Source organism: Malus domestica, chromosome 17 (genome assembly GCF_042453785.1).
Source record: "Malus domestica chromosome 17, GDT2T_hap1".
Classification (NCBI taxonomy): Eukaryota; Viridiplantae; Streptophyta; class Magnoliopsida; order Rosales; family Rosaceae; genus Malus; species Malus domestica.
The window spans coordinates 22,407,882-22,479,970 of NC_091677.1; the positions used below are offsets into that span (position 1 = coordinate 22,407,882).

The 72,089-nt window shown below is 34.5% G+C and overlaps 1 protein-coding gene and 3 long non-coding RNA genes across 7 annotated transcripts in view; 1 reads left to right on the top strand and 3 right to left on the bottom strand.

Moving 5' to 3' along the window:
- The first annotated feature begins 21,729 nt into the window (after positions 1-21,729).
- LOC114823129 (NEDD8-conjugating enzyme Ubc12-like) lies at positions 21,730-50,056 on the top strand. Of its 4 annotated transcripts, XR_011578152.1 has the most exons (8): positions 21,730-21,859; positions 21,963-22,076; positions 22,370-22,478; positions 22,587-22,647; positions 48,385-48,402; positions 48,507-48,627; positions 48,749-48,959; positions 49,843-50,056. XR_011578152.1 is itself a non-coding variant. In XM_070817277.1 (7 exons), exons 2-7 carry the CDS (start codon positions 21,968-21,970, stop codon positions 48,898-48,900), a joined length of 570 nt encoding a protein of 189 aa, XP_070673378.1. In that variant the 5' UTR covers positions 21,730-21,859; positions 21,963-21,967; the 3' UTR covers positions 48,901-49,214. The 4 variants fall into 4 exon arrangements, 2 of the variants coding, with proteins under 2 accessions (XP_070673378.1, XP_070673377.1); XR_011578151.1 differs by lacking the exons at positions 48,385-48,402; positions 48,507-48,627; positions 48,749-48,959; positions 49,843-50,056 and adding exons at positions 22,770-22,886; positions 23,008-23,222; positions 24,106-24,657 and having other exon boundaries at positions 22,587-22,665; XM_070817277.1 differs by lacking the exon at positions 49,843-50,056 and having other exon boundaries at positions 48,749-49,214.
- On the bottom strand, positions 37,137-39,141 carry LOC114823586 (uncharacterized). The gene is made up of 4 exons (XR_003771624.2): positions 39,006-39,141; positions 38,800-38,922; positions 38,191-38,257; positions 37,137-37,366 (listed from the first exon to the last, which is right to left on the bottom strand). It is a non-coding gene; the product is annotated as an uncharacterized lncRNA (long non-coding RNA).
- Positions 46,128-46,869, bottom strand: LOC139193708 (uncharacterized). Its single transcript, XR_011578153.1, has 2 exons — positions 46,722-46,869; positions 46,128-46,541 (listed from the first exon to the last, which is right to left on the bottom strand). It is a non-coding gene; the product is annotated as an uncharacterized lncRNA (long non-coding RNA).
- Positions 50,057-69,641: 19,585 nt separating the features above from the next.
- Positions 69,642-72,089, bottom strand: part of LOC139193906 (uncharacterized) — a 3,584-nt gene continuing 1,136 nt past the window's right edge. Inside the window, exons 1-3 of the long non-coding RNA XR_011578444.1 lie at positions 72,010-72,089; positions 70,930-71,875; positions 69,642-69,912 (exon numbers count right to left, since the gene is read on the bottom strand). The exon at positions 72,010-72,089 is cut by the window's right edge and continues 1,136 nt beyond it. This is a non-coding gene — a long non-coding RNA (uncharacterized lncRNA). The remainder of the gene's footprint in view (positions 69,913-70,929; positions 71,876-72,009) is intronic.

A 72,089-nucleotide genomic window follows, 5' to 3' on the forward strand; every position in this document is an offset into this window, starting at 1 on the left:
TCATGGGTGGTCTTGCTTTAAGTTGATTATAGAAGGAGTGCAAAGGTATTACTGGTTTTTTGGATATTCAGGATAGAACCACCCGTAACTCAGCCGGGGGGCGGGAAATGGTTTTTGGATATTTAGGGTGTGTGAATAGTTGACAGAGAATACTTTAGGGGTGTGATATTCCCACACCCCATTTTACTTCTCACGCATACCTTTTTAATTTTCAACCGTAAGATTGGATGAATTGAAGAATATCAGCTGACATAATTTATCAATGGGTGTGTGAGAAGTAAAATGAGATGTGTGGATAGCACATCCCATACTTTCTTGTACCGCACATATAAATTGATAACCAAGTGTTATTATATAAGTAAATGAACACTTCAAGGCACTTGCCATTTAGTATGGTTGTGAGTTTGCTAGGCTTGCATAGAATTATTGTTGAATCAGATTCTAAAGAGAACATTTCTGCTTTGGCTCATGATATGTCCTCTGGCCGCTAGGAGGCTTATCCTACGTTGACTAAAATCTTAAGGCTTAAGGATATCTTCCAATCATGCCGCTGGTCTTGGGTCCGAGATCGGTCAATGTGGCGGCGAACCGCTTGGCGTCGAGAAGTAACACGGAGATGTGCGGGTCTACTTGGATTAGCCGTCCCCCATCGTCGTTGGTTCATATTTTGAACAAGGATGGTCTCCCTTGTCCCCCATAATTGTATTTTGGTAGTGAAAGGGGTGACGCTTGGCACTTGGTGCTGTGTCTTTAGTCTGTACTCCCATCTTCACTGCTTTCTATTTTTCTCCTCTGGTTGTTGCCTCCTGGTAGGCTTCCTTGTGTTTTAGCTCCGGCCCTGGTTATGAATTTATCCAGTTTCTCAAAAAAAAAAAAATTGGACACATCAGCACTTCAACTCAGTGGGAAACCAGAGGTTTAGTCAGCTATATGACTCGGTCCACTAGGCCTCTTGACTTGGGCTGGATCTTGTAAAAGTTGATGGGGCCTCAACGTGGGTTGTGTCAAAGCTTTTACACACTACAGTACTTGAGCAAATAAAATGTTAGGATTAGATGCAACATGCGGGTTTGGAACCCAAGTGATTGATTTAGGTTGTATGTTATTTTTTTTATGAACTTTGGTGTGGCTTAAGGTAGCTAGAGTAATGTACAAACATTGTTCTCGTTATATTTTAAAAAATCTCTCCATGTTAGCACGTGTGTTATGATGGATAAAATCGTAATAGCAGATGGAATTTAACAATGTTTTCAAGGAGACAATAATACGATATCTACTTGAATAGGGTTAATTGAATTCCAGATTTCCAATTGAGGAGTAAGGAGGAGGTGGGTCCCAGTGACCCTGCCAATGGGTGTAGGATTTTCTCCCTTCCTATTACCATCCCATTACATCCGCTCCTCTCACTCTTCTTTTTGCCTTATTTTCTATATAAAATTTTCGAAACAAGATATAAAGATGGCGTAATTGCAATCGTTTAAATAAGAGGTGATGGAAGGGGGGAGAGATTAGGAGGGGAGTTCCTACTCCATAAAACTTGGACTCAGCAAATGTCACGCCTGTACAGCAATTGTTGATGGCAGATCACCGACTGCTTAGAAGCCGGACTTGTCTTTGTTTTATAGGCTCAGGCGCAGACGGCGTGTCTGGCTCTGATATGGACAAGGATTGTCTGCCCTCCATTTCCAGTGCCCTCCCCGTGCCCTCATGTTTGTGTAATCACGGTTAAGCCACTTCAACATTTTATATTACTATTCATTTTTGTCTTATTATATATATAAAAAAAAATATAAAATGTTGACGTGGCTTAACCATGACCACACAAAACAGAAGAGCACGGGGAGGGCATCAGAAGTGGAGGGCAGACAATTCTTATCCCTCTGATATGCCATGCTGCAGGCTATAGATGTCCTAAACCCTTTTTTTGGAGCTTTGTTTTTTAAGAAAACTAATGAAATGTTTGAAAACTTTGAGTTTTAATCATACAGACAAAATAGAAGGTAAAATAAATAATATCATAATTGATATTTTAGTGTAAAAATGTAATTTTTCGTTAAAATATACAGTACCGAGAGGTTTTCTCTAAAATTTGTTTGTTTTTGTTGTTTGGGGGTAGGGGTAGACACCCCCAAGCTAAGACTAAGACTGGACAATATCAGCTTTTGTCCTACACTTTTGGTACGATGTAGGCAGCTTATCTCCTCAGACTATGACCTCGTTGCTTTGGTCTGTGGCTGATGGGTGGACACGTCCAATTGATACAAATTCGTTGACTATGATGGATCAAGAGTGGAGCATTACAATGGCCGTGATTTCGTTCACCTGCCAAAAGATTTTGCATCTATGGAGTTGCTTTTTTATTTTTTGGAAGGAAAAGTCGACATCATTAACTTGAAAAATTATAAAGAGTTATAACGAAAAGATCATAGTACTGTTTATTTTAACGAGAATTCACATTTTTATACTAAAAAGTCAAACTTGATACTATTTATTTTACCCTTTATTTTGTCATCATCGTTAAAACTCAAAGTTTTCAAGTCATTTTCATTAGTTTTCCTAAAATTATATTGTTTGTTGAATGAGAAGGTCCAGAATAACATTTGGAGGCTCCTCAATCCAAACTACAAGCCTAAACAAGAAACATGTTTAATAGCCGATCCTTGGCATAAGGTCATGCTTGGAAAGACCTTTAGGAGTGGTTTGGGAGTGAGGTGCTTAAAAAAAAACACTCATGAAAAAAAGCTGTAAGGGTTTTAGGTGTTTGGTAAACTAAAAAAAAAGGCTTATTTTGGAAGCTGCTGTGAGAATAAGCTGAAATCAAAGAAAAAAGCTAAAGCAGCTATTTACAGCTTTGGAAAACTAGTTTTTTTTCAAAGCACACAGAGTTACAGTGCTTCTTTAACGAAAATACCCACTATCAGACTGCTTTTTTTTCCAAAAGCACTTTTACAAAAAAATTTACCAAACACTCAGCTGATTTATTTCACAGCCGCTTATTCTCACAGCAGCTTTTTGTCAAAGCACAACAATACCAAATCAGCCCTTAGTTACACTGAGCCACCTAAGACTAAAGGATTTCGAGTGTTCAAACTGGAATGTGATATTGATGCTGGTCCACAATGGATGGAGGTTGTTGAACTTGGTGGTCGGGTATTATTTGTGAGCAACCACCATTCCGCCGTATATTGTACTCTATGGTCAAAAGGTAGAAAAAAAAACAATATTTATTTTGACTTTGATTACTCGTGTTATGACTCAACCGGATGTAACTATGGAATATTTTCCTTCACAAATAAGAGTATTAGGCATTTTAGTTGCCCCAAAAGTCGTTCTTGGTCGCAATTGTATACCACATCTTTATGGTTCGTACCCAATCTTTGATAGGCTAGTTTAATTAAATTTTGTTTTGTTTCCTTTTTTAGTTGGAAATATTTGCTTTTTTATTCTTATTCTTATGAAAATCGTTTACTTCTCAGACTTATTTGCACTTAATACATATATAACTAATGTGAATATATGTATTTAATACAATCTCTTTTATAAGCTAGATAAATTTAGAGCATCTAGATATTATATTAATTTGCATGGTTGATCTTATAATCCTTGTGCGGTATAAATAAAAAGTGTATATGTACAATCGTGAAAGTCGAATTGTGATGGTCCCGAGCTACATGAAACAAAATAATAAAATTCTAGACAAACTGTATATATGTGACCGGATTAAAATATAGAATACAGTAGCGTTCAGTACAATGCAAAAACGTCAAAGAGCCTTGCACTCTGTTCTAGCAAAACCATTCCTGATTTCATATATAAAATGAGGTACATGAGAGATGTAGTCTTTGTACTCTTTTCTAGCAGCCAAACATACAAAAATGGACTTAAATTAATGAGATCCCAACAAAAGTAGGCTTTTTAGCTAAAATGATCACTGAGATTTGCATAACTCATCACTTTGATACCTAAGATTTGAAATCAATAGAAGTGGTCTTTGAGTTTGTCCACAAGCAATCATTTTGGTCATTCCATGAAAAATTGTGTTAAATAAGGAGCAAAATGACAAAAATACCCTCAATTTAATGAACAATGACCAAATGATTTGACAAAAAGTAAGGGTATTTTTGTCATGCTAGGCTCAGTAACCATTTGGATTATAGGTCTCATTCTGTCACAGTTTTCGATATGCCTAAAAGTACGAAAATACAGATAAATAGGATTTACCATTATAGTAATAACTAATCTCCGAGCTCAAAGACAAAAACCAAGACAACATCAAATTGTCTAGAAAATTTTTAGTGTCATGAGAATATCTCAAGTACACTAAGTGTTGAATACGTAAAAAAAATTTAACAATTTATATTATAACACTTTGTATCCTGTGCCGTTTTCGTGACACACTGAACACTTCCTCTGAAATGGGCACATTGAACACTTCCTCCAAAATGCCAGCTAATGACTTACCTAGACGTGAGAAGAACTCGTTGAGTTCTCCTAACAAGTCTCCAAGACCAAACCCCCGATCATATACCAAACCTAAAACTAGAAGATGGAATTCAGTACACACAATCTATCTAATGGAACTGTTAACTACGTTGCAAAAGATAAAAGATTAGTTCAAAAGAAGATGATATAGAGAGAAACAAGAGAGAGATTGAAAAGGAAAAATGAAAGCTCTTGAATTGATTGATCTTTATGATACAATAGGTCTAGCATAATATGCAAACACACATTACACCAAATGTTATAATGCAATTCGTAGATTCTTTTTTTTTTTTTAAGTTTCCAACTAATTGAGTTATTACATTTTGTTGTACCAAACATTGTTCCTGATAGATTTTCAAAAATCTCTCCAAATTATCATGTGTGTTATGATGGATAAAATTGTAATAGGAGAACTGTCAAAATCGTAATTGGAGATTGAATTTAACAATGTATTTAAGGAGACAATTATACCATATATACTTAAACAAAGTTGAATTGAAATCCAAATTTCCAATTGAGGTGTGAAGAGGAGGTGGGAGGAGGAGGTTGGCTACACGTTTTTTTGTTTTTCTATTTTCATTTTTTGTTTATCCAAAGGGGTACAAAACAGGTCATGGCCCGGAGAGGACAAAGACGACGTTCTCGGCTCCCGGTTCAATGCCGCCTCATACGCCTTTTTTTTTTTCTTTTCTTTTTCTCTATTTTTTCAGGAATTGCTTTCAATAACAACACCAAGCATGCTCCAACAATTTTGGTCTAGCAATAGGTGGATGCTTCGTTGTTTTGGTTTGTATTGTGGGAGAGCAAGGTGCCGGCCAAATGTGAGGGAGAAGCTGGAGCTTGGTTTGCAAGAATAGTAGATATGTTGGTGTTCGGTTAGAGAGGTAAGAATGATTAAAATTTTAATCATTAAATTAATTTAATGTTGTTTAATATATACCCCTCTTACGATTTTCAGTGTTTTAACAAAACTCCCTAGATTTTAAGAAGAGAAATTTTATTTGAGCTCAAATAACTTCATACGACTTAAAACCAACTTTAAATGTGGATTTTTTTTTGTTATTTTTTTGGTTGTAATTATTTCATAATTATCATCAAGTAAAAGTTGGAATTAACAACAAAACTAAAATTTATGTATAAACTCACATTTAGTAATCAAACCTACTTCGCTCAATATTTATCATACGTTTTCTAGTGTGTTAATATTGCCTACGAAAATATGTTGTTTCGACTTTCATGGCTGGTCTTATGATATTTGTTTATGCAAAGGAATCTGGAATGTTGGAGTTCAAATTTCTCTTTCCATAAGTGAAGTGAATTTAGAGCATATCCAAATATGTTATTTCAACTTGCATGATTGGTCTTACAATTCTTGTACGACATAATAAAACGTGCACATGTACAATTGCGAAAATCGAACTTGTAATGCGCACGAGCACATGAACAAAAACAGTAACATTTTGCGTAAAATGTATATACGTGACTGAGTTAAAAAATCTAGGCTAGAGCTAGGCTTTTGACAAACGAGAATTAACTTTTCATTTTTATAATTGAGTAGACAACTATCAGAAATCAAACCATTTTGGTATCCGAATAAGTTGGGTGCATACTTTGAAAAAATTTATATCAGAAATTCCTAGTTATCAGAATTGCAAAATGCCATTCTGACTTTCATTTTAACTTTTGAAAAAACATTCAGATTCAAAATATTTGTGTACAGATTCAAAAAATTTATTGTCGAAAATTAGAAATCCATTCCGACTTAACTCCTAGTTGAATCTTATTATTTAAATCATAAAGATATCATAAGAGTTGAACTCTAGCTTACCTGAAATAAAAAATTTCATCTTTATCACAAACCGAATGTTGTATCCACCATTAGCTATTCATGGTTGGAACATCAAAAAAAATAGAGATAATTAGTAAGTGATAATCATTTGACACGAACAATTCATAAGTTAGTTATCATTATCCATTCTATTTACGGAGCTATTTTCCTCTTGTTTGTCTTGTACGCCTGTTATTCTTACCGTAGAACCACTGGAGGATGGGGAGGGGAATGGTCAGCAAGGTCAACAAGTAAGCCGCGATCAACAGGGGCGGGGCGATCGTGGCCGTCATCAACAAGCACGCGGTCGTCGTAGACGAGATCAACAAGATGTCGGCAAGGGTGGCAAAAAGCGGGAGTTGTTGCTGAACCGAAAATCAAATTCACCACAACAACAGTATGGTTTAGGGTTTAAGTGTTTTTCAATGCTTCTTTATAGCATTGTCTATTTTACTAATTACAGCTACCGCAACCATCACGTCCCCCATAGAATACCTTCATACACAGCTCCATCTCTAATATAATTATGGTGGCAATCATTCATTGATTTAGGTCAAAAATCATCCCAAAAAATAGTCATGTTCTTAGGAATAGGATGCATCAAGGAAGCAACAGAGATATTTTTATGGGCTCTAGGTATTTATTTACATATTATTATAGATCTCGAATGCATAATGTGCGTTTTTTTACCCTAGTATGTTGTTCCTATTACCTGATTTCCTTTGTCTTATTATTTAGACATAGTAGAGCCCTAAGTTTTCTGGATTTTGCCCTAGGGATAAATGCTGTAATTCTAATGCATTTTATAAAATTAACGGACAGTGGAAAAAATCTGAAAGATTATGAATATGCATTATTCGGGCTTTCAATTACAACTTGCATGTCTCTACTTTTATTTAAAAGTGATCAGGAGACTGTAATTGAAGGGATTGAGAATCCATAGACCTTTTTTCATTTTTAGGTGTATCATATATTTTCTCATTATTAGGGTTGCGAATTAAAATGGTACATATTAAAAATAAAAACATTATGATACACCTAAAAATGAAAAGAAAAACAAAGTTTTGTGGATTCACAATCCCTTCAATTACATTCTCCTAATGACTTTTAAATAAAAATAGAGAAATGCAAGTTGTAATTGAAAGAACGAATAATGCATATTCATAACCTTAAAGATTTTTTCCACCGTCCATCAATTTTATAAAACGCACTAGAATTACAGCATATATCCCTAGGGCAAAATCCAGAAAACTTAGGGCTCCACTATGTCTCAAAAATAAGACATAGGAAATCAGGTAGTAGGAACAACATACTAGGGTAAAAACACAAATTATGCATTCGGGATCTATAATATTTTGTAAATAAAGACCCAGAGCCTATAAAAATATCTCTATTGCTTCCCTGATGCATCTTATTCCTAAGAACTTGACAATCTTTGGGGTGATTTTTTACTTAAATCGACAAATGATCTCCAAAATATGTTAATTACTTGATCATATTTTCCTTATAATTTTGGGGTATTTTGATATGGGACCAAAGTAACTAAAAATTGGACCTATTTCAAAAGTCAAAAGTCACTAAAAATTAGACCTGTATTTTCCTTATATATATATATATATTTAATCATAAAAAATTTGGAATGAAAAATATAATTTGTGGAGTGCTAATAACAATTTACATTTTTAATTTATAGCTCGTTCTTACTCGTTCTTTTTATTTCTTTCAAAATCTGTATGCTATTTTTTTATTTATTTATTTTTCATTATTTTTCCCTCCTCATGTGCCATATTCAGTTTTTCTCTCCCAAATATGAAATCCAGAATGGTTGACTGCTATTATTATTATTTTTTAGCACATCGATTTATTTTTAGAGTGTTGATAGACCAACTTCATTGTCCTATTTTTCCAGCAACATTCTAATTTCACTCACCTTAAAAAATTAAAAAATTGAAATGTTATTTTCTCACCCTTTATTATTTCTAAAGTAACCTTTAATATATATTAAAAAATTTATACATTTTTTTTAATCTATCCCATCCTTAATCGCAGCACCACATTCACGGTGCAGCCGAAGCCCCAACCCGCCTGCCCACTCATCCCCATCTCGCAACCCATCCACCACCACGTCTCAATAATCAATATCTTTGTCCCCTACCGACCACCACACTCTCTCCTGATACCTACCCCTCTACCACCGAAACCTGTCCCCCTTTTCACGCCATAACCAAATCCTTCTCCAACTACATGGCCAACCCATAATAATTACTCTAGATAGCCCCCAACCCCTATCCTCATTTGGGATTTCAATGAATGTCATCCAACCTAAACCCTAGAACCCAACAATTTTTTTTTGGTTCAAATCTGTGGGTGTTCAAAAGTTTCTCCATTGAAGTGGTTATAGTAGTTGATGGTGGCGCAGTATTTACATGTCAGCTGCCCAATTATAAACAAGGGTTTAAAAGTATTTTTCTGAAATGAATATATGTCAATAACATTTTGATTACAAGGTGGGTGAGAAATGGGGTGAGTTTAGTAGCACTCTATTTTTATACTAAATGGAGGGGAGTTTGGCTAAACCACACAATGATCAACCTAATTTGGCATCAAATTCACCATCCACGCAATTCGAACCTAAAACATCTTACTTATGATGAATATCACCAAATCATAATACTGAGTGGCTGATTGACTGTTATTTAAATTAAACAAGTAACCTATACTTCCCATAAATGTAGGAAAATGGTTTTGAAGAATCCGATGCATAGGATAGAAGCATGATGGGACTTGAACTCACAATTTGTTTATGACACATGACTAGGATTTAATAACCACCTTGCAAGGATTTTTAGGGTTTGTCCTAAGTAGATCAGGGATTTTACTTGATGTAATCAAAATTTGTAACTAAACACCAGTTGAAATCTGTGAGGGTGTTGGCAACCGGCAATATCTTCAATTTCGATAAACAACACTGAAGTCATAGAATTAGCCGACCAATGAGCACTTTCAATTTAGATAAACAGCATTGCTTTGAGACGGACTGATTATCTAAGTCTCTGTCAGCAAATAATCTCTAAGTACTTGTTGGAATAGGTCATCTTATTAGTCTAAAATTTCATCAACTAATGATAGCTCGATCAAGAAATGAAAGCAAGCACGCGAAATTATGTACAATCCTTTATTACATTCTTATTTTATTGATTACATTCCTATTTTGTTTGTGCTTACGAAAATGGCATATCCCGTTGACGGTAGAGTCGAAACCGAAACTGCATGGTTAATCGCTGAAAGATGTTTTCTTGTGTGGAAGAAATTTCATGAAAATTATAGCAGTCGGTATGGAACTAGTCGTAGGAAAAGTGCACTTACTAGTTAGTAATATGATAAAAATTTTGAGTTTTGCATTAGGCAAATATAGAGATGCTCAGACAAAAGCGGTGAAAATTTATCAAGGTGACACAAATATTGGGGATGAGGTAAAAAATTTTCTAATTTTTTTATTAGCACCTACTTTTATTTTTTTTGAAATAATTAATTTTTTCCCACTTTATTTGTTTTAGTTGATGCAAGCAAACAGTTGGTACCTAATTTTGCCCAAATTCATCACAAGGTTCAACCATCACAAATGTTGGAAAGTTGTGAAAATTTTGCCTAAAATACTGAATTATTAAGCTTGTTTCTAATGTTGTTCCCAAAAGACGACGCTAAGAGGTGAGACTGACAGGGAGAGTGGTTCATTTTATAGAAGTCAAGTTGAGTATGCAAGGAACTTGAGATTGATAAAAAGGATCGAAAAGCTATGTTCATGAAGGTTGACGACAAAGCATCACCAAACACACAAGCTTTTTGAAGGCACAAATGAAGGAAAGTGACAAGAAGAAGAAAACTTTTCCATGATGACGGACATGGCATCTTGAAACCTAGCATCACAAATTGGTCTGGGTACATATAATTATCAGGTTATCTTATTAGATTTTTAAGATGTACCCGTTTTTATTTGAGAAATAGAATTTAATTATAATGTTTCATTGATTTATGAAAAAATAAAAATTAACAAAGCACTTTAATTAAATATAATAGAACTATATATTAAACAAATAAATCTCGAATAGTTACAAAAATGTCCTTTAATATTTACTCCTCATTATTTGGGCTTTAATTAATATAATCGCAGATTGCATCCGCTATATTAATTGAACATAGCACCAATTAATTTACTTTTGCTCCTTATATTGTTCTTTTGCACTTTCCGAATTTACAGTTTTGTGAATTAAATCTTTGAAAATCTATATGCGCAGGTTTGAATCCCCAAGCATGTCGTAGGTTTGGGATATGTCACTTGCGTTCGAGTTCAAATCTTTTTTCTCATAAGTTAGATGAAAGTGGAGTATTCACCAACTTGCATGGTCGGTCTTATAATTCTTGTGCGACATAAATAAAAAAGTGTACATGTATAATTGTGTATTAAAGTCAATTTTGATGCTCCCAAGCTACATGAATAAAAATGGTTACACCATTCACAGACTGTACATACATCATTGGATTTAGATTCATTGTCTCTGTTAGACTAAAAACTTGAGGGTTTTAGAAAATTGGAGGTCTTGTGCGGTAACACTACATGCACCATCCTACTTAAGTTAGGGAAAATAATACTGGTTTTTTGGATATTCAGGATAGAACTACCTGCAACTTAGCCGGGAGGCAGGAAATGGGTTTTTGGATATTTAGGGTGTGTGAATAGTTGAATAGAGAATACTTTATTGTACCGCAAACATAAATTGATAACCAAGTGTTATTATATAAGTAATTGAGCACTTCAAAATGATTTTTTGTTTGTTTATAATATGATATTTAGTATGCCAGACCGTGTTTTTGATACAATGAAAATTTTATGTGGCATGGTTACGTTTTTGTGACATGGCGGTTCCGTAAATGAATCCAGAGGACATAGAAAAAAAAAATGAAACGAAAGAATCCGAAGTCCCACGTCTAAAAGTGGACACATCAGCACTCTCAACTCAGTGGGTAACCAGAGGTTTAGTCAGCTATGACTGCCCACTAGGTCTCTTGACTTGGGCTGGATCTTGTAAAAATTTGATGGGCCTCAACGTGGGTTGTCTCAAAGCTTTCACACAACGATACTTGAGAAAATAAAAGGTTAGGATTAGATGCAACATGCATGTTTGTAACTCAAGTGATTGATCTAAGTTCTATGTTATTTTTTTATGAAACATGGTGTGGCTAGCTAGAGTAATGTACAAACATTGTTCTCGTTATATTTTCAATAATATCTCCAAGTTAGCACGTGTGTTATAACGGATAAAATCGTAATAAGAGAACAGTCAAAATCATAATAGGAGATGGAATTTAAGAATGTTTTTAAGGAGACAATAATACCATATCTACTTGAACAAGGTTGAATTGAATTCCAGATTTCCAATTGAGGAGTGAAGAGGAGGTGGTACCTAGTGACCCTGTCAATGGGTGTAAAAGTTGGGAAATTGACCATCTCCGGATTTCTTTCACCGACTTCACTAAATCAATAAATTTGGATCCTTGAAATTTGATTTAACGGTTAAAGTTATTATAACTTTTAAAGGAATCTCCAGTTTTTAACCGTTTGATCAAATTTCAAGATCCGAATTTATTGATTGGGTGGAGGGGTAGGTACCCCTAGACTTGGCAGTCGTGTCGTGTTTTCCGTGTTCGTGTCGTTTTCGTGTCATACCCGATATCTTAACGGGTCGTGTCGTGTAACACCCGTTAAAATAAACGGGTAAAATGACCCGACCCGAAATCGACCCGATAATATTAACAGGTAATATGACCCGACCCGTTACCCGTTAAGGAAAATATATTTTAAACCAATAAATAATCAAATGAAAAACATAATACTAAATAAGTATATACATTCCATATTATCACATCCAAAACAAAAAAACGCAATTTTGTTTTAATTATATTTTCGCTTACCTAAAGTCTTTAATAGTTTTTTAATTAATGTAGAAGTGTAAAAAAATATAGAAAAAAATATATAAACACTCGTAATGACAAGCTTTATAACTTTCATGAAGAGCTTAACTTCGAAATTCGCCACTATAATCATATAAATCATAGATCAAAATTTAACCTTTGATTGTTGTTTACATTTATGCTTCATTGTTCTCATCAAATTTCGTTTTTTTAGATTTTCTTTTTTGAAAATATGATCTATTAGAGGGTGCAGGTAGATGAACGGTTAGGATCGTTGATATTATATTTAGAGTTCTACGGTTAGTGAAAATATTGCTTGATGTTTATAAAGTTTCTACAAATTATATGACATTGACTCATATTTCAGTTAATCGTAAATATCGAAACGTGATATCATCTTCTTATATCCACCAGATGATCATGTTTTCAAAAAATAAAATTTTAAAAATGAAATTCAGTCAGAAGAATAAAGTGTAAATAACAATTGACGGTTAAATAAATTTAAGATTTCACTACTACAAAATTATCTATTGCTGGCGGTCCAAAATTTTTTTTCAACGATCCAACCGTCAAACTTATTTGTACACATTCCAAGATTGCATACATAAAAAATCTTTAAAAAACAAACATTAAGAGATTACGTAACGGAACAAAAGTTTTCGACGGTTATAAACGAAAAATCACAATTTAACGGTTATTTTAGCTCCGATCTTGATGATTTTTTACAAATACACTCCTCGACCTTATAAGACTGTAATGAATAAATTTGATCTTTAATTTAAAGTATTTACAATAGTGGATACCACAAAAACTTATTTTATACTTAATAGAAGTATAATATTAACTCTAAGTGTTTGTTTAATCTACCGTTTTGACGCAATATGCATTCTACGAAACTTTTTTCAACGATCCAACCGTCAAACTTATTTGTACACATTTCGAGATCTCATACGTAAAAAATTGTAAAAAACAAACATTCAGAGATTACGCAACGGAACAAAAGTTTTCGACGGTTATAAATGAAAAATCACAATTTAACAATAATTTGAGCTCCGATTTTGATGATTTTTTACAAAAACACTCCTCGACCCTATAAGAATGTAATGAATAAATTTGATCTTTCATTTAAAGTATTTACACTAGTGGATACCACAAAAACTTATTTTATACTTAATAGAAGTATAATATTAACTCTAAGTGTTTGTTTAATCTACCGTTTTGATGCAATATGCATTCTACGAAGCATTTTTCAACGATCCAACCGTCAAAATTATTTGTACACGTTCCAAGATCACATACGTAAAAAATCGTAAAAAACAAACATTCAGAGATTACGTAATGGAATAAAAGTTTTCGACGGTTATAAACGAAAAATCACAATTTAACGGTTATTTTATCTCTGATTTTGATGATTTTTTACAGATACACTCTTCGACCCTATAAGAATGTAATGAATAAATTTGATCTTTAATTTAAAGTATTTACACTAGTGGATACCACAAAAACTTATTTTATACTTAATAGAAAGTATAATATTAACTCTAAGTGTTTGTTTAATGTACTGTTTTGACACAATATGCATTCTACAAAACTTTTTTCTACGATCCAACCGTCAAACTTATTTGTACACATTTCGAGATCGCATACGTAAAAAATCATAAAAAACAAACATTCAGAAATTACGTAACGGTACAAAAGTTTTCGACGGTTATAAACGAAAAATCACAATTTAACAGTAATTTGAGCTCCGATTTTGATGATTTTTTACAGATACACTCCTCGACCCTATAACAACGTAATGAATAAATTTGATCTTTAATTTAAAGTATTTGCACTAGTGGATACCACAAAAACTTATTTTATACTTAATAGAATTATAATATTAACTCTAAGTGTTTGTTTAATCTACCGTTTTGACGCAATATACATTCTACGAAGCTTTTTTCAACGATCAAACCGTCAAACTTATTTGTACACATTCCGAGATCGCATACGTAAAAAATCGTAAAAAACAAACATTCAGAGATTACGTAATGGAACAAAAGTTTTCGGCGGTTATAAACGAAAAATCACAATTTAGCGGTTATTTTATCTTTGATTTTGATGATTTTTTTACAGATACACTCCTCGACCATATAAGAATGTAATGAATAAATTTGATCTTTAAATTAAAGCATTTACATTTTTTTATATATGAGTGATTGTATATATATATTTTACATTTTTTACACTTCTACAATAATTATTATTAATTTTATTAATTTTGCCCTCAAATAAAAAACATTATTCATGAGGGTTTGAAGGATTTTAAAAATCTAAACGATAATATAAGTGTAACAATTATCTATTTGTGGAGGAATAATGATAAATCACGAGTGTTTATATATTCTTTCACATTTTTCATACTTGTATGTATGTCTTTTTAGTTCTTGAATATACAAATACTATACCAGTATATTTTAATTTTGGACAAGAATATGTTATGTAAAATTTATCCTAGTAATGATAATAAGGAACTCTCATAATAAAAATAAATAATGACTAAAACTTTTTTTTTTAATTTTTTTTTAATTTATATAGAACAATAATACAAAACTATATATTTAATATAGAATATATTGTATATATTAATATGACTATTGTATTTTATAATAAATCTTTTAGTAATTAAACTTTAAAATTATTAAAATAATTTTTTTCTTAACGGGTCGAAACGGGTTACCCACGTGTTACCCGTGTGTATACCTGTTAAGAACTCGTTATTAACGGGTTCTTAACGGGTCACCCGATAGTGACCCGATAAGTTATCGCGTTGACCCGAAACCCGTTATTTTCGTGTCGTTTTCGTGTCGTGTCATCATGTCGTGTCAAAAACTGCCAAGTCTAGGTACCCCCTAGCTAAGACTGGACAAGATCAGCTTATCTCCTACGATTTTGGTACGATGTAGGCAGCTTATCTCCTCAGACTATGACCTCAGGTCTGTGGCTGATGGGTGGAGACGTCCAATCGATACAAATTAATTGATTATGATGGATCAATAGTAGAGCATTACAATAGCTGTGATTTCGTTCACCTAGCAAAGGATTCTGCATTTATGGAGTTGTTTATGATTTTTCATAAGAAAAATTAAAATAAAATTCAAAAAAAAAATAATAATGAAAAAAAAAACAAATAAAGCCGTAGTGAAAGATACTACAAAAAGATAAAAAGGTAATTTTAGTCGGACCTGGATTCTCTCCGAGGCAAACCCTCGGGATCTTGCTGAGCGACAAACACTACAAACAGGGAGTTCCTTTTAAAGTTATAATAATTGTAACCGTTGAATTGAAATTGAATGACCCATGTTTGTCTCTCAGCATGATCCCTAGGGTTTGCCTCAGAGGATCCAGTTCCATTTTAATCACCATTCCGCCGTTATATAGTATCCTATGGCCAGAAGGTTGAGAGAAACAATATTTATTTTACCTTTGATTACCTGATTTATGACTCAACCGGATGTGATTTTGGAGTATTTTCCTTCACAAATAAGAGAATTAGGCATTTTAGTTGCCCCAAGAGTCGTTCTTGATCCCAGTTGCATACTGCACCTGTATGGTTCGTACCTAATCTTTGATAGGTTAGTTTAATTAAATTTTGTTTTGTTTCCCTTTTTTAGTTGGAAAGATTTGCTTTTTTATTTTTTATTTTTATAAAAGTTGTTTACTTCTCATACAGTCATACTTATATGCACTTAATACATATATAAATCATGTGAACATGCATATTTAATATAATTACTACATTTAATCATTCATGAACGGAACATAACTACATTGGGATCAAATTATATAAAATAGATTTAATGTCGTGTGGAGTCTTGGTTCAATAACTTTTTATTATTGTAGCAAGACGTCAATATAATGATAATCCCGTTTCATATAGTCCATTTTCCTAACAAAGACATATCAAACACTGCATGAAAAAACGGCTACTGGGATAATGTTTTATGCGAAGCCTAAGAATTGTCACATTAGATCATGAACATCGTTCCACCCTATTGAGCATAACTTGCACTTGGAAATCTCCATGCTAGGCTCAGTAACGCTATGGATTATAAGTCTCCTTGTGTCGCAATTTTCGATAAGCCTTAAAAAACGAAAATACAGATAAATAAGATTTACCATTATAGTAATAACTAATCTCCGAGCAAAAACCAAGACAACATCAAATTGTTGAGAAATTTTTTAATGTGCCGATAATATGTCAGGTACACCAAGTGTTGAATACTTAAAAAAATATTCAAATATTTGTCTTATAACACTTGGTATACCATGTCATTTTCCTGACACTGAACACTTCCTTTGAAATGGGCACACCGAACACTTCCTCCAAAATGCCAAAATGCCAACCAATGTCTTACCTAGATGTGAGAAGAATTCGTTGAGTTCTCCTAACAAGTCTCCAAGACCAAGCTCTCGGTCACAGACCAAACCTAAAAGGCTAAAACTAGAAGATGAAATTCAGTACTCACGATCTATCTTGTGGAACTGTTAGCTACATTGCAAAAAATGAAAGATTAGTTCAAAAGAAGATGATATAGAGAGAGATTGAAGGCTCTTGAATTGATTGATGTCTCTGATACAATAGGTCTAGCATAATACACAAACACACATTACACCAAATGTTCTAATGCAATTTGTAGATTTTTTTTTTAACTTTTCAACTAATTAAGTTATTACATGGGAACTTTAACGAAAAGCTTACAGTATTATTCACTTTAACGAAAAATCTCATTTTTACACTAAAAAGTCAATCATGTTACTATTCATTGTACCCTTTGTTTTATTTTTATATTAAAACTCAAAATTTTCAAACTTGTTTCATTAGTTTTCTTTTATTACATTTTGTTATACCAAACATTGTTCCTGATAGATTTTCAAAAATCTCTACAAGTTATCATGTGTGTTATGATGTATAAAATTGTAATAGGAAAACAGTCAAAATCGTAATCAGAGATTGAATTTAACAATGTTTTTGACGAGACAATAATACCATATATACTTAAAAAAAGTTGAATTGAAATCCCAATTTCCAACTGAGGTGTGAGGAGGAGGTTGGCCACTTGTTTTTTGTTTTTCTATTTTCATTTTTTGTTTGTCCAAAGGGGTACAAAACAGGTCATGGCCCGGAGATGACAAACACGACGATCTCGGGTTCCGATTCAATGCCGCCTCATACGGCTTTTTTTTTTTTGGGAATTGTTTTCAATAACAACACCAAGCCTGCTCCAACAATTTTGGTCTAGCAATAGGTGGCTGCTTCGCTGTTTTGGTTTGTATTGTGAGAGAGCAAGGTGCCGGGCAAATGTGAGGGAGAAGCTGGTGTTTGGTTTGCAAGAATAGTAGATATGTTGGTGTTAATATTGCCTGCGAAAATATGTTGTTTCGACTTGTATGGTCGGTCTTACGATATTTGTTTATGTAAATGAGTCTGGAATGTTCGAGTTCAAAATTTTCTTTCCACAAGTTAATTGAATTTAGACCATATCTAAATATGTTGTTTCAACTTGTATGACCAGTCTTATGATTCTTGTACGACACAAAAAAGCGTGCACATGTACAATTGTGAAAGTCAAACTTGTGATGCACACTAGCTACATGAATAAAAATAGTAACATTTTGCGTAAAATGTATATTTGTGACCGAGTTTAAAAATCTAGCTAGTCTACATACTTGCATGACTACATGGACAAAAACAGTAAGAGTATCCATAAAATGTATAAAGTTGATTGCAAAAGGAATGCAAGGGTATAATGATATTTTGCGTAAATATATATTCATATATTAGAGGATGGGACATAAATAGGAAAATTAAAAAGTTCCACTATTTTTATTTTATTTTTCAAATTAAGAAGCATCTGGTTGCTTCGTCAAGGTAGTCTATTTTTTTGGAGTCCAAAAAGACTTACCGAGTTATTTTAGCCTCCATAGCCATTATTGTGTATGCACAAGCGTCAAAAATTGAACAGAGGACATTACCGTGTGAAACATTGAAGATTGATTGTGGTCAACGAATACCATATAGGGAAAGAATTGTGTAGTCCTAATTATCTTCCTCGGACACTTACCTGAGCTTCTGTTCTTATCCGTTTGATAAAAATCCCATGGTCGTAATATAAAGATCAAAGTTAAAATTGAAAATATAATTTTTTTCTTTTAGATGGAAGTTTCCTGCATGTTTCACTTCCCCTCTTTACTTTACGTCTCAATATCCTCCAGCAATTATTCAGCAGCCATGGATGAGAGGGAGAGATAGAGATCGAGACGGGCGATATTTAAGGGTGAGAATCAAACTCAAGATGTTGAATACTTAATTAAATAAGGGGTACCCTTAAATAAGCTACAAGTCCATCGTTGGTTGAATTGAATGCTTGAATTTAGGCGAACTGTTATGTCTTCGGGCCATTGGGGCCAAGCCCGTCTAAGCTTAATTGTTGCTTATAGATAATTATTTGTAAAAATCGTGTTTATTAATTAGCATATATGCTTCATGTATTCTTGGAACAATATGGGTTCACAATTTTAGTTCCATAGCTTTGAATACAAAATGATACGACAAATTCAAAAACTAGTTCCCGTTGTTACACTCGTGTAACTTTATTAACAAAAAAGAAAAACATCAACCTTGTTTTATGAAACTGGCGGGGTGAGCTAGACCAGAGTAAATGAGCATCCAACCATAGCTTAATCCGAACGACGCCATTTTTGTCTCTGACTTGACGGGTCATAGACTGTATTCTGTGTTACAGTTGCATCCCAAACTTGTTATATGAGAATAGTATGATATTTATTATTTCGATAAACTCGTTTTCGAGTTGCATATTAATTGGTTCCTCCCATAGGCTCTGTTTACTTCTCTTCCAACCCAAAACCCAGCAAAAGGCCAAAAATTTCAGTGGGTATATCTGTTCCATGCTGGGTCTGCAACATCTCATATCGATCAACAGAGAGAAAGTGATATGCCTTATATATACATGTTCACCTCCATTTACTACGAGACCTTTTGAAACCTCACTGGCTTCGAAGTTCATCGGAACTCCGAAGTTAAATGAGTTCGAGTGAGAACAATCCAAAGATGGATGATCCACTAAGAAGTTTTTGTGTTTTTCCATAAACAAAATCGTGCAAGCTGAGCCTAAAGAAGATAATATCGTGCTACGATAAAATCAGTCTGGAATGAGACAGGGTCTGCGTTGCCGTGCTTGGTGTGTACTGAGGGGAGAAGTGCTGGGTCTGCGTTGTCGACACACCATCACAATATTTCAGTAATTTTCTGGGTCACCAAAATTATTGTATATATCTAATTTTAAATTGACTTGGTCGTTGCTTGGTCTTACACACCAGTCCAAAAACAAGGCTAATTTGGTAAATTCATCAAAACCAGAAGCAGCAGAAAAGCCAGCCTCTTCCCTTCCCTCCCAAGCCCACTTAAACACCATGACCCAACCACTCCCACCCTCACCAGAGAAAAATGCGTGACAGAGTCCTTACCATAGGTAAATGAAAGTTGTGGCCCTCCCTCAACCTGCGGTCAATCAGTCATCCCTCCCTCAGCCTGCGGTCAATCAGTCATAGCTTGTCACATCTTTCATAAGTTCATAGGTTCAACTGGCATTTCCAAAAAAAAAATGTGGAAACAAAGAATTTTGTTATTGCCAGAATCCAAATAAAGGTTTTACATATAATATTATTGTTTGTGTCAAACGATTATCACTTACTAATTATCTCCACTTCTTAAAGTTTCAAAGCTCATTTGATATCTTAATGATTTAAATAATAAGATTCAACTAGGGGTCCAAGTCGGAATGAGATTTTAATTTTTGACAATAAATTTTTTTGAATCTCTACACAAAAATTTCGAATTTGATGTTTTTTCAAAAGTTGAAATGAAAATTTGAAAGGATTGAGAGATTCTGATAACTAGGAATTTTCGATATAATCTTTTTTTCAAAGTGTGCACCTAACTTATGTCGATACCAACATGTTTTGATTTCTGATAGTTTTCTATTAAATTATAAAATGTGTTGTCAACTCTATATTTTAGTTTTAGATATAGTTTGTTCATTGATTTTTATATTAATCATACTTGTAAAATATGTTGTTTCGACTTGCACGGTCGATCTTATGATATTTTTGCTTATGCAAAGAAATCTTGAACATTCGAGTTCAAATTTCTCTTTCCACAAGTTAAGTGAATTTAGAACATATCCAAATATGTTATTTCAACTTGCATGACCGATCTTATGATTCTTGTACGATACATGAAAAAAAATAGTAACATTTTGCGTAAAATGTATATAAGTGACCGGGTTTAAAAATTTAGCTTCTTTACATACTTGCATGACTACATGGACAAAAACAGTAATAGTATCGATAAAATGTATAAAGTTAATTGCAAAAGGAATGAAAGGGCATAATGGTATTCTGGATATCAGTGGACTGAGAGGGATAGTGGTTGGTGGGATTAAGTTTTAGGTTAAGGAGGTTTTGCACCAGTATACAGTTGCGGTCACAATGGCTACATGTTTTTTGATTTTCTGTTTTCCTTTTTTATTTGTCCAAAGGAATTTTTAGTACCCATTCCTACCAGCTGCTGCGTTTGAAATCCTATATTTACAGCTATAGTCACTCACTCACTCCCTCCCTCCCTTCTCTCTTACTCACTCCCTCTATCTCATTCCTCTGTCCCTCGTCTCTGTAAACTCGCTCCCTCTATCTCCTTCCTCTCTCCCTCTTCTCTGTAAACTCGCTCTCTCTCCTTCTTCTTTCTCCCTCTTCTCTCTTCCACCTTTCTGAAATGGAACATCCCGAGTTGGCTAACATTCTACCTTTCGTTTACGGAGGTATTTTCCTGCTTTTTATTCTATATACTTGTATTGTTTACTTAGGACAACCTGCGGAGGATGACAACCTCCAGAGGGGGAATGCTGCTCAGCTGAGCGTCATTCCCCCTGCGGAGGTTGTCCTTGAGCGTCATTCTCCTCCTCCGCAGGTTGTCCTAAGTAAATAATACAAGCATATAGGATAAAAAGCAGAAAAATACCTCCGTAAACGGAAGTTAGAATGTTATGTCGTTGATATAATTTGTATTTTTAGTTTTCGAATACATTTTTATTTTTTTTTCAAATACAGTCGAGGATATGTTGTTGATATGATTTGTATTTTTAATTTTTGAACACATTTTTATTTTTATTTTTTCAAATACAACTGACGGCATGTCATTGATATGATTTGTACTTTGGAATTTTTTTTTCAAATACAGCCGACGACATGTCGTTGATATGATTTGTATTTTTAGTTTTCGAATACATTTTTTATTTTTTTTTTCCAAATACAGTCGACTGCATGTTGATATGATTTGTATTTTCGGAAAGAGAAGCCTATGGCCGCACGAACCAGTAGCAGGAAGACAAGAATAGAGAAGAAAGGAAGATTATAAATCCGTTTCATTCCTTGGCCGTCTTCATTGTGCCTCTCCTATCTTTGCTTTCCCATTCCATTTCCTTTCCTTTTGCTTTTCTGCGGCATTTCGTCGAGCAGGTTTTCTTCGATGTTTTTGTTCACAAATTGTTAACACTTACAACAGACATGTATGGTTCATCTTATTACCCGTTTTAAATTTGTGCTTTTCTTTTAATTACAGAAACCATGATCAGATTGTTTAAAGTGAAAGAAAAGCAAAAGGAAACAGCTGAAAACGCAAAGGAGAATGGTCTCGTAAAGAAGCAAAGCGCAGGAGAATTGCGTCTTCATAGAGGTAAATATGATTTTAGGATGTATATATGTTATGATTTGTTGCAATGTGGTACAAAGTTATACGCTTACATGCATATTAAGTTCCTAAATACACGTTTAACTCCAACGTACGTAAAGGCAAGGTTTCTGTGTTTATTTTAATTCCTTCAACCAGTCCTTCAATTGTATTATGACACAGAAATCAACGTAATGACGTTTTAGGATTCATATTGCCGATCCTATTTAGTGAGAAAAGGCTTTGTTGTTGTTGTTGTTGTTGTCGTCCTTCAATTGTATTATGATGTTGTCTTGTAGATATAAGTGAGTTGAACATGCCAGAAGAATGCAAGATTTCATTCCCCAATGGAAAGGATGATTTGATGGACTTTGAGATTACCATTACACCTTATCGGGGATATTATATGTAAGTAACCTTTGATCTGAAGCTTCATTTGGCTCTCTATACGTTGTTTGGATTTTGCAACTTCGATGTCATCTTGCTGACACCGACATTTTGTACCTCTTGTCGCAGGGGTGGTGGGTTTGTCTTCACGTTTAAAGTTCCCGCAGTCTACCCTCATGAGCCTCCGAAGGTGAAGTGCAAAACCAAGGTAACGAAACCTTAGTTATATCAGAACTTAACTTTCGTGTATATTGGTTACGATCCAAACCATAATATATATCTGGTGTTGTATAATGCATACCATATGTGCAGATCTACCATCCCAACATCGACTTAGAAAGAAACACTTGCCTTAACATTCTTCGGGAAGACTGGAAACCTGTCTTAAATATAAACACTGTTATTTACGGATTGTATCACCTATTCATGGTATCTCTGATCGCAACACAAAATATTTCGTGACCTCAAACAAACTATCCGTTTTGTTTTTTCTAGGTTTTATTTGGATGTGTACTTGTTGTGAACTCAAATCCTGCATTTCTTCATGCAGGAACCTAACCATGAGGACCCCTTGAATCAAGAAGCAGCTGATCTTTTGAGGGACAATCCAAAATTGTTTGGTTTGAACGTGAGAAAATCGATCGAGGGAAACATATGGGTGGGAGGGGCCCATTTTCCTGGGTGTAAAATGGGTGACTTCTACTGATTTGGTTTATCTAGGGTTTTGCTTCTTCGTGGTCCAACCATGGTTGTATGAGGTTGAAGGTTTGTATGTTTTTTGGGTGTTTTCTGCATTTCAGGTGAGTACTTGGTGCGGGATTGTCTGGTGGCACATTTTCAGCCCATACTTGTAGCAGGAGAGTGTGTATTAGTGTAATTTTGATCTTCCTTCCATTAATAAGATGGCATCATGTTAAGGCTTGGTTTTGACTTGCTATTTCAATTTAACTGTCGTGGCCTTTTTTTGTTGATGGTTCGATAATTTGGGGATGCAGTTATTAATAAAACAACAATTCAACATATCGTGTCTCCCAGTTCAACCTCAATCATTTACGGTCTTGTCTTGTGGCAAATTTTCAGCCCATAATTTGCGGGTGCATGTATAAAATCATAACTATTATACGTATGATTTAGCATTTTGCTCATTCGGAGTATTAGATTAAACTCATGAAAACATAAAACTTCAGAGAAATGGGACTACATAGTGGCGGTGTCCCAATCCCTTATGCATCGTCATGTGCTTTAATTTACTGACATAACATTTCATGATTAGTTTAAAACATCATCACTTTAGCATGTTAGTTGTATGCGAGTTCTTCTCCCAAAGATGCATGAATGCAAATTGCAATCAGTTTTTCAGCATGTTTGATCCATATCCCGTAATTTTGGGTTGGGCCTGGTGAAATAGGCATTAAATGTTGGAATTCAAAGCCCATTATCTTACCCAAAAGCCGTTTTCCTTCTTCCTCTTGTGCAACTCAAATCCCCATGAACACTGTTATTTACGGATTGTATCACCTGTTCACGGTATCTCTGATCGTAACACAAAATATTTCGTGACCTCAAACAAATTATCCGTTTTGTTGTTGCTAGGTTTTATTTGGATGTGTACCTGTTGTGAACTCAAATCCTGCATTTCTTCATGCAGGAACCTAACATCGACTTAGAAGCGGGAGCTGTTGCTGAACCGAAATCAAATTCATCACAGTATGCTTCCATGTCTTTCAATGCATCTTTATAGCACCGTTTATTTTTCTAATTCCATTTGTGAGATGATATGGTGGCGATCAATTGTCAATTTAGGACAAAAATCACCCTAAAGATAGTCAGGTTCTTAGGAATATGATGCATCAGGGAAAGCAATAGAGATATTTTTATGTCCTCTAGGTTTATGTAACGAAGATTATAGATCCCGAATGCATAATTTGCATTTTTACATAGTATGCTGTTCCTACCACCTGATTTCCTTTGTCTTATTTATTAGACATAGCCCTAAGTTTTCAGGATTTTGCCCTAGGAATAAATGCTGTATTTCTAGTGCATTTTATGAAATTGATAGGCAGTGGAAAAAATCTTAAAGGTTATGAATATGCATTATTTGGTCTTTCAATTACAACTTGCATCTTGTACTTTTATTTTAAAGTCATCAAGAGACTGTAATTGAAGGGATTGAGAATCCACGGACTTTTTTTTCTTCATTTTTCGGGTATCATACATAAAATGAAAAAGGTATGATACCCCAAAAATGAAAAAAAAAAAAGTTCGTGGATTCTCAATCCCTTCAATTACAGTCTCTTGATGACTTTAAAATAAAAGTACAGGATGCAAGTTGTAATTGAAAGACCAAATAATGCATATTCATAACCTTTAAGGTTTTTTCCACTGTCTATCAATTTTATAAAATGCACTAGAATTACAACATTTATCCCCAGACAAAATCCAGAAAACTTAGAGCTCTACTATGTCTCAAAAATAAAATAAAAAAGGAAAGCAAGAATGCAAAATTATGTACAATCTTTTATTACATTCTTATTTAATTGATTACATTCCTATGTTGTTTGTGCTTACGAAAAGGCATATCCCGTTGAAGGTAGGGTCGAAACCGAAACTGCATGGTTAATCGCTAAAAGATGTTTTCTTGTGCGGAAGAAATTTCATGAAATTATAGCAGTCGGTATGGAACTAGTCGTAGGAAAAGTGCACTTACTAGTATGATAAAAAATTTGAGTTTTGCATTAGGCAGTTGTTGAGATGCTCAGACAAAAGCAATGAAAAATTATCAAGGTGACACAAATAATGGGGATGAGGTAACAATTTTCTAATTTTTTTTTTTGTCAGCACCTACTTTTATTTTTTTGAGATAATTATTTTTTTTCCCACTTTATTTGTTTTAGTTGATGCGAGCAAACAGTTGGTACCTAATTTTACCCAAATTCATCACAAGGTTCAACCATCACAAATGTTGGAAGGTTGTGAAAATTTGCCCAACATACTGAATTATTAAGTGTGTTTCTAACGTTGTTCCAAAGGAGACGACGTTAAAAGGTGAGACTGACAAGTAGAGTGGTTTATTTTATAGAAGTCAAGTTGAGTATGCAAGGAACTTCAGATTGATAAAAGAGATTGGGAAGCTATGTTCATGAAGGTTGACGACAAAGCATCGCCGAACACACAAGCTTTTTGTAGGCACAAATTAAGGAAAGTGACAAGAAGAAGAAATCTTTTATGTGATGAGGCACCTCGAACCTCTGTGAAGACGAACCTAGCATCACAAATTGGTTTGGGTACATATAATTATTAGGTTATCTTATTAGATTTTTAAGATGTACCCCTTTTTATTTGAGAAATAAAATTTAATTATAATGTTTCATTGATTTATGAAAAAAACATAATTTAACAAAGCACTTTAATTAAATAATAGAACTATATATTAAACAAATAAATCTCGAATAGTTACAACAATGCCGTTTAATATTTACTTCTCATTACTTGGGCTTTAATTAATATAATTGCAGATTGCATCCGCTATATTAATTGAACATAGCACCAATTAATTAAGTTTTGCTCTTTATATTGTTCTTTTACACTTTCTGAACTTACAGTTATGTGAATTAAATCTTTGAAAATATATGTGCCCCGGTTTGAATCCCCAAGCATGGTGTCGTAGGTTTGGTATATGCGTTCGAGTTCAAATCTTTTTTCTCATAAGTTATATGAATTTGGAGTATTCATCAACTTACATGGTCGGTCTTATAATCCTTGTGCGACATAAATAAAAAGTGTACATGTACAGTTGTGTATTAAAGTCGAGATCTTGATGCTCCCAAGATACATGAACAAAAATAGTTACACTATTCATAGATTGTACATAAGTGATCGGATTTAGATTCATAGATTGTCTCTGTTAGACTAAAAACTTGAGGGTTTTAGAAAATTGGAGGTCTTGTGCGGTAACACTACGTGCACCATTCTACTTAAGTTAGGGAAAATAATACTAATACCTTTGGATTAAGCCTAATGAAGTAGGTTCGAGGTTCATGGGTGGTCTTGCTTTAAGTTGATTATAGAAGGAGTGCAAAGGTATTACTGGTTTTTTGGATATTCAGGATAGAACCACCCGTAACTCAGCCGGGGGGCGGGAAATGGTTTTTGGATATTTAGGGTGTGTGAATAGTTGACAGAGAATACTTTAGGGGTGTGATATTCACACACCCCATTTTACTTCTCACGCATACCTTTTTAATTTTCAACCGTAAGATTGGATGAATTGAAGAATATCAACTGACATAATTTATCAATGGGTGTGTGAGAAGTAAAATGAGATGTGTGGATAGCACATCCCATACTTTCTTGTACCGCACACATAAATTGATAACCAAGTGTTATTATATAAGTAAATGAACACTTCAAGGCACTTGCCATTTGGTATGGTTGTGAGTTTGCTAAGTCTATGGGCTTGCATAGAATTATTGTTGAATCAGATTCTAAAGAGAACATTTCTGCTTTGGCTCATGATATGTCCTCTGGCCGCTAGGAGGCTTATCCTACGTTGACTAAAATCTTAAGGCTTAAGGATATCTTCCAATCATCCCGCTGGTCTTGGGTTCCGAGATCGGTCAATCTGGCGGCGAACCGCTTGGCGTCGAGAAGTAACACGGAGATGTGCGGGTCTACTTGGATTAACCATCCCCCATCGTCGTTGGTTCATATTTTGAACAAGAATGGTCTCCCTTGTCCCCCATAATTGTATTTTGGTAGTGAAAGGGGTGACGCTTGGCACTTGGTGCTGTGTCTTTAGTCTGTACTCCCATCTTCACTGTTTCTATTTTTTTCCTCTGGTTGTTGCCTCCTGGTAGGCTTCTTTGTGTTTTAGCTCCGGCCCTGTTTATGAATTTATCCAGTTTCTAAAAAAAAAAAAATTGGACACATCAGCACTTCAACTCAGTGGGTAACCAGAGGTTTAGTCAGCTATATGACTCGGTCCACTAGGCCTCTTGACTTGGGCTGGATCTTGTAAAAGTTGATGGGGCCTCAACGTGGGTTGTGTCAAAGCTTTTACACACTACAGTACTTGAGAAAATAAAATGTTAGGATTAGATGCAACATGGGGGTTTGGACCCCAAGTGATTGATTTAGGTTGTATGTTATTTTTTTTATGAACTATGGTGTGACTTAAGGTAGCTAGAGTAATGTAAAAACATTGTTCTCGTTATATTTTAAAAAATCTCTCCATGTTAGCACGTGTGTTATGATGGATAAAATCGTAATAGCAGATGGAATTTAACAATGTTTTCAAGGAGACAATAATACGATATCTACTTGAATAGGGTTAATTGAATTCCAGATTTCCAATTGAGGAGTAAGGAGGAGGTGGGTCCCAGTGACCCTGCCAATGGGTGTAGGATTTTCTCCCTTCCTATTACCATCCCATTACATCCCCTCCTCTCACTCTTCTTTTTGCCTTATTTTCTATATAAAATTTTCAAAACAAGTTATAAACATGGCGTAATTGCAACCGTTTAAATAAGAGGTGATGGAAGGGGGGAGAGATTAGGAGGGGAGTTCCTACTCCATAAAACTTGGACTCAGCAAATGTCACGCCTGTACAACAATTGTTGATGGCAGATCACCGACTGCTTAGAAGCCGGACTTGTCTTTGTTTTATAGGCTCAGGCGCAGACTGCGTGTCTGGCTCTGATATGGACAAGGATTGTCTGCCCTCCATTTCCAGTGCCCTCCCCGTGCCCTCCTGTTTGTGTAATCACGGTTAAGCCACGTCAACATTTTATATTACTATTCATTTTTGTCTTACTATATATATAAAAAAAAACAATATAAAATGTTGACGTGGCTTAACCATGACCACACAAAACAGAAGAGCACGGGGAGGGCATCAGAAGTGGAGGGCATCAGAAGTGGAGGGCAGACAATCCTTATCCCTCTGATATGCCATGCTGCAGGCTATAGATGTCCTAAACCCTTTTTTTAGAGCTTTGTTTTTTAAGAAAACTAATGAAATGTTTGAAAACTTTGAGTTTTAATCATAAAGACAAAATAGAAGGTAAAATAAATAATATCATAATTGATATTTTAGTGTAAAAATGTAATTTTTCGTTAAAATATACAGTACCGAGAGGTTTTCTCTAAAATTTGTTTGTTTTTGTTGTTTGGGGGTAGGGGTAGACACCCACTAGCTAAGACTAAGACTGGACAATATTAGCTTTTGTCCTACGATTTTGGTACGATGTAGGCAGCTTATCTCTTCAGACTATGACCTCGTTGCTTTGGTCTGTGGCTGATGGGTGGACACGTCCAATTGATACAAATTCGTTGACTATGATGGATCAAGAGTGGAGCATTACAATGGCCGTGATTTCGTTCACCTGCCAAAAGATTTTGCATCTATGGAGTTGCTTTTTTATTTTTTGGAAGGAAAAGTCGACATCATTAACTTGAAAAATTATAAAGAGTTATAACGAAAAGATCATAGTACTGTTTATTTTAACGAGAATTCACATTTTTATACTAAAAAGTCAAACTTGATACTATTTATTTTACCCTTTATTTTGTCCTTATCGTTAAAACTCAAAGTTTTCAAGTCATTTTCATTAGTTTTCCTAAAATTATATTGTTTGTTGAATGAGAAGGTCCAGAATAACATTTGGAGGCTCCTCAATCCAAACTACAAGCCTAAACAAGAAACATGTTTAATAGCCGATCCTTGGCATAAGGTCATGCTTGGAAAGACCTTTAGGAGTGGTTTGGGAGTGAGGTGCTTAAAAAAAAAACACTCATGAAAAAAAGCTGTAAGGGTTTTAGGTGTTTGGTAAACTAAAAAAAAAGGCTTATTTTGGAAGCTGCTGTGAGAATAAGCTGAAATCAAAGAAAAAAGCTAAAGCAGCTATTTACAGCTTTGGAAAACTAGTTTTTTTTCAAAGCACACAGAGTTACAGTGCTCCTTTAATGAAAATACCCACTATCAGACTGCTTTTTTTTCCAAAAGCACTTTTACAAAAAAATTTACCAAACTCTCGGCTGATTTATTTCACAGCCGCTTATTCTCACAGCAGCTTTTTGTCAAAGCACAACAATACCAAATCAGCCCTTAGTTACACTGAGCCACCTAAGACTAAAGGATTTCGAGTGTTCAAACTGGAGTGTGATATTGATGCTGGTCCACAATGGATGGAGGTTGTTGAACTTGGTGGTCGGGTATTATTTGTGAGCAACCACCATTCCGCCGTATATTGTACTCTATGGTCAAAAGGTAGAAAATAAACAATATTTATTTTGACTTTGATTACTCGTGTTATGACTCAACCGGATGTAACTATGGAATATTTTCCTTCACAAATAAGAGTATTAGGCATTTTAGTTGCCCCAAAAGTCGTTCTTGGTCGCAGTTGTATACCACATCTTTATGGTTCGTACCCAATCTTTGATAGGCTAGTTTAATTAAATTTTGTTTTGTTTCCTTTTTTAGTTGGAAATATTTGCTTTTTTATTCTTATTCTTATGAAAATCGTTTACTTCTCATACTTATATGCACTTAATACATATATAACTAATGTGAATATATGTATTTAATACAATCTCTTTTATAAGCTAGATAAATTTAGAGCATCTAGATATTATATTAATTTGCATGGTTGATCTTATAATCCTTGTGCGGTATAAATAAAAAGTGTATATGTACAATCGTGAAAGTCGAATTGTGATGGTCCCGAGCTACATGAAACAAAATAATAAAATTCTAGACAAACTGTATATATGTGACCGGATTAAAATATAGAATACAGTAGCGTTTAGTACAATGCAAAAACGTCAAAGAGCCTTGCACTCTGTTCTAGCAAAACCATTCCTGATTTCATATATAAAATGAGGTACATGAGAGATGTAGTCTTTGTACTCTTTTCTAGCAGCCAAACATACAAAAATGGACTTAAATTAATGAGATCCCAACAAAAGTAGGCTTTTTAGCTAAAATGATCACTGAGATTTGCATAACTCATCACTTCGATACCTAAGATTTGAAATCAATAGAAGTGGTCTTTGAGTTTGTCCGCAAGCAATCATTTTGGTCATTCCATGAAAAATTGTGTTAAATAAGGAGCAAAATGACAAAAATACCCTCAATTTAATGAACAATGACCAAATGATTTGACAAAAAGTAAGGGTATTTTTGTCATTTTAGCGTTATTTAATGAATTTTTTTAATGAAATGACCTAAATGATTGATGGTAGACAAACTCATGGACCACTTTTATTGATTTCAAATTTCAAGGACCAAAGTGAGAAGTTATACAAATTTCATAGACCATTTTGGCTAAAAAGCCACAAAAGTATTAGGCAGGATAGAGATCGCATTTACATAATTATATGTGTGATTTAGTACCGAGTAGGCATGCATCCCATTGTCCAATTAAAGCACCGCTTAAATTTTGAAAGAGAAATGATAAAGCAATAGAAATTCCAATTCACACCTAAATAAGGAGATCATCATTCGCCATTATTTATACCGAGCGAAGAGAGACTTACTTGCATATTAAACGTTAAGATGTCATTAGTTATAATAGTATTTTGAATTAATTACATATTATTTTGTTGTTTAATTTTTCTTCACGATAATAAATAATTGGTTTGAGATCTCACAACAGCGACATCGATCATGGCAATTTAAATTTGAGTACCTGTAGTAATGTTATTATGCATTGATATATATATACACACAAACACACACGCACACATATATATGTGCATATATATATATATATATATATATATATATTCATATGCAATTGCAATTTTGTGTAAATAATTGAGAGATGAAGTCATTATTTGCTGTTTTGAGGATCATGTATATATTCATATACAATTGCAATTTTGTATAAATAGTGCAACCTTGATGGATAATGTTACTGTTTTTGTGTAATTTTTCTTAGCCTCCGTCTGACTAACACCTAGTGCAACCTTGATGGATAATGTTACTGTTTTGTGTAAATGTAATGATAATCATGTTTCATATAGTCTATTTTCCTAACAAAGACATATCAAACACTGCAAGAAAACACGGCTACTGGGACAATATTTTATGCGAAGCCCAACAATTGTAACATTAGACCATGAAACATCGTTTCACCTATTGAGCGTAACTTGCACCTGGAAATCGCCATGCTAGGCTCAGTAACCATTTGGATTATAGGTCTCATTCTGTCGCAGTTTTCGATATGCCTAAAAGTACGACAATACAGATAAATAGGATTTACGATTATAGTAATAACTAATCTCCGAGCTCAAAGACAAAAACCAAGACAACATCAAATTGTCGAGAAAATTTTCAGTGTCATGAGAATATGTCAAGTACACTAAGTGTTGAATACGTAAAAAAAATTTAACAATTTATATTATAACACTTTGTATCCTGTGCCGTTTTCGTGACACACTGAACACTTCCTCTGAAATGGGCACATTGAACACTTCCTCCAAAATGCCAGCTAATGACTTACCTAGACGTGAGAAGAACTCATTGAGTTCTCCTAACAAGTCTCCAAGACCAAACCCCCGATCATATACCAAACCTAAAACTAGAAGATGGAATTCAGTACACACAATCTATCTAATGGAACTGTTAACTACGTTGCAAAAGATAAAAGATTAGTTCAAAAGAAGATGATATAGAGAGAAACAAGAGAGAGATTGAAAAGGAAAAATGAAAGCTCTTGAATTGATTGATCTTTATGATACAATAGGTCTAGCATAATATGCAAACACACATTACACCAAATGTTATAATGCAATTCGTAGATTTTTTTTTTTTTTTTTTAAGTTTCCAACTAATTGAGTTGTTACATTTTGTTGTACCAAACATTGTTCCTGATAGATTTTCAAAAATCTCTCCAAATTATCATGTGTGTTATGATGGATAAAATTGTAATAGGAGAACTGTCAAAATCGTAATTGGAGATTGAATTTAACAATGTATTTAAGGAGACAATTATACCATATATACTTAAACAAAGTTGAATTGAAATCCAAATTTCCAATTGAGGTGTGAAGAGGAGGTGGGAGGAGGAGGTTGGCTACACGTTTTGTTGTTTTTCTATTTTCATTTTTTGTTTATCCAAAGGGGTACAAAACAGGTCATGGCCCGGAGAGGACAAAGACGACGTTCTCGGCTCCCGGTTCAATGCCGCCTCATTCGCCTTTTTATTTTTCTTTTCTTTTTCTCTATTTTTTCAGGAATTGCTTTCAATAACAACACCAAGCATGCTCCAACAATTTTGGTCTAGCAATAGGTGGCTGCTTCGTTGTTTTGGTTTGTATTGTGGGAGAGCAAGGTGCCGGCCAAATGTGAGGGAGAAGCTGGAGCTTGGTTTGCAAGAATAGTAGATATGTTGGTGTTCGGTTAGAGAGGTAAGACTGATTAAAATTTTAATCATTAAATTAATTTAATGTTGTTTAATATATACCCCTCTTACGATTTTCAGTTTTTTAACAAAACTCCCTAGATTTTAAGAAGAGAAATTTTATTTGAGCTCAAATAACTTCATATGACTTAAAACCAACTTTAAATGTGGATTGTTTTTTTGTTATTTTTTTGTTTGTAATTATTTCATAATTATCATCAAGTAAAAGTTGGAATTAACAACAAAACTAAAATTTATGAATAAACTCACATTTAGTAATCAAACCTACTTCGCTCAATATTTATCATACGTTTTCTAGTGTGTTAATATTGCCTACGAAAATATGTTGTTTCGACTTTCATGGCTGGTCTTATGATATTTGTTTATGCAAAGGAATCTGGAATGTTCGAGTTCAAATTTCTCTTTCCATAAGTTAAGTGAATTTAGAGCATATCCAAATATGTTATTTCAACTTGCATGATTGGTCTTACAATTCTTGTACGACATAATAAAACGTGCACATGTACAATTGCGAAAATCGAACTTATAATGCGCACGAGCACATGAACAAAAACAGTAACATTTTGCGTAAAATGTATATACGTGACTGAGTTAAAAAATCTAGGCTAGAGCTAGGCTTTTGACAAACGAGAATTAACTTTTCATTTTTATAATTGAGTAGACAACTATCAGAAATCAAACCATTTTGGTATCCGAATAAGTTGGGTGCATACTTTGAAAATATTTATATCAGAAATTCCTAGTTATCAGAATTGCAAAATGCCATTCTGACTTTCATTTTAACTTTTGAAAAAACATTCAGATTCAAAATATTTGTGTACAGATTCAAAAAATTTATTGTCGAAAATTAGAAATCCATTCCAACTTAACTCCTAGTTGAATCTTATTATTTAAATCATAAAGATATCATAAGAGTTGAACTCTAGCTTACCTGAAATAAATAATTTCATCTTTATCACAAACCGAATGTTGTATCCACCATTAGCTATTCATGGTTGGAACATAAAAAAAAATAGAGATAATTAGTAAGTGATAATCATTTGACACGAACAATTCATAAGTTAGTTATCATTATCCATTCTATTTACGGAGCTATTTTCCTCTTGTTTGTCTTGTACGCCTGTTATTCTTACCGTAGAACCACTGGAGGATGGGGAGGGGAATGGTCAGCAAGGTCAACAAGTAAGCCGCGATCAACAGGGGCGGGGCGACCGTGGCCGTCATCAACAAGCACGCGGTCGTCGTAGACGAGATCAACAAGATGTCGGCAAGGGTGGCAAAAAGCGGGAGTTGTTGCTGAACCGAAAATCAAATTCACCACAACAACAGTATGGTTTAGGGTTTAAGTGTTTTTCAATGCTTCTTTATAGCATTGTCTATTTTACTAATTACAGTTACCACAACCATCACGTCCCCCATAGAATACCTTCATACACAGCTCCATCTCTAATATAATTATGGTGGCAATCATTCATTGATTTAGGTCAAAAATCATCCCAAAAAATAGTCATGTTCTGAGGAATAGGATGCATCAAGGAAGCAACAGAGATATTTTTATGGGCTCTAGGTATTTATTTACATATTATTATAGATCTCGAATGCATAATGTGCATTTTTTTACCCTAGTATGTTGTTCCTACTACCTGATTTCCTTTGTCTTATTATTTAGACATAGTAGAGCCCTAAGTTTTCTGGATTTTGCCCTAGGGATAAATGTTGTAATTCTAATGCATTTTATAAAATTAACGGACAGTGGAAAAAATCTGAAAGATTATGAATATGCATTATTCGGGCTTTCAATTACAACTTGCATGTCTCTACTTTTATTTAAAAGTGATCAGGAGACTGTAATTGAAGGGATTGAGAATCCATAGACCTTTTTTCATTTTTAGGTGTATCATATATTTTCTCATTATTAGGGTTGCGAATTAAAATGGTACATATTAAAAATAAAAACATTATGATACACCTAAAAATGAAAAGAAAAACAAAGTTTTGTGGATTCACAATCCCTTCAATTACATTCTCCTAATGACTTTTAAATAAAAATAGAGAAATGCAAGTTGTAATTGAAAGAACGAATAATGCATATTCATAACCTTAAAGATTTTTTCCACCGTCCATCAATTTTATAAAACGCACTGGAATTACAGCATATATCCCTAGGGCAAAATCCAGAAAACTTAGGGCTCCACTATGTCTCAAAAATAAGACATAGGAAATCAGGTAGTAGGAACAACATACTAGGGTAAAAACACAAATTATGCATTCGGGATCTATAATATTTTGTAAATAAAGACCCAGAGCCAATAAAAATATCTCTATTGCTTCCCTGATGCATCTTATTCCTAAGAACTTGACAATCTTTGGGGTGATTTTTTACTTAAATCGACAAATGATCTCCACCATAATTATATCACAAATCACATATTGAACTGTGGTACAAAGGTAATCTATAGGGGACGTGATGGCCGCGAAAGCTAGAATTAATAAAATAGATGGTGCTATAAAGAAGCATTGAAAGACATGGAAGCATACTGTTGCGGTGGTGAATTTGATTTCCGGTTCAGCAACAGCTCCCACTTCTTGACCACTGCCGCCAATATCTTGTTCAGCAATTGGTCCCCTTCTTGACCACTCTTGTCGACATATCATAAAGGATCCTGAAAGAATCCGCATACCATTAATCCTGTTATTTTTGTGCTCTGCATTTTTTTTTTCACCGACTTTAAATTTCTTATCACACTAGCAAATCTTATACATAAATCTTAAAATAAATTACAAATTATGGAGTCTAGGATCAACAGAAGCAATTACGACATTTCAGATATGGGATCAAATACATTTTCATAGTTGGAAAATGATGCTAAAGCCTCTTGTGTTTCAGAAGGAAGTATATCCTTGCAGTGATGAGAGTTAGGAGGAATTGAGAAGGGAGAGAGAGTGAGGCGTGAAGATTGCAGAATGAATTGGGAAAAGATGAGGGTCTCAAGGAAGTATGAAATGATTTGGAATTGGGAAGGTGGTAGTGTTATTATATAGTGTTAGAGAAGCGAAAGGTTTTAGGGTTTTCATGTCTCAAATTACCTGACTCTCACTTCCCAAATTAACCTTGTAATGACCTATGAATATCCGCTAAAATATGTTGTGCGATCGCATAATTTGGCATGAGTAGTGGGGATACCTTGGTAAAAGAAAAAAGGTGAGGTTGGTAGGTGAGAGTAATGGGGATATCTTATTCAGTACGTACTATTTTGTTGTTTTTTTTATCTATTGCATTATTCACATCAATGCGTTTCGGGTTGGAAAGATAGAGAGGAGAGGGCTCGGCCTTGTTAGTTGTCACCATCCCAGAAACAAGCCCTTCACTTTCTGGGGCACATGAAAGTTGCATAGCATACAAACCCCCAATAGACATGCCCATTCAATTCAACTTTTTGTCCTCTCTCTTCCTCTCTGGTAACCTAGCTACATCCATTGTATTTTTTCAGTTTGCTTGCTCAATTGCTTTCTAGGAAGAAATTAAACATTCGATCAACAAGGAAAGTAATAATAATGATTTGTAGATGAAGGTCATCTCATATCTGTCCATCTTCTTTCTTGTGCCCAGAGCTTGCACCCACCTCAGTATATCAACATATCGAGGACTAGGTAGTAGCGCGTACTGATGACTAATTACATGTTCGATTGAAATTTCTTTTCATTAAGATCAATGAAACAAGATGTATCTCTAGACCATCCATAACTGAAATGCAAAGTAAATCAAAGCTCTTATATCTGGGTTCAATCTTTTTATTGTTGGGAACACAAATCGGTCTTCAAAATATGTTAATTACTTGATCATATTTTCCTTATAATTTTGGGGTATTTTGATATGGGTCCAAAGTAACTAAAAATTGGACCTATTTCAAAAGTCAAAAGTCACTAAAAATTAGACCTATTTCAAAAATATGTTTATAAAATTGGACCTATTTCTAATTTTCCCTATAATTTTTCAGTTTTCAGGCTAATAATATAATAAGCATTCTTCATTACACATTGAAAATGCTAATTTACTTATTGTCTTCCATTCTTTTTAGTGTCAAAGCGTAATTAAAATTGTAAATTTAATTCTCGTTTGTCAACAGCCTAGCCTAGGATTTAGCCAACTGGTTTCACACTAACGATGACACACCCTAACCGAAGACTAGGACGTGCTGGCCGTCACGTGAGCGTGACGTAACCATAAACGCAAGCGGAAACGATTTAATAATAAAATACGAGTCAACAAAAACCACTAATTATACAATTGTTTACAACCTAGCATTCTATGTGCATAAGAGTGTACTAAACACACATAAACAGAGCATAAGCATCTAGGTGCAGTCAAGTAGGAACATAGCTATTTTACCACACCCTCGGGTGAGTCCTACATTATTTATTCTGTCAGAAACACCGAAGTAGTCCTCGCAAGTCACCAACGCCTCAACTATCGACTAGAACCTGGAGGGGCGAAAAACAGAAAACGTGAGTGGGCGAAAATCAAGCTTTTCCAAATCATTTCATAAATCCACATTTATAACCCCTTTTTGGAAAACCTGTATACTTTCCCAGAAAAATAGCATATAGCATATATACATCTCAACATCTCGATCATCAATCTTATAACAGATTCAATAAGAATGTACCATGCCCATTTCAACAGTTTAGTATGAATGCATTGACATAATATAATTCAGGTAAAAGAAATAATCAATCGGAGGCCCTCTAATAGCCCTGAACGATTGAACCTAGAGCTCAGTACATATCACTCTCACTCTGCCGGAGTCACTCCGCGTGACCTGTCCGGCCTTCTGCACATAAGTCGGAACCACCTAATGTAGTCTGAACGACTCATGGTAATATTCGCTCTAGTGCTTCTCTCATCAATCATCTGTATACAATAATCTAAGGTCACCCACCAGTCATAATCTCACTAACACTCTATGACTGGCCCGTCGCACCCACTTCGCGTGGACTGTGCGACCAGCATCTACTTGGATCCAAGGCGAGCGTGCGATGCGGTGAATACTATAAGCACTAAACCATGGTGCAGGATATGAGCTCAATATATCACATCATCATCATAATATTAATTAAATACTTACCTGTGCGTCCACAGCACCATCATACATATATGCATCATACGACAGTTCATAATATCCATAATATTCTATGCATGGCAATCACATCATATTTCATTTCATTTCAATATACTTTTCATTTAAATTTGATTTCTGGGGAAATCGAGTATATAGGTATATATATAAAAACAAATGCCCACTCACTGGTATGTCGCCGGGTCGTAACCCCCTTGACGCCCCTGGTTATGCTCGTCCTCGTTATATGACCCACCTATAAGTGAAATAACTTAAAACAATCATTTAACGCACATTTAACGCACCTAAACCAAACTAGACAATTAATTCTTCATACGATGCCCAAATTGGGTATATGAATATACCACAGTGACCTACACAACCTCAGGATCATCCCCGTATTTTTAAAATAATTTTTGGAGTCCTCACGCGCCCCCACGCGCCAAATAGTGCACTGACCTACGCGCCCCCCACGCGCGGCCCACGTGCTTGGCACACTGACGGCTACAGTTAACGCCGTCAGAATATTCCTGGAATATTCCGTTAACTCCTAACGGTTTCCGTTAACGGCGTCAGTCAACGCCGTCAGCATATTCCGTCAGTTTTGACGGAATATTCCCTGTCTTCTCCGGCGAACCCTCGCCGGACTCCGGTCACCGGAAAACTGGGAAAAACTTCCATTTCACTGTTCTCACTCGTTTTTGGTCCATTTTTCATGTAATTTGTACCAAAATGAAGCATTTCACATGTACAATCACGTTGGAAGGTTTTTAAACACTAAAAACAACAAGATCAAACCTTTTCAAAATTCCTCAAACTCGGCCAAACTCGAAACCATTGATCCCGACGTCCATTTTGTTCAAACGAGGCACTCCGAGCCTCCTTGGGACTTCCTAAGACTCGTGGTGATCTTTGTTTAACCTAAAACACAACCATATTTAAGTTTGTGAACAGTACAAAATCACGGGGTGTTTTAAAACTAGGGTTTTTGAAATAGAACTTACCTGAAACTTATACCCCCGTGCTTGTGAAGTTCCCAAGATCACGATGGTGATCTTAGATTGGACGTTGGTACTAGTTTGTGATTGTTCTTGGTTCTTGCAGTGTATACGAGGGTAAGAGAGAGAATGAGAGAGAATTACTGAAATGAAGAAAGAGAGAGAGTCTGACTAAGGAGAGCTGAGGAAGAAAGAGACAATAAACGGGAAATGGGGAAGGATTTCAGGAGGTAGGACCCTACCTAAAGTCCAAATACAAAATATTAACACAACAATTATAAATCTAACCCTAGTTTAGGATCTTAAAGTAAAACAAATGTCAAAATTACGCACCTTAATCCCGTTTAAGGGCGTTTCTGTAATTTCACGTCCTCGGAATTAAAATTCCGGGACGGGCTGTGACAAACGACCTCAACAATTTGGAAGATATTTGAGAATATGTATTCTAATTTATTGGAAGGTATCTCTATGGTTTAACACCATCAACTTATTGGAAGATATTTTTATGCTCCCGGTGAATTAGCTCTATTTTCCAAATTTTGCAGCTATGTCAAGAGAAGGAGAAAATGGTATTGATTCCCCTCGATTATAGGAAATTAAACAGAGAGTAAATGGTAAGTTTTTTTTTCTCCAAAATAAATAATTAAATGCATAAACATAACCAAAATTACAGAATCACGTAATTTGAATTGAATAAAAACTGTTATTAGTACTTCAAAAATCTTATTCTACATTCTTCAGAAATATATATATATATATATATATATATTTTTTTTTAATCATAAAAAATTTGGAATGAAAAATATAATTTGTGGAGTGCTAATAACAATTTACATTTTTAATTTATAGCTCTTTCTTACTCGTTCTTTTTATTTCTTTCAAAATCTGTATGCTATTTTTTTATTTATTTCTTTTTCATTATTTTTCCCTCCTCATGTGCCATATTCAGTTTTTCTCTCCCAAATATGAAATCTAGAATGGTTGACTGCTATTATTATTATTTTTTAGCACATCGATTTATTTTTAGAGTGTTGATAGACCAACTTCATTGTCCTATTTTTCCAGCAACATTCTAATTTCACTCACCTTAAAAAATAAAAAAATTGAAATGTTATTTTCTCACCCTTTATTATTTCTAAAGTAACCTTTAATATATATTAAAAAATTTATACATTTTTTTAATCTATCCCATCCTTAATCGTAACACCACATTCACGGTGCAGCCGAAGTCCAAACCCGCCTGCCCACTCATCCCAATCTCGCAACCCATCCACCACCACCTCTCAATAATCAATATCTTTGTCCCCTACCCACCACCACACTCTCTCCTGATACCTACCCCTCTGCCACCGAAACCTGTCCCCCTTTTCACGCCATAACCAAATCCTTCTCCAACTACATGGCCAACCCATAATAATTACTCTAGTTAGCCCCCAACCCCTATCCTCATTTGGGATTTCAATGAATGTCATCCAACCTAAACCCTAGAACCCAACAATTTTTTTTTGGTTCAAATCTGTGGGTGTTCAAAAGTTTCTCCATTGAAGTGGTTATAGTAGTTGATGGTGGCGCAGTATTTACATGTCAGCTGCCCAATTATAAACAAGGGTTTAAAAGTATTTTTCTAAAATGAATATATGTCAATAACATTTTGATTACAAGGTGGGTGAGAAATGGGGTGAGTTTAGTAGCACTCTATTTTTATACTAAATGGAGGGGAGTTTGGCTAAACCACACAATGATCAACCTAATTTGGCATCAAATTCACCATCCACGCAATTCGAACCTAAAACATCTTACTTATGATGAATATCACCAAATCATAATACTGAGTGGCTGATTGACTGTTATTTAAATTAAACAAGTAACCTATACTTCCCATAAATGTAGGAAAATGGTTTTGAAGAATCCAATGCATAGGATAGAAGCATGCTGGGACTTGAACTCACAATTTGTTTATGACACATGACTAGGATTTAATAACCACCTTGCAAGGATTTTTAGGGTTTGGCCTGAGTAGATCAGGGATTTTACTTGATGTAATCAAAATTTGTAACTAAACACCAGTTGAAATCTGTGAGGGTGTTGGCAACCGGCAATATCTTCAATTTCGATAAACAACACTGAAGTCATAGAATTAGCCGACCAATGAGCACTTTCAATTTAGATAAACAACATTGCTTTGAGACAGACTGATTATCTAAGTCTCTGTCAGCAAATAATCTCTAAGTACTTGTTGGAATAGGTCATCTTATTAGTCTAAAATTTCATCAACTAATGATAGCTCGATCAAGAAATGAAAGCAAGCACGCGAAATTATGTACAATCTTTTATTACATTCTTATTTTATTGATTACATTCCTATTTTGTTTGTGCTTACGAAAATGGCATATCCCGTTGACGGTAGAGTCGAAACCGAAACTGCATGGTTAATCGCTGAAAGATGTTTTCTTGTGTGGAAGAAATTTCATGAAAATTATAGCAGTCGGTATGGAAATAGTCGTAGGAAAAGTGCACTTACTAGTTACTAATATGATAAAAATTTTGAGTTTTGCATTAGGCAAATATAGAGATGCTCAAACAAAAGCGGTGAAAATTTATCAAGGTGACACAAATATTGGGGATGAGGTAAAAAATTTTCTAATTTTTTTATTAGCACCTATTTTTATTTTTTTTGAAATAATTAATTTTTTCCCACTTTATTTGTTTTAGTTGATGCAAGCAAACAGTTGGTACCTAATTTTGCCCAAATTCATCACAAGGTTCAACCATCATAAATGTTGGAAAGTTGTGAAAATTTTGCTTAAAATACTGAATTATTAAGCTTGTTTCTAATGTTGTTCCCAAAAGACGACACTAAGAGGTGAGACTGACAGGGAGAGTGGTTCATTTTATAGAAGTCAAGTTGACTATGCAAGGAACTTGAGATTGATAAAAAAGATCGAAAAGCTATGTTCATGAAGGTTGACGACAAAGCATCACCAAACACACAAGCTTTTTGAAGGCACAAATGAAGGAAAGTGACAAGAAGAAGAAATCTTTTCCATGATGACGGACATGGCATCTCGAATCTTAGTGAAGACGAACCTAGCACCACAAATTGGTCTGGGTACATATAATTATCAGGTTATCTTATTAGATTTTTAAGATGTACCCGTTTTTATTTGAGAAATAGAATTTAATTATAATGTTTCATTGATTTATGAAAAAATAAAAATTAACAAAGCACTTTAATTAAATATAATAGAACTATATATTAAACAAATAAATCTCGAATAGTTACAAAAATGTCCTTTAATATTTACTCCTCATTATTTGGGCTTTAATTAATATAATCGCAGATTGCATCCGCTATATTAATTGAACATAGCACCAATTAATTTACTTTTGCTCCTTATATTGTTCTTTTGCACTTTCCGAATTTACAGTTTTGCGAATTAAATCTTTGAAAATCTATATGCGCATGTTTGAATCCCCAAGCATGTCGTAGGTTTGGGATATGTCACTTGCGTTCGAGTTCAAATCTTTTTTTCTCATAAGTTAGATGAAAGTGGAGTATTCACCAACTTGCATGGTCGGTCTTAAAATTCTTGTGCGACATAATAAAAAAGTGTACATGTATAATTGTGTATTAAAGTCAATTTTGATTCTCCCAAGCTACATGAATAAAAATGGTTACACCATTCACAGACTGTACATACATCATTGGATTTAGATTCATTGTCTCTGTTAGACTAAAAACTTGAGGGTTTTAGAAAATTGGAGGTCTTGTGCGGTAACACTACATGCACCATCCTACTTAAGTTAGGGAAAATAATACTGTTTTTTTGGATATTCAGGATAGAACTACCTGCAACTTAGCCGGGAGGCAGGAAATGGGTTTTTGGATATTTAGGGTGTGTGAATAGTTGAATAGAGAATACTTTATTGTACCGCAAACATAAATTGATAACCAAGTGTTATTATATAAGTAATTGAGCACTTCAAAATGATTTTTTGTTTGTTTATAATATGATATTTAGTATGCCAGACCGTGTTTTTGATACAATGAAAATTTTATGTGGCATGGTTACGTTTTTGTGACATGGCGGTTCCGTAAATGAATCCAGAGGACATAGAAAAAAAAATGAAACGAAAGAATCCGAAGTCCCACGTCTAAAAGTGGACACATCAGCACTCTCAACTCAGTGGGTAACCAGAGGTTTAGTCAGCTATGACTGCCCACTAGGTCTCTTGACTTGGGCTGGATCTTGTAAAAAGTTGATGGGCCTCAACGTGGGTTGTCTCAAAGCTTTCACACAACGGTACTTGAGAAAATAAAAGGTTAGGATTAGATGCAACATGCATCTTTGTAACTCAAGTGATTGATCTAAGTTCTATGTTATTTTTTTATGAAACATGGTGTGGCTAAGGTAGCTAGAGTAATGTAAGAACATTGTTCTCGTTATATTTTCAATAATATCTCCAAGTTAGCACGTGTGTTATAACGGATAAAATCGTAATAAGAGAACAGTCAAAATCATAATAGGAGATGGAATTTAAGAATGTTTTTAAGGAGACAATAATACCATATCTACTTGAACAAGGTTGAATTGAATTCCAGATTTCCAATTGAGGAGTGAAGAGGAGGTGGTACCTAGTGACCCTGTCAATGGGTGTAAAAGTTGGGAAATTGACCATCTCCGGATTTCTTTCACCGACTTCACTAAATCAATAAATTTGGATCCTTGAAATTTGATTTAACGGTTAAAGTTATTATAACTTTTAAAGGAATCTACAGTTTTTAACCGTTTGATCAAATTTCAAGATCCGAATTTATTGATTGGGTGGAGGGGTAGGTACCCCCTAGCTAAGACTGGACAAGATCAGCTTATCTCCTACGATTTTGGTACGATGTAGGCAGCTTATCTGCTCAGACTATGACCTCAGGTCTGTGGCTGATGGGTGGAGACGTCCAATCGGTACAAATTAATTGATTATGATGGATCAATAGTAGAGCATTACAATAGCTGTGATTTCGTTCACCTAGCAAAGGATTCTGCATTTATGGAGTTGTTTATGATTTTTCATAAGAAAAATTAAAAAAAAATTAAAAAAAAATAATAATGAAAAAAAAAAACAAATAAAGCCGTAGTGAAAGATACTACAAAAAGATAAAAAGGTAATTTTAGTCGGACCTGGATTCTCTCCGAGGCAAACCCTCGGGATCTTGCTGAGCGACAAACACTACAAACAGGGAGTTCATTTTAAAGTTATAATAATTGTAACCGTTGAATTGAAATTGAATGACCCATGTTTGTCTCTCAGCATGATCCCTAGGGTTTGCCTCAGAGGATCCTGTTCCATTTTAATCACCATTCCCCCGTTATATAGTATCCTATGGCCAGAAGGTTGAGAGAAACAATATTTATTTTACCTTTGATTACCTGATTTATGACTCAACCGGATGTGATTTTGTAGTATTTTCCTTCACAAATAAGAGAATTAGGCATTTTAGTTGCCCCAAGAGTCGTTCTTGATCCCAGTTGCATACTGCACCTGTATAGTTCGTACCTAATCTTTGATAGGTTAGTTTAATTAAATTTTGTTTTGTTTCCCTTTTTTAGTTGGAAAGATTTGCTTTTTTATTTTTTTTTTTATAAAAGTTGTTTACTTCTCATACAGTCATACTTATATGCACTTAATACATATATAAATCATGTGAACATGCATATTTAATATGATTACTACATTTAATCATTCATGAACGGAACATAACTACATTGGGATCAAATTATATAAAATAGATTTAATGTCGTGTGGAGTCTTGATTCAATAACTTTTTATTATTGTAGCAAGACGTCAATATAATGATAATCCCGTTTCATATAGTCCATTTTTCTAACAAAGACATATCAAACACTGCATGAAAAAACGGCTACTGGGATAATGTTTTATGGGAAGCCTAAGAATTGTCACATTAGATCATGAACATCGTTCCACCTTATTGAGCATAACTTCCACTTGGAAATCTCCATGCTAGGCTCAGTAACGCTATGGATTATAAGTCTCCTTGTGTCACAATTTTCGATAAGCCTTAAAAAACGAAAATACAGATAAATAATATTTACCATTATAGTAATAACTAATCTCCGAGCAAAAACCAAGACAACATCAAATTGTTGAGAAATTTTTTAATGTGCCGATAATATGTCAGGTACACCAAGTGTTGAATACTTAAAAAAATATTCAAATATTTGTCTTATAACACTTGGTATACCATGTCATTTTCCTGACACTGAACACTTCCTTTGAAATGGGCACACCGAACACTTCCTCCAAAATGCCAAAATGCCAACCAATGTCTTACCTAGATGTGAGAAGAATTCGTTGAGTTCTCCTAACAAGTCTCCAAGACCAAGCTCTCGGTCACAGACCAAACCTAAAAGGCTAAAACTAGAAGATGGAATTCAGTACTCACGATCTATCTTGTGGAACTGTTAGCTACATTGCAAAAAATGAAAGATTAGTTCAAAAGAAGATGATATAGAGAGAGATTGAAGGCTCTTGAATTGATTGATGTCTCTGATACAATAGGTCTAGCATAATACACAAACACACATTACACCAAATGTTCTAATGCAATTTGTAGATTTTTTTTTTAACTTTTCAACTAATTAAGTTATTACATGGGAACTTTAACGAAAAGCTTACAGTATTGTTCACTTTAACGAAAAATCACATTTTTACACTAAAAAGTCAATCATGTTACTATTCATTGTACCCTTTGTTTTATTTTTTTATTAAAACTCAAAATTTTCAAACTTGTTTCATTAGTTTTCTTTTATTACATTTTGTTATACCAAACATTGTTCCTGATAGATTTTCAAAAATCTCTACAAGTTATCATGTGTGTTATGATGGATAAAATTGTAATAGGAGAACAGTCAAAATCGTAATCGGAGATTGAATTTAACAATCTTTTTGACGAGACAATAATACCATATATACTTAAAAAAAGTTGAATTGAAATCCCAATTTCCAACTGAGGTGTGAGGAGGAGGTTGGCCACTTGTTTTTTGTTTTTCTATTTTCATTTTCTGTTTGTCCAAAGGGGTAAAAATAGGTTGTAGGAACAACATACTAGGGTAAAAACACAAATTATGCATTCGGGATCTATAATATTTTGTAAATAAAGACCCAGAGCCTATAAAAATATCTCTATTGCTTCCCTGATGCATCTTATTCCTAAGAACTTGACAATCTTTGGGGTGATTTTTTACTTAAATCGACAAATGATCTCCACCATAATTATATCACAAATCACATATTGAACTGTGGTACAAAGGTAATCTATAGGGGACGTGATGGCCGCGAAAGCTAGAATTAATAAAATAGATGGTGCTATAAAGAAGCATTGAAAGACATGGAAGCATACTGTTGCGGTGGTGAATTTGATTTCCGGTTCAGCAACAGCTCCCACTTCTTGACCACTGCCGCCAATATCTTGTTCAGCAATTGGTCCCCTTCTTGACCACTGTTGTCGACATATCATAAAGGATCCTGAATGAGTCCGCATACCATTAATCCTGTTATTTTTGTGCTCTTTATTTTTTTTTTCACCGACTTTAAATTTTTTATCACACTAGCAAATCTTATACATAAATCTTAAAATAAATTATAAATTATTGAGTCTAGGATCAACAGAAGCAATTACGACATTTCAGATATGGGATAAAATACATTTTCATAGTTGGAAAATGATGCTAAAGCCTCTTGTGTTTCAGAAGGAAGTATATCCTTGCAGTGATGAGAGTTAGGAGGAATTGAGAAGGGAGAGAGAGTGAGGCGTGAAGATTGCAGAATGAATTGGGAAAAGATGAGGGTCTCAAGGAAGTATGAAATGATTTGGAATTGGGAAGGTGGTAGTGTTATTATATAGTGTTAGAGAAGCGAAAGGTTTTAGGGTTTTCATGTCTCAAATTACCTGACTCTCACTTCCCAAATTAACCTTGTAATGACCTATGAATATCCGCTAAAATATGTTGTGCGATCGCATAATTTTGCATGAGTAGTGGGGATACCTTGGTAAAAGAAAAGAGGTAAGGTTGGTAGGTGAGAGTAATGGGGATATCTTATTCAGTACATACTATTTTGTTGTTTTTTTTATCTACTGCATTATTCACATCAATGCGTTTCGGGTTGGAAAGATAGAGAGGAGAGGGCTCAGCCTTGTTAGTTGTCACCATCCCAGAAACAAGCCCTTCACTTTCTGGGGCACATGAAAGTTGCATAGCATACAAACCCCCAATAGACATGCCCATTCAATTCAACTTTTTGTCCTCTCTCTTCCTCTCTGGTAACCTAGCTACATCCATTGTATTTTTTCAGTTTGCTTGCTCAATTGCTTTCTAGGAAGAAATTAAACATTCGATCAACAAGGAAAGTAATAATAATGATTTGTAGATGAAGGTCATCTCATATCTGTCCATCTTCTTTCTTGTGCCCAGAGCTTGCACCCACCTCGGTATATCAACATATCGAGGACTAGCGAGTAGCGCGTACTGATGACTAATTACATGTTCGATTGAAATTTCTTTTCATTAAGATCAATGAAACAAGATGTATCTCTAGACCATCCATAACTGAAATGCAAAGTAAATCAAAGCTCTTATATCTGGGTTCAATCTTTTTATTGTTGGGAACACAAATCGGTCTTCAAAATATGTTAATTACTTGATCATATTTTCCTTATAATTTTGGGGTATTTTGATATGGGTCCAAAGTAACTAAAAATTGGACCTATTTCAAAAGTCAAAAGTCACTAAAAATTAGACCTATTTCAAAAATATGTTTATAAAATTGGACCTATTTCTAATTTTCCCTCTAATTTTTCAGGCTAATAATATAATAAGCATTCTTCATTACACATTGAAAATGCTAATTTACTTATTGTCTTCCATTTTTTTTAGTGTCAAAGCGTAATTAAAATTGTAAATTTAATTCTCGTTTGTCAACAGCCTAGCCTAGGATTTAGCCAACTGGTTTCACACTAACGACCTCAACAATTTGGAAGATATTTGAGAATATGTATTCTAATTTATTGGAAGGTATCTCTATGGTTTAACACCGTCAACTTATTGGAAGATATTTTTATGCTCCCGGTGAATTAGCTCTATTTTCCAAATTTTGCAGCTATGTCAAGAGAAGGAGAAAATGGTATTGATTCCCCTCGATTATAGGAAATTAAACAGAGAGTAAATGGTAAGTTTTTTTTCTCCAAAATAAATAATTAAATGCATAAACATAACCAAAATTACAGAATCACGTAATTTGAATTGAATAAAAACTGTTATTAGTACTTCAAAAATCTTATTCTACAGTCTACCCTCATGAGCCTCCGAAGGTCAAGTGCAAAACCAAGGTAACGAAACCTTAGTTATATCAGAACTTAACTTTCATGTATATTGGTTACGATCCAAACCATAATATATATCTGGTGTTGTATAATGCATACCATATGTGCAGATCTACCATCCGAACATCGACTTAGAAGGAAACACTTGCCTTAACATTCTTCGGGAAGACTGGAAACCTGTCTTAAATATAAACACTGTTATTTACGGATTGTATCACCTATTCACGGTATCTCTGATCGCAACACAAAATATTTCGTGACCTCAAACAAACTATCCGTTTTGTTTTTTCTAGGTTTTATTTGGATGTGTACCTGTTGTGAACTCAAATCCTGCATTTCTTCATGCAAGAACCTAACCATGAGGACCCCTTGAATCAAGAAGCAGCTGATCTTTTGAGGGACAATCCAAAATTGTTTGGTTTGAACGTGAGAAAATCGATCGAGGGAAACATATGGGTGGGAGGGGCCCATTTTCCTGGGTGCAAAACGGGTGACTTCTACTGATTTGGTTTATCTAGGGTTTTGCTTCTTCGTGGTCCAACCATGGTTGTATGAGGTTGAAGGTTTGTATGTTTTTTGGGTGTTTTCTGCATTTCAGGTGAGTACTTGGTGGGGGATTGTCTGTTGGCACATTTTCAGCCCATACTTGTAGCAGGAGAGTGTGTATTAGTGTAATTTTGATCTTCCTTCCATTAATAAGATGGCATCATGTTAAGGCTTGGTTTTGACTTGCTATTTCAATTTAACTGTCGTGGCCTTTTTTTGTTGATGGTTCGATAATTTGGGGATGCAGTTATTAATAAAACAACAATTCAACATATCGTGTCTCCCAGTTCAACCTCAATCATTTACGGTCTTGTCTTGTGGCAAATTTTCAGCCCATAATTTGCGGGTGCATGTATAAAATCATAACTATTATACGTATGATTTAGCATTTTGCTCATTCGGAGTATTAGATTAAACTCATGAAAACATAAAACTTCAGAGAAATGGGACTACATAGTGGCGGTGTCCCAATCCCTTATGCATCGTCATGTGCTTTAATTTATTGACATAACATTTCATGATTAGTTTAAAGCATCATCACTTTAGCATGTTAGTTGTATGCGAGTTCTTCTCCCAAAGATGCATGAATGCAAATTGCAATCAGTTTTTCAGCATGTTTGATCCATATCCTGTAATTTTGGGTTGGGCCTGGTGAAATAGGCATTAAATGTTGGAATTCAAAGCCCATTATCTTACCCAAAAGCCGTTTTCCTTCTTCCTCTTGTGCAACTCAAATCCCCATGAACACTGTTATTTACGGATTGTATCACCTGTTCACGGTATCTCTGATCGTAACACAAAATATTTCGTGACCTCAAACAAATTATCCGTTTTGTTGTTGCTAGGTTTTATTTGGATGTGTACCTGTTGTGAACTCAAATCCTGCATTTCTTCATGCAGGAACCTAACATCGACTTAGAAGCGGGAGCTGTTGCTGAACCGAAATCAAATTCATCACAGTATGCTTCCATGTCTTTCAATGCATCTTTATAGCACCGTTTATTTTTCTAATTCCATTTGTGAGATGATATGGTGGCGATCAATTGTCAATTTAGGACAAAAATCACCCTAAAGATAGTCAGGTTCTTAGGAATATGATGCATCAGGGAAAACAATAGAGATATTTTTATGTCCTCTAGGTTTATGTAACGAAGACTATAGATCCCGAATGCATAATTTGCATTTTTACATAGTATGCTGTTCCTACCACCTGATTTCCTTTGTCTTATTTATTAGACATAGCCCTAAGTTTTCTGGATTTTGCCCTAGGAATAAATGCTGTATTTCTAGTGCATTTTATGAAATTGATAGGCAGTGGAAAAAATCTTAAAGGTTATGAATATGCATTATTTGGTCTTTCAATTACAACTTGCATCTTGTACTTTTATTTTAAAGTCATCAAGAGACTGTAATTGAAGGGATTGAGAATCCACGGACTTTTTTTTCTTCATTTTTCGGGTATCATACATAACATGAAAAAGGTATGATACCCCAAAAATGAAAAAAAAAAAGTTCGTGGATTCTCAATCCCTTCAATTACAGTCTCTTGATGACTTTAAAATAAAAGTACAGGATGCAAGTTGTAATTGAAAGACCAAATAATTTGGAATTGGGAAGGTGGTAGTGTTATTATATAGTGTTAGAGAAGCGAAAGGTTTTAGGGTTTTCATGTCTCAAATTACCTGACTCTCACTTCCCATATTAACCTTGTAATGACCTATGAATATTCGCTAAAATATGTTGTGTGATCGCATAATTTGGCATGAGTAGTGGGGATACCTTGGTAAAAGAAAAGAGGTGAGGTTGGTAGGTGAGAGTAATGGGGATATCTTATTCAGTACGTACTATTTTGTTGTTTTTTTTATCTACTGCATTATTCACATCAATGCGTTTCGGGTTGGAAAGATAGAGAGGAGAGGGCTCGGCCTTGTTAGTTGTCACCATCCCAGAAACAAGCCCTTCACTTTCTGGGGCACATGAAAGTTGCATAGCATACAAACCCCCAATAGACATGCCCATTCAATTCAACTTTTTGTCCTCTCTCTTCCTCTCTGGTAACCTAGCTACATCCATTGTATTTTTTCAGTTTGCTTGCTCAATTGCTTTCTAGGAAGAAATTAAACATTCGATCAACAAGGAAAGTAATAATAATGATTTGTAGATGAAGGTCATCTCATATCTGTCCATCTTCTTTCTTGTGCCCAGAGCTTGCACCCACCTCAGTATATCAACATATCGAGGACTAGGGAGTAGCGCGTACTGATGACTAATTACATGTTCGATTGAAATTTCTTTTCATTAAGATCAATGAAACAAGATGTATCTCTAGACCATCCATAACCGAAATGCAAAGTAAATCAAAGCTCTTATATCTGGGTTCAATCTTTTTATTGTTGGGAACACAAATCGGTCTTCAAAATATGTTAATTACTTGATCATATTTTCCTTATAATTTTGGGGTATTTTGATATGGGTCCAAAGTAACTAAAAATTGGACCTATTTCAAAAGTCAAAAGTCACTAAAAATTAGACCTATTTCAAAAATATGTTTATGAAATTGGACCTATTTCTAATTTTCCCTATAATGTTTCAGTTTTCAGGCTAATAATATAATAAGCATTCTTCATTACACATTGAAAATGCTAATTTACTTATTGTCTTCCATTTTTTTTTGTGTCAAAGCGTAATTAAAATTGTAAAATTTAATTCTCGTTTGTCAACAGCCTAGCCTAGGATTTAGCCAACTGGTTTCACACTAACGACCTCAACAATTTGGAAGATATTTGAGAATATGTATTCGAATTTATTGGAAGGTATCTCTATGGTTTAACACCGTCAACTTATTGGAAGATATTTTTATGCTCCCGGTGAATTAGCTCTATTTTCCAAATTTTGCAGCCATGTCAAGAGAAGGAGAAAATGGTATTGATTCCCCTCGATTATAGGAAATTAAACAGAGAGTAAATGGTAAGTTTTTTTTTCTCCAAAATAAATAATTAAATGCATAAACATAACCAAAATTACAGAATCATGAAATTTGAATTGAATAAAAACTGTTATTAGTACTTCAAAAATCTTATTCTACATTCTTCACAAATATATATATATATATATATATATATATATATTTAATCATAAAAAATTTGGAATGAAAAATATAATTTGTGGAGTGCTAATAACAATTTACATTTTTAATTTATAGCTCTTTCTTACTCGTTCTTTTTATTTCTTTCAAAATATGTATGCTATTTTTTTATTTATTTCTTTTTCATTATTTTTCCCTCCTCATGTGCCATATTCAGTTTTTCTCTCCCAAATATGAAATCCAGAATGGTTGACTGCTATTATTATTAATTTTTAGCACATCGATTTATTTTTAGAGTGTTGATAGACCAACTTCATTGTCCTATTTTTCCAGCAACATTCTAATTTCACTCACCTTAAAAAATTAAAAAATTGAAATGTTATTTTCTCACCCTTTATTATTTCTAAAGTAACCTTTAATATATATTAAAAATTTTAAACATTTTTTTTAATCTATCCCATCCTTAATCGCAGCACCACATTCACGGTGCAGCCGAAGCCCCAACCCGCCTGCCCACTCATCCCCATCTCGCAACCCATCCACCACCACGTCTCAATAATCAATATCTTTGTCCCCTACCGACCACCACACTCTCTCCTGATACCTACCCCTCTGCCACCGAAACCTGTCCCCCTTTTCACGCCATAACCAAATCCTTCTCCAACTACATGGCCAACCCATAATAATTACTCTAGATAGCCCCCAACCCCTATCCTCATTTGGGATTTCAATGAATGTCATCCAACCTAAACCCTAGAACCCAACAATTTTGTTTTGGCTCAAATCTGTGGGTGTTCAAAAGTTTCTCCATTGAAGTGGTTATAGTAGTTGATGGTGGCGCAGTATTTACATGTCAGCTGCCCAATTATAAACAAGGGTTTAAAAGTATTTTTCTAAAATGAATATATGTCAATAACATTTTGATTACAAGGTGGGTGAGAAATGGGGTGAGTTTAGTAGCACTCTATTTTTATACTAAATGGAGGGGAGTTTGGCTAAACCACACAATGATCAACCTAATTTGGAATCAAATTCACCATCCACGCAATTCGAACCTAAAACATCTTACTTATGATGAATATCACCAAATCATAATACTGAGTGGCTGATTGACTGTTATTTAAATTAAACAAGTAACCTATACTTCCCATAAAGGTAGGAAAATGGTTTTGAAGAATCCGATGCATAGGATAGAAGCATGATGGGACTTGAACTCACAAGTTCTTTATGACGCATGACTAGGATTTAATAACCACCTTGCAAGGATTTTTAGGGTTTGGCCTGAGTAGATCAGGGATTTTACTTGATGTAATCAAAATTTGTAACTAAACATCAGTTGAAATCTGTGAGGGTGTTGGCAACCTGCAATATCTTCAATTTCGATAAACAACACTGAAGTCATAGAATTAGCCGACCAATGAGCACTTTCAATTTAGATAAACAGCATTGCTTTGAGACGGACTGATTATCTAAGTCTCTGTCAGCAAATAATCTCTAAGTACTTGTTGGAATAGGTCATCTTATTAGTCTAAAATTTCATCAACTAATGATGGCTCGATCAAGAAATGAAAGCAAGCACGCGAAATTATGTACAATCTTTTATTACATTCTTATTTTATTGATTACATTCCTATTTTGTTTGTGCTTACGAAAATGGCATATCCCGTTGACGGTAGAGTCGAAACCGAAACTGCATGGTTAATCGCTGAAAGATGTTTTCTTGTGTGGAAGAAATTTCATGAAAATTATAGCAGTCGGTATGGAACTAGTCGTAGGAAAAGTGCACTTACTAGTTACTAATATGATAAAAATTTTGAGTTTTGCATTAGGCAAATATAGAGATGCTCAGACAAAAGCGGTGAAAATTTATCAAGGTGACACAAATATTGGGGATGAGGTAAAAAATTTTCTAATTTTTTTATTAGCACCTACTTTTATTTTTTTTGAAATAATTAATTTTTTCCCACTTTATTTGTTTTAGTTGATGCAAGCAAACAGTTGGTACCTAATTTTGCCCAAATTCATCACAAGGTTCAACCATCACAAATGTTGGAAAGTTGTGAAAATTTTGCCTAAAATACTGAATTATTAAGCTTGTTTCTAATGTTGTTCCCAAAAGACGACGCTAAGAGGTGAGACTGACAGGGAGAGTGGTTCATTTTATAGAAGTCAAGTTGAGTATGCAAGGAACTTGGGATTGATAAAAAAGATCGAAAAGCTATGTTCATGAAGGTTGACGACAAAGCATCACCAAACACACAGGCTTTTTGAAGGCACAAATGAAGGAAAGTGACAAGAAGAAGAAAACTTTTCCATGATGACGGACATGGCATCTCGAATCTTAGTGAAGACGAACCTAGCACCACAAATTGGTCTGGGTACATTTAATTATCAGGTTATCTTATTAGATTTTTAAGATGTACCTGTTTTTATTTGAGAAATAGAATTTAATTATAATGTTTCATTGATTTATGAAAAAATAAAAATTAACAAAGCACTTTAATTAAATATAATAGAACTATATATTAAACAAATAAATCTCGAAGAGTTACAAAAATGTCCTTTAATATTTACTCCTCATTATTTGGGCTTTAATTAATATAATCGCAGATTGCATCCGCTATATTAATTGAACATAGCACCAATTAATTTACTTTTGCTCCTTATATTGTTCTTTTGCACTTTCCGAATTTACAGTTTTGCGAATTAAATCTTTGAAAATCTATATGCGCAGGTTTGAATCCCCAAGCATGTCGTAGGTTTGGGATATGTCACTTGCGTTCGAGTTCAAATCTTTTTTCTCATAAGTTAGATGAAAGTGGAGTATTCACCAACTTGCATGGTCGGTCTTATAATTCTTGTGCGACATAAATAAAAAAGTGTACATGTATAATTGTGTATTAAAGTCAATTTTGATGCTCCCAAGCTACATGAATAAAAATGGTTACACCATTCACAGACTGTACATACATCATTGGATTTAGATTCATTGTCTCTGTTAGACTAAAAACTTGAGGGTTTTAGAAAATTGGAGGTCTTGTGCGGTAACACTACATGCACCATCCTACTTAAGTTAGGGAAAATAATACTGGTTTTTTGGATATTCAGGATAGAACTACCTGCAACTTAGCCGGGAGGCAGGAAATGGGTTTTTGGATATTTAGGGTGTGTGAATAGTTGAATAGAGAATACTTTATTGTACCGCAAACATAAATTGATAACCAAGTGTTATTATATAAGTAATTGAGCACTTCAAAATGATTTTTTGTTTGTTTATAATATGATATTTAGTATGCCAGACCGTGTTTTTGATCCAATGAAAATTTTATGTGGCATGGTTACGTTTTTGTGACATGGAAGTTCCGTAAATGAATCCAGAGGACATAGAAAAAAAAATGAAACGAAAGAATCCGAAGTCCCACGTCTAAAAGTGGACACATCAGCACTCTCAACTCAGTGGGTAACTAGAGGTTTAGTCAGCTATGACTGCCCACTAGGTCTCTTGACTTGGGCTGGATCTTGTAAAAAGTTGATGGGCCTCAACGTGGGTTGTCTCACAGCTTTCACACAACGATACTTGAGAAAATAAAAGGTTAGGATTAGATGCAACATGCATGTTTGTAACTCAAGTGATTGATCTAAGTTCTATGTTATTTTTTTATGAAACATGGTGTGGCTAAGGTAGCTAGAGTAATGTACGAACATTGTTCTCGTTATATTTTCAATAATATCTCCAAGTTAGCACGTGTGTTATAACGGATAAAATCGTAATAAGAGAACAGTCAAAATCATAATAGGAGATGGAATTTAAGAATGTTTTTAAGGAGACAATAATACCATATCTACTTGAACAAGGTTGAATTGAATTCCAGATTTCCAATTGAAGAGTGAAGAGGAGGTGGTACCTAGTGACCCTGTCAATGGGTGTAAAACTTGGGAAATTGACCATCTCCGGATTTCTTTCACCGACTTCACTAAATCAATAAATTTGGATCCTTGAAATTTGATTTAACGGTTAAAGTTATTATAACTTTTAAAGGAATCTGCAGTTTTTAACCGTTTGATGAAATTTCAAGATCCGAATTTATTGATTGGGTGGAGGGGTAGGTACCCCCTAGCTAAGACTGGACAAGATCAGCTTATCTCCTACCATTTTGGTACGATGTAGGCAGCTTATCTCCTCAGACTATGACCTCAGGTCTGTGGCTGATGGGTGGAGACGTCCAATCGGTACAAATTAATTAATTATGATGGATCAATAGTAGAGCATTACAATAGCTGTGATTTCGTTCACCTAGCAAAGGATTCTGCATTTATGGAGTTGTTTATGATTTTTCATAAGAAAAATTAAAATAAAATTCAAAAAAAAAATAATAATGAAAAAAAACAAATAAAGCCGTAGTGAAAGATACTACAAAAAGATAAAAAGGTAATTTTAGTCGGACCTGGATTCTCTCCGAGGCAAACCCTCGGGATCTTGCTGAGCGACAAACACTACAAACAGGGAGTTCCTTTTAAAGTTATAATAATTGTAACCGTTGAATTGAAATTGAATGACCCATGTTTGTCTCTCAGCATGATCCCTAGGGTTTGCCTCAGAGGATCCAGTTCCATTTTAATCACCATTCCGCCGTTATATAGTATCCTATGGCCAGAAGGTTGAGAGAAACAATATTTATTTTACCTTTGATTACCTGATTTATGACTCAACCGGATGTGATTTTGGAGTATTTTCCTTCACAAATAAGAGAATTAGGCATTTTAGTTGCCCCAAGAGTCGTTCTTGATCCCAGTTGCATACTGCACCTGTATGGTTCTTAGGAATATGATGCATCAGGGAAAGCAATAGAGATATTTTCATGTCCTCTAGGTTTATGTAACGAAGATTATAGATCCCGAATGCATAATTTGCATTTTTACATAGTATGCTGTTCCTACCACCTGATTTCCTTTGTCTTATTTATTAGACATAGCCCTAAGTTTTCTGGATTTTGCCCTAGGAATAAATGTTGTATTTCTAGTGCATTTTATGAAATTGATAGGCAGTGGAAAAAATCTTAAAGGTTATGAATATGCATTATTTGGTCTTTCAATTACAACTTGCATCTTGTACTTTTATTTTAAAGTCATCAAGAGACTGTAATTGAAGGGATTGAGAATCCACGGACTTTTTTTTCAAATCTTTTTTCTCATAAGTTATATGAATTTGGAGTATTCATCAACTTACATGGTCGGTCTTATAATCCTTGTGCGACATAAATAAAAAGTGTACATGTACAGTTGTGTATTAAAGTCGAGATCTTGATGCTCCCAAGATACATGAACAAAAATAGTTACACTATTCATAGATTGTACATAAGTGATCGGATTTAGATTCATAGATTGTCTCTGTTAGACTAAAAACTTGAGGGTTTTAGAAAATTGGAGGTCTTGTGCGGTAACACTACGTGCACCATTCTACTTAAGTTAGGGAAAATAATACTAATACCTTTGGATTAAGCCTAATGAAGTAGGTTCGAGGTTCATGGGTGGTCTTGCTTTAAGTTGATTATAGAAGGAGTGCAAAGGTATTACTAGTTTTTTGGATATTCAGGATAGAACCACCCGTAACTCAGCCGGGGGGCGGGAAATGGTTTTTGGATATTTAGGGTGTGTGAATAGTTGACAGAGAATACTTTAGGGGTGTGATATTCACACACCCCATTTTACTTCTCACACATACCTTTTTAATTTTCAACCGTAAGATTGGATGAATTGAAGAATATCAACTGACATAATTTATCATTGGGTGTGTGAGAAGTAAAATGAGATGTGTGGATAGCACATCCCATACTTTCTTGTACCGCACACATAAATTGATAACCAAGTGTTATTATATAAGTAAATGAACACTTCAAGGCACTTGCCATTTGGTATGGTTGTGAGTTTGCTAAGTAAGTCTATGGGCTTGCATAGAATTATTGTTGAATCAGATTCTAAAGAGAACATTTCTGCTTTGGCTCATGATATGTCCTCTGGCCGTTAGGAGGCTTATCCTACGTTGACTAAAATCTTGAGGCTTAAGGATATCTTCCAATCATGCCGCTGGTCTTGGGTTCCGAGATCGGTCAATCTGGCGGCGAACCGCTTGGCGTCGAGAAGTAACACGGAGATGTGCGGGTCTACTTGGATTAGTCGTCCCCCATCGTCGTTGGTTCATATTTTGAACAAGGATGGTCTCCCTTGTCCCCCATAATTGTATTTTGGTAGTGAAAGGGGTAACGTTTGGCACTTGGTGTTGTGTCTTTAGTCTGTACTCCCATCTTCACTGCTTTCTATTTTTCTCCTCTGGTTGTTGCCTCCTGGTAGGCTTCCTTGTGTTTTAGCTCCGGCCCTGGTTATGAATTTATCCAGTTTCTCAAAAAAAAAAATTGGACACATCAGCACTTTAACTCAGTGGGTAACCAGAGGTTTAGTCAGCTATATGACTCGGTCCACCAGGCCTCTTGACTTAGGCTGGATCTTGTAAAAGTTGATGGGGCCTCAACGTGGGTTGTGTCAAAGCTTTTACACACTACAGTACTTGAGAAAATAAAATGTTAGGATTAGATGCAACATGCGGGTTTGGAACCCAAGTGATTGATTTAGGTTGTATGTTATTTTTTTTATGAACTATGGTGTGGCTTAAGGTAGCTAGAGTAATGTACAAACATTGTTCTCGTTATATTTTAAAAAATCTCTCCATGTTAGCACGTGTGTTGTGATGGATAAAATCGTAATAGCAGATGGAATTTAACAATGTTTTCAAGGAGACAATAATACGATATCTACTTGAATAGGGTTAATTGAATTCCAGATTTCCAATTGAGGAGTAAGGAGGAGGTGGGTCCCAGTGACCCTGCCAATGGGTGTAGGATTTTCTCCCTTCCTATTACCATCCCATTACATCCCCTCCTCTCACTCTTCTTTTTGCCTTATTTTCTATATAAAATTTTCAAAACAAGATATAAACATGGCGTAATTGCAACCGTTTAAATAAGAGGTGATGGAAGGGGGGAGAGATTAGGAGGGGAGTTCCTACTCCATAAAACTTAGACTCAGCAAATGTCACGCCTGTACAACAATTGTTGATGGCAGATCACCGACTGCTTAGAAGCCGGACTTGTCTTTGTTTTATAGGCTCAGGCGCAGACTGCGTGTCTGGCTCTGATATGGACAAGGATTGTCTGCCCTCCATTTCCAGTGCCCTCCCCGTGCCCTCCTGTTTGTGTAATCACGGTTAAGCCACGTCAACATTTTATATTACTATTCATTTTTGTCTTATTATATATATAAAAAAACAATATAAAATGTTGACGTGGCTTAACCATGACCACACAAAACAGAAGAGCACGGGGAGGGCATCAGAAGTGGAGGGCAGACAATCCTTATCCCTCTGATATGCCATGCTGCAGGCTATAGATGTCCTAAACCCTTTTTTTGGAGCTTTGTTTTTTAAGAAAACTAATGAAATGTTTGAAAACTTTGAGTTTTAATCATAAAGACAAAATAAAAGGTAAAATAAATAATATCATAATTGATATTTTAGTGTAAAAATGTAATTTTTCGTTAAAATACACAGTACCGAGAGGTTTTCTCTAAAATTTGTTTGTTTTTGTTGTTTGGGGGTAGGGGTAGACACCCCCTAGCTAAGACTAAGACTGGACAATATCAGCTTTTGTCCTACGATTTTGGTACGATGTAGGCAGCTTATCTCCTCAGACTATGACCTCGTTGCTTTGGTATGTGGCTGATGGGTGGACACGTCCAATTGATACAAATTCGTTGACTATGATGGATCAAGAGTGGAGCATTACAATGGCCGTGATTTCGTTCACCTGCCAAAAGATTTTGCATCTATGGAGTTGCTTTTTTATTTTTTGGAAGGAAAAGTCGACATCATTAACTTGAAAAATTATAAAGAGTTATAACGAAAAGATCATAGTACTGTTTATTTTAACGAGAATTCACATTTTTATACTAAAAAGTCAAACTTGATACTATTTATTTTACCCTATATTTTGTCCTTATCGTTAAAACTCAAAGTTTTCAAGTCATTTTCATTAGTTTTCCTAAAATTATATTGTTTGTTGAATGAGAAGGTCCAGAATAACATTTGGAGGCTCCTCAATCCAAACTACAAGCCTAAACAAGAAACATGTTTAATAGCCGATCCTTGGCATAAGGTCATGCTTGGAAAGACCTTTAGGAGTGGTTTGGGAGTGAGGTGCTTAAAAAAAAAAACACTCATGAAAAAAAACTGTAAGGGTTTTAGGTGTTTGGTAAACTAAAAAAAAGGCTTATTTTGGAAGCTGCTGTGAGAATAAGCTGAAATCAAAGAAATTTACCAAACACTCGGCTGATTTATTTCACAGCCGCTTATTCTCACAGCAGCTTTTTGTCAAAGCACAACAATACCAAATCAGCCCTTAGTTACACTGAGCCACCTAAGACTAAAGGATTTCGAGTGTTCAAACTGGAGTGTGATATTGATGCTGGTCCACAATGGATGGAGGTTGTTGAACTTGGTGGTCGGGTATTATTTGTGAGCAACCACCATTCCGCCGTATATTGTACTCTATGGTCAAAAGGTAGAAAAAAAACAATATTTATTTTGACTTTGATTACTCGTGTTATGACTCAACCGGATGTAACTATGGAATATTTTCCTTCACAAATAAGAGTATTAGGCATTTTAGTTGCCCCAAAAGTCGTTCTTGGTCGCAGTTGTATACCACATCTTTATGGTTCGTACCCAATCTTTGATAGGCTAGTTTAATTAAATTTTGTTTTGTTTCCTTTTTTAGTTGGAAATATTTGCTTTTTTATTCTTATTCTTATGAAAATCGTTTACTTCTCATACTTATATGCACTTAATACATATATAACTAATGTGAATATATGTATTTAATACAATCTCTTTTATAAGCTAGATAAATTTAGAGCATCTAGATATTATATTAATTTGCATGGTTGATCTTATAATCCTTGTGCGGTATAAATAAAAAGTGTATATGTACAATCGTGAAAGTCGAATTGTGATGGTCCCGAGCTACATGAAACAAAATAATAAAATTCTAGACAAACTGTATATATGTGACCGGATTAAAATATAGAATACAGTAGCGTTTAGTACAATGCAAAAACGTCAAAGAGCCTTGCACTCTGTTCTAGCAAAACCATTCCTGATTTCATATATAAAATGAGGTACATGAGAGATGTAGTCTTTGTACTCTTTTCTAGCAGCCAAACATACAAAAATGGACTTAAATTAATGAGATCCCAACAAAAGTAGGCTTTTTAGCTAAAATGATCACTGAGATTTGCATAACTCATCACTTTGATACCTAAGATTTGAAATCAATAGAAGTGGTCTTTGAGTTTGTCCACAAGCAATCATTTTGGCCATTCCATGAAAAATTGTGTTAAATAAGGAGCAAAATGACAAAAATACCCTCAATTTAATGAACAATGACCAAATGATTTGACAAAAAGTAAGGGTATTTTTGTCATTTTAACATTATTTAATGAAATTTTTTCATGAAATGACCAAAATGATTGATGGTAGACAAACTCATGGACCACTTTTATTGATTTCAAATTTCAAGGACCAAAGTGAGAAGTTATACAAATTTCATAGACCATTTTGGCTAAAAAGCCACGAAAGTATTAGGCAGGATAGAGATCGCATTTACATAATTATATGTGTGATTTAGTACCGAGTAGGCATGCATCCCATTGTCCAATTAAAGCACAGCTTAAATTTTGAAAGAGAAATGATAAAGCAATAGAAATTCCAATTCACACCTAAATAAGGAGATCATCATTCGCCATTATTTATACCGAGCGAAGAGAGACTTACTTGCATATTAAACGTTAAGATGTCATTAGTTATAATAGTATTTTGAATTAATTACATATTATTTTGTTGTTTAATTTTTCTTCACGATAATAAATAATTGGTTTGAGATCTCACAACAGCGACATCGATCATGGCAATTTAAATTTGCGTACCTGTAGTAATGTTATGTATTATGCATTGATATATATATACACACAAACACACACGCACACATATATATGTGCATATATATATATATATATATATATATATATATATATATATATATTCATATGCAATTGCAATTTTGTGTAAATAATTGAGAGATGAAGTCATTATTTGCTGTTTTGAGGATCATGTATATATTCATATACAATTGCAATTTTGTATAAATAGTGCAACCTTTATGGATAATGTTACTGTTTTTGTGTAATTTTTCTTAGCCTCCGTCTGACTAACACCTAGTGCAACCTTGATGGATAATGTTACTGTTTTGTGTAAATGTAATGATAATCATGTTTCATATAGTCTATTTTCCTAACAAAGACAAATCAAACACTGCAAGAAAACACGGCTACGGGGACAATATTTTATGCGAAGCCCAACAATTGTAACATTAGATCATGAAACATCGTTTCACCTATTGAGCGTAACTTGCACCTGGAAATCGCCATGCTAGGCTCAGTAACCATTTGGATTATAGGTCTCATTCTGTCGCAGTTTTCGATATGCCTAAAAGTACGACAATACAGATAAATAGGATTTACCATTATAGTAATAACTAATCTCCGAGCTCAAAGACAAAAACCAAGACAACATCAAATTGTCGAGAAAATTTTCAGTGTCATGAGAATATGTCAAGTACACTAAGTGTTGAATACGTAAAAAAAATGTAACAATTTAAATTATAACACTTTGTATCCTGTGCCGTTTTCGTGTCACACTGAACACTTCCTCTGAAATGGGCACATTGAACACTTCCTCCAAAATGCCAGCTAATGACTTACCTAGACGTGAGAAGAACTCGTTGAGTTCTCCTAACAAGTCTCCAAGACCAAACCCCCGATCATATACCAAACCTAAAACTAGAAGATGGAATTCAGTACACACAATCTATCTAATGGAACTGTTAACTACGTTGCAAAAGATAAAAGATTAGTTCAAAAGAAGATGATATAGAGAGAAACAAGAGAGAGATTGAAAAGGAAAAATGAAAGCTCTTGAATTGATTGATCTTTATGATACAATAGGTCTAGCATAATATGCAAACACACATTACACCAAATGTTATAATGCAATTCGTAGATTCTTTTTTTTTTTTTAAGTTTCCAACTAATTGAGTTATTACATTTTGTTGTACCAAACATTGTTCCTGATAGATTTTCAAAAATCTCTCCAAATTATCATGTGTGTTATGATGGATAAAATTGTAATAGGAGAACTGTCAAAATCGTAATTGGAGATTGAATTTAACAATGTATTTAAGGAGACAATTATACCATATATACTTAAACAAAGTTGAATTGAAATCCAAATTTCCAATTGAGGTGTGCAGAGGAGGTGGGAGGAGGAGGTTGGCTACACGTTTTTTTGTTTTTCTATTTTCATTTTTTGTTTATCCAAAGGGGTACAAAACAGGTCATGGCCCGTACTGATGACCTAGCTACATCCATTGTATTTTTTCAGTTTGCTTGCTCAATTGCTTTCTAGGAAGAAATTAAACATTCGATCAACAAGGAAAGTAATAATAATGATTTGTAGATGAAGGTCATCTCATATCTGTCCATCTTCTTTCTTGTGCGCAGAGTTTGCACCCACCTCAGTATATCAACATATCGAGGACTAGTGAGTAGCGCGTACTGATGACTAATTACATGTTCGATTGAAATTTCTTTTCATTAAGATCAATGAAACAAGATGTATCTCTAGACCATCCATAACCGAAATGCAAAGTAAATCAAAGCTCTTATATCTGGGTTCAATCTTTTTATTGTTGGGAACACAAATCGGTCTTCAAAATATGTTAATTACTTGATCATATTTTCCTTATAATTTTGGGATATTTTGATATGGGTCCAAAGTAACTAAAAATTGGACCTATTTCAAAAGTCAAAAGTCACTAAAAATTAGACCTATTTCAAAAATATGTTTATAAAATTGGACCTATTTCTAATTTTCCCTATAATTTTTCAGTTTTCAGGCTAATAATATAATAAGCATTCTTCATTACACATTGAAAATGCTAATTTACTTATTGTCTTCCATTTTTTTTAGTGTCAAAGCGTAATTAAAATTGTAAATTTAATTCTCGTTTGTCAACAGCCTAGCCTAGGATTTAGCCAACTGGTTTCACACTAACGACCTCAACAATTTGGAAGATATTTGAGAATATGTATTCTAATTTATTGGAAGGTATCTCTATGGTTTAACACCGTCAACTTATTGGAAGATATTTTTATGCTCCCGGTGAATTAGCTCTATTTTCCAAATTTTGCAGCTATGTCAAGAGAAGGAGAAAATGGTATTGATTCCCCTCGATTATAGGAAATTAAACAGAGAGTAAATGGTAAGTTTTTTTTTCTCCAAAATAAATAATTAAATGCATAAACATAACCAAAATTACAGAATCACGTAATTTGAATTGAATAAAAACTGTTATTAGTACTTCAAAAATCTTATTCTACATTCTTCACAAATATATATATATATATATATATTTTTTTTAATCATAAAAAATTTGGAATGAAAAATATAATTTGTGGAGTGCTAATAACAATTTACATTTTTAATTTATAGCTCTTTCTTACTCGTTCTTTTTATTTCTTTCAAAATCTGTATGCTATTTTTTTTTTATTTCTTTTTCATTATTTTTCCCTCCTCATGTGCCATATTCAGTTTTTCTCTCCCAAATATGAAATCTAGAATGGTTGACTGCTATTATTATTATTTTTTAGCACATCGATTTATTTTTAGAGTGTTGATAGACCAACTTCATTGTCCTATTTTTCCAGCAACATTCTAATTTCACTCACCTTAAAAAATTAAAAAATTGAAATGTTATTTTCTCACCCTTTATTATTTCTAAAGTAACCTTTAATATATATTAAAAATTTTATACATTTTTTTTTAATCTATCCCATCCTTAATCGCAGCACCACATTCACGGTGCAGCCGAAACCCCAACCCGCCTGCCCACTCATCCCCATCTCACAACCCATCCACCACCACCTCTCAATAATCAATATCTTTGTCCCCTACCCACCACCACACTCTCTCCTGATACCTACCCCTCTGCCACCGAAACCTGTCCCCCTTTTCACGCCATAACCAAATCCTTCTCCAACTACATGGCCAACCCATAATAATTACTCTAGATAGCCCCCAACCCCTATCCTCATTTGGGATTTCAATGAATGTCATCCAACCTAAACCCTAGAACCCAACAATTTTTTTTTGGTTCAAATCTGTGGGTGTTCAAAAGTTTCTCCATTGAAGTGGTTATAGTAGTTGATGGTGGCGCAGTATTTACATGTCAGCTGCCCAATTATAAACAAGGGTTTAAAAGTATTTTTCTAAAATGAATATATGTCAATAACATTTTGATTACAAGGTGGGTGAGAAATGGGGTGAGTTTAGTAGCACTCTATTTTTATACTAAATGGAGGGGAGTTTGGCTAAACCACACAATGATCAACCTAATTTGGCATCAAATTCACCATCCACGCAATTCGAACCTAAAACATCTTACTTATGATGAATATCACCAAATCATAATACTGAGTGGCTGATTGACTGTTATTTAAATTAAACAAGTAACCTATACTTCCCATAAATGTAGGAAAATGGTTTTGAAGAATCCGATGCATAGGATAGAAGCATGATGGGACTTGAACTCACAATTTGTTTATGACACATGACTAGGATTTAATAACCACCTTGCAAGGATTTTTAAGGTTTGTCCTGAGTAGATCAGGGATTTTACTTGATGTAATCAAAATTTGTAACTAAACACCAGTTGAAATCTGTGAAGGTGTTGGCAACCGGCAATATCTTCAATTTCGATAAACAACACTAAAGCAATAGAATTAGCCGACCAATGAGCACTTTCAATTTAGATAAACAGCATTGCTTTGAGACGGACTGATTATCTAAGTCTCTGTCAGCGAATAATCTCTAAGTACTTGTTGGAATAGGTCATCTTATTAGTCTAAAATTTCATCAACTAATGACAGCTCGATCAAGAAATGAAAGCAAGCACGCGAAATTATGTACAATCTTTTATTACATTCTTATTTTATTGATTACATTCCTATTTTGTTTGTGCTTACGAAAATGGCATATCCCGTTGACGGTAGAGTCGAAACCGAAACTGCATGGTTAATCGCTGAAAAATGTTTTCTTGTGCGGAAGAAATTTCATGAAAATTATAGCAGTCAGTATGGAACTAGTCGTAGGAAAAGTGCACTTACTAGTTACTAATATGATAAAAATTTTGAGTTTTGCATTAGGCAAATGTAGAGATGCTCAGACAAAAGCGGTGAAAATTTATCAAGGTGACACAAATATTGGGGATGAGGTAAAAAATTTTCTAATTTTTTTATTAGCACCTACTTTTAATTTTTTTGAAATAATTAATTTTTTCCCACTTTATTTGTTTTAGTTGATGCAAGCAAACAGTTGGTACCTAATTTTGCCCAAATTCATCACAAGGTTCAACCATCACAAATGTTGGAAAGTTGTGAAAATTTTGCCTAAAATACTGAATTATTAAGCTTGTTTCTAATGTTGTTCCCAAAAGACGACGCTAAGAGGTGAGACTGACAGGGAGAGTGGTTCATTTTATAGAAGTCAAGTTGAGTATGCAAGGAACTTGAGATTGATAAAAAAGATCGAAAAGCTATGTTCATGAAGGTTGACGACAAAGCATCACCAAACACATAAGCTTTTTGAAGGCACAACTGAAGGAAAGTGACAAGAAGAAGAAATCTTTTCCATGATGACGGACATGGCATCTCGAATCTTAGTGAAGACGAACCTAGCACCACAAATTGGTCTGGGTACATTTAATTATCAGGTTATCTTATTAGATTTTTAAGATGTACCCGTTTTTATTTGAGAAATAGAATTTAATTATAATGTTTCATTGATTTATGAAAAAATAAAAATTAACAAAGCACTTTAATTAAATATAATAGAACTATATATTAAACAAATAAATCTCGAATAGTTACAAAAATGTCCTTTAATATTTACTCCTCATTATTTGGGCTTTAATTAATATAATCGCATATTGCATTCGCTATATTAATTGAACATAGCACCAATTAATTTACTTTTGCTCCTTATATTGTTCTTTTGCACTTTCCGAATTTACAGTTTTGTGAATTAAATCTTTGAAAATCTATATGCGCAGGTTTGAATCCCCAAGCATGTCGTAGGATTGGGATATGTCACTTGCGTTCGAGTTCAAATCTTTTTTCTCATAAGTTAGATGAAAGTGGAGTATTCACCAACTTGCATGGTCGGTCTTATAATTCTTGTGCGACATAAATAAAAAAGTGTACATGTATAATTGTGTATTAAAGTCAATTTTGATGCTCCCAAGCTACATGAATAAAAATGGTTACACCATTCACAGACTGTACATACATCATTGGATTTAGATTCATTGTCTCTGTTAGACTAAAAACTTGAGGGTTTTAGAAAATTGGAGGTCTTGTGCGGTAACACTACATGCACCATCCTACTTAAGTTAGGGAAAATAATACTGGTTTTTTGGATATTCAGGATAGAACTACCTGCAACTTAGCCGGGAGGCAGGAAATGGGTTTTTGGATATTTAGGGTGTGTGAATAGTTGAATAGAGAATACTTTATTGTACCGCAAACATAAATTGATAACCAAGTGTTATTATATAAGTAATTAAGCACTTCAAAATGATTTTTTGTTTGTTTATAATATGATATTTAGTATGCCAGACCGTGTTTTTGATACAATGAAAATTTTATGTGGCATGGTTACGTTTTTGTGACATGGCGGTTCCGTAAATGAATCCAGAGGACATAGAAAAAAAAATGAAACGAAAGAATCCGAAGTCCCACGTCTAAAAGTGGACACATCAGCACTCTCAACTCAGTGGGTAACCAGAGGTTTAGTCAGCTATGACTGCCCACTAGGTCTCTTGACTTGGGCTGGATCTTGTAAAAAGTTGATGGGCCTCAACGTGGGTTGTCTCAAAGCTTTCACACAACGGTACTTGAGAAAATAAAAGGTTAGGATTAGATGCAACATGCATGTTTGTAACTCAAGTGATTGATCTAAGTTCTATGTTATTTTTTTATGAAACATGGTGTGGCTAAGGTAGCTAGAGTAATGTACGAACATTGTTCTCGTTATATTTTCAATAATATCTCCAAGTTAGCACGTGTGTTATAACGGATAAAATCGTAATAAGAGAACAGTCAAAATCATAATAAGAGATGGGATTTAAGAATGTTTTTAAGGAGACAATAATACCATATCTACTTGAACAAGGTTGAATTGAATTCCAGATTTCCAATTGAGGAGTGAAGAGGAGGTGGTACCTAGTGACCCTGTCAATGGGTGTAAAACTTGGGAAATTGACCATCTCCGGATTTCCTTCACCGACTTCACTAAATCAATAAATTTGGATCCTTGAAATTTGATTTAACGGTTAAAGTTATTATAACTTTTAAAGGAATCTCCAGTTTTTAACCGTTTGATCAAATTTCAAGATCCGAATTTATTGATTGGGTGGAGGGGTAGGTACCCCCTAGCTAAGACTGGACAAGATCAGCTTATCTCCTACGATTTTGGTACGATGTAGGCACCTTATCTCCTCAGACTATGACCTCAGGTCTGTGGCTGATGGGTGGAGACGTCCAATCGGTACAAATTAATTGATTATGATGGATCAATAGTAGAGCATTACAATAGCTGTGATTTCGTTCACCTAGCAAAGGATTATGCATTTATGGAGTTGTTTATGATTTTTCATAAGAAAAATTAAAATAAAATTCAAAAAAAAAATAATAATGAAAAAAAAAACAAATAAAGCCGTAGTGAAAGATACTACAAAAAGATAAAAAGGTAATTTTAGTCGGACCTGGATTCTCTCCGAGGCAAACCCTCGCGATCTTGCTGAGCGACAAACACTACAAACAGGGAGTTTCTTTTAAAGTTATAATAATTGTAACCGTTGAATTGAAATTGAATGACCCATGTTTGTCTCTCAGCATGATCCCTAGGGTTTGCCTCAGAGGATCCAGTTCCATTTTAATCACCATTCCGCCGTTATATAGTATCCTATGGCCAGAAGGTTGAGAGAAACAATATTTATTTTACCTTTGATTACCTGATTTATGACTCAACCGGATGTGATTTTGGAGTATTTTCCTTCACAAATAAGAGAATTAGGCATTTTAGTTGCCCCAAGAGTCGTTCTTGATCCCAGTTGCATACTGCACCTGTATGGTTCGTACCTAATCTTTGATAGGTTAGTTTAATTAAATTTTGTTTTGTTTCCCTTTTTTAGTTGGAAAGATTTGCTTTTTTATTTTTATTTTTATAAAAGTTGTTTACTTCTCATACAGTCATACTTATATGCACTTAATACATATATAAATCATGTGAACATGCATATTTAATATAATTACTACATTTAATCATTCATGAACGGAACATAACTACATTGGGATCAAATTATATAAAATAGATTTAATGTCGTGTGGAGTCTTGATTCAATAACTTTTTATTATTGTAGCAAGACGTCAATATAATGATAATCCCGTTTCATATAGTCCATTTTCCTAACAAAGTGACACACCCCGTCCCGAAGGAGGGCATGCTGGCCGTCACGTGGGAGTGACGTAACCATTTGCACAGTACGGAAGCTTTAAATTTACAACTCCTAAGATGATACACCCGAAGGTGAGTCCTAATTTTGTCCATTCTGTCAGAACACCGTTGGATTCCTCGTAGTCACCACACCTCAGCAATCTTGAACCTGGAGGGGCGCAAAACCAAATTGAGTGGGTCAGTAAAACAAATCTTTTCCAAATCCAAACATTTCTCAAAACGTTGTAACCCCTCTCCGTAAAACTTGTATACTTTCCCATAAATGTAAAATATAAATATATATATATATATATATATATATATATATATTCTCAAAACTTCAAATCACTATCTCAATATTTTTCATTACAAATATGCCATGCCAATTTCAACAGTTTAGTATGAATGCATTAACATAAATCAGGTGGAAGAAAATAAACAACCGGAGACCCTACAATGGTCCTGTACGGCTGAATTTAGAGCTCAAATCTCATCTAACCGGAGTCACCAACTGTGACCTGTACGGCCCTGCCGGAGTCACCTAGTATGACCTGTACGGCACTACACTGCACATAAGTCGGAACCACCTAATGTAGTCTGTACGACTTAATGGTTAATATTACGCTCTAGTGCTTCTCTCATCAATCATCTGTGCACATAATCTAAGGTCACCTACCAGTCGGAACCCCTCTAATGGTCTATACAACTGGCATGTCGGAACCACCTCTAGTGGTCTGTACGACTAGCATCTACTTGGATCCAAGGTGAGCGTGTGATGCGGTGCATAATAATAAGCACTAATACCAAGGTGCAGGTTATGAGCTCAATATATCTCAACATCATCATAGCAGTAAAAATACTCACCTGATACTCACCTGTGCGTCCACAGCACCAATTCATACATATGCATCATATCTCAATTCATACTTTTCATATCATTTCATGCATGGCAATTCGATTCACATTTCTATATACTTTTCATATCATTTCTATGCATGGCATTTCAAATCACATTTTTCATATGAATCTACGCATGGCATTTGAAAACATACTTTTCATATAATTTTATACATTGCATTTAAAGTATACTTTCATTCAATTTCAATTTCTGTGAAAACGTCAAGTATATATATATATATATATATATATATATATATATATACGGAAAACAAAACTGCCCACTCACCTGAAGTTCGTCCAAAAACTCCCTAGCACCACACATCAAGGCGTCATGACGATCTCCGCCTAGAATAGTAATCAAATCCAACCTCAGAATTCATATCGATAGAATATATAACTTATATAAAATACGTCACTACGTAGATCGATTCGGAAGATCTGCCACTCAGATTTTAAATCCATAACTTCCAGAGGTCCATAATATATCTCTAGGAAAATATCCTAAAATTTCATCATCATCCAACGGTCAGATCTCCGTCAATTAACAAAACTAAGTGACGGTTTACATTCTATTTTATGAACTTACAACTCCAATTCCGGAAGATCCGTAAATCGGATTCCCAATCCGTAAGTTCCTATAATCCTCAAATATTACGTATTACAACGTATCAAAGTTTGGTGACGATCCAACGGTCGGATCGTCAATTCACATTTTCACCTATATGCGAAAACTATAAAACCTTATTTAAAGCACCTCACCAACAATTCGTAATAACTTTCTCATACGGTGCTCAATTTGGGTATATGAATATACCACAGTGATCTACTCGACGTCACAGATGTCGACATATTTTTAAAATAATTTTTTGATGTGGCACGCGCTCCCACGCGCCAGGGCAAGCATGGGGACATGCGCCCCCACGCGCATCATCTTCCTCAGCCAGTCGCCGGACTGGTTTTTTCCCGATGGCCGGTTTCCAGCCAAACTTCAAATGCCCTATTCTCCTTCGTTTTTCACCCATTTTCTTCGTATAATATATCAAATTGAAGCCCCAAACATGTAGAATCACAATACACTACTTTAAGGCTCTAAAAACAACTAAATCTCACCGGAAAAATTCAAGCAAAACCGGCCAACGTCGAACTCGACGATCCTGACGTCCAAAACTTCCAAATGAACGTCCCCGAGCTTCCTTAGGACCTCACTAAGCTCACTATAAGCTTAGAATTCCCTGAAACACAACATTTCACGTGTGCATGAACAGTACTCAAAAATTGGGGTTCGGGTTTAGGGGTTTTTCGAAGGTTCTACGTCCTAAAACTAACACCAATCAACTCAGAACTTCAAGAGGGTGAAGATTCTTACCTTATTTGCTTCGATCCACGAAGTTTTGGGTGGTTTTGGTTGCCGTCCGTACGATGTGGGTGAGAGAGAGGAAGAATCGT

Excerpts from the sequence above, each read along its gene's own strand:
- LOC114823129 (XM_070817277.1), top strand. The coding sequence starts at position 21,968 with ATGATCAGATTGTTTAAAGTGAAAGAAAAGCAAAAGGAAACAGCTGAA. Across the intron at positions 22,077-22,369 it reads AGAATTGCGTCTTCATAGAG|ATATAAGTGAGTTGAACATG; the intron begins GTAAATATGATT and ends GTTGTCTTGTAG. Across the intron at positions 22,479-22,586 it reads CCTTATCGGGGATATTATAT|GGGTGGTGGGTTTGTCTTCA; the intron begins GTAAGTAACCTT and ends CTCTTGTCGCAG.